This window comes from Micromesistius poutassou (genome assembly GCF_964030765.1).
Source record: "Micromesistius poutassou genome assembly, chromosome: 14".
Taxonomy (NCBI): domain Eukaryota; kingdom Metazoa; phylum Chordata; class Actinopteri; order Gadiformes; family Gadidae; genus Micromesistius; species Micromesistius poutassou.
The window spans coordinates 8,179,620-8,244,119 of record NC_140284.1 but is presented as its reverse complement, the minus strand read 5'-3'; the positions used below and the strand labels follow the sequence as shown (position 1 = coordinate 8,244,119).

The 64,500-nt window shown below is 41.6% G+C and overlaps 1 protein-coding gene across 1 annotated transcript; it reads left to right on the top strand.

Moving 5' to 3' along the window:
• Positions 1-11,032: 11,032 nt before the first annotated feature.
• On the top strand, positions 11,033-13,848 carry LOC311358806 (uncharacterized protein; the record flags this gene model as incomplete). Its single annotated transcript, XM_084478919.1, has 4 exons — positions 11,033-12,521; positions 12,638-12,718; positions 12,826-13,047; positions 13,142-13,848. The coding sequence occupies exons 2-4, from the start codon at positions 12,664-12,666 to the stop codon at positions 13,846-13,848; spliced, it is 984 nt and encodes a 327-aa protein (XP_084335045.1). The 5' UTR covers positions 11,033-12,521; positions 12,638-12,663.
• Positions 13,849-64,500: the final 50,652 nt, after the last annotated feature.

Here is a 64,500-nt window from a genome sequence, read left to right as displayed (position 1 = left end):
ACTATGTTAGAGACATCCAAAGCGTCTTACCTTCCATAAAATGTAGGGCATGTGGCCGCATGACCTCCCCAGGCGTGCAACACAAGACCCCCCTGCCGGCTAGTAACAAGGCGCCATGCCGAGCTCATTTGGACTACTTTACTGGCTCCGCAGGACACTGGCCACCCATGAAACAACATCTTATTTTCCTCTTGGCGTAGTGGCATTTTGCACCACTTTCCCGCTGTGAAGTTATTTGTATGGTTGTTGTAGTATGTTGGTAGTTCGTCATTGAGGCACAATTCAATCCAAGGGAGTGAAAGAAAGTGAAGAAGATATCTATATAGGTCGTTTCAGGCCAATCATCTGAGCAATTAATAATCCTAGACAGATCCGGTGTACTCTTACCGTCCGATCATTGCAGTGTGAATGATGTATTAGACGGAGCTAGCGAGAAAGACAGCCCTGCACATTTAACCGGAAGGTTGATTACGGTCACGGTCGAGGAATAAGTGGCAGCAGATGCAGCAGAAGGTGAACAGATCAATTGAAATTGATTGAATATGCAATGGGATGGTTTGCATGTGCTTCAGACATACTAGTCCTAAATAACGTGGCTAGAAAAACAAGTACAGATTTCCCCTTCCAGTCCCCACAGAACTGGACTTTGTCGTTGATAGTTTGTGGTTACATTGTCATCTTAATCCTTGGGTTGCTGGTTCAATCTCTGTCGACAGCTGGTGCTGTGAACCCAGGCAGATGTATGTTGTGGGGGGTGAAAGTTCTGTGGTAAACCTCCGCCTAGGACTCCTTGAGCTTTGGCTCAGCGGTTATTGCGAGCTCAACTCCAAATCCTGGGGTTAGCAGGGTGAATCCCTGTGCCGGTTTAAGGACCTGTAACATCTTTTTAAAGCTTTACTGGACAAGACTGACAAAAATGACGCTGAAAAATATCAAAATGGTAGGAAGCACTCAAAGCAGAACCTCACAATGCCCTATGCACAAGCCACTGACAGATCATATTAGCATCATATTTTTTTAAATATGTCATGGCTAAGCCTACAAACAAATGTACTGATTGGTGATTGTAAAGAGGAAGCAGGGATAAAATAAGATAGTCTTTTATTAATCCCATACTGTGAATGTGGGTGTCATAGCAGAAAGGAGGAGTCATGTCGACAACACACAATTACAGACCGTGAAACTTAATTGGCTGAGCAGTTTTTCCATCCCAACTTACACTGCTTTTTTTATTGGATAATAAATAGGCAGAATAATGGCTGTTTTAATGTGTCCCAGATAACAATTAAACAGGGTTATAAACAATTAGCAAGGGAAGGAGACACAACATAGAGAATTTACAGTGTAAATATATACAGAAGTTAATTAAATTACCAGTTGATAAAAAGTAGCAAGGTATTGTGTTTAATTAACAGAACGTGAGTCGTTGTGTACTCATAAACACGCACACCTTTGAGGATGAAGCAGATTCCTCATGCATATTCCATATTTGACCATGCATATTCCATATTTCTTCATGGTTCCAATAAGTGGAATTGTGTTTTATTTAACCTTGTTCAGATGATATTCAGATCATGATAATAGCTTGCACAAAAGGGAATAAACACATCACAATAATTGAGTAGTACATTCATAATACAATGCTGAACATTTCTTTTAGCATTCTCATACGGTAAGGCTGTGGTAAGATAAGAAAAACATGTCATGACTGTTACGGTATGTAGTACATAAATGGACACAGGACTTTATGCACAAAGGAAACTGGCAGAGCCTCAGAACTGTAGAGCGATTGCAGTTTTGCCACACAGCTATACATGGAAATATGGCAGCAATATTGCAGCTGTTGGAGATCATGCAAGATCTTTATTGAAAGATGATCACTGCTTATCACTCATGCAGATATTCAGGCCATGTCCTCTCGATGGAAAAATATCTAAAACCAATTTGTATGTGTTGTATGCATTGACATGTTTTTTTGTTTGAAAATATGTGGTAACACTTTACCTGGATAGCCCACAGTTGAGCGTCAATGCTGTCAATTTTGTAGCACATACGTATAGTGAAGTGTCAACATTGCCTTTAGTGTCAGTTGATACTCACTTGATGAGTTAACATTGTTAGTTGAGACTCAATAAGATTATCATACATATCCACATATGTTATCTGACTTTTATCTAATTAGATAACGCATTTCCAGAGAATGGCAACAATCCGTCTTCAGACATATTCCAGTTAAATGTCATTTTACCTGTCTCACTTTTATCAGGTGAGATTCAACTTTGTGTATTGTGCGATTATCAAAACGGCTATACTTTCTACATGTTTTCAGTAGTTTCACCTGAATGAGTTTCATATTGATAGAATATTATATTATATATAATATATATAATATAATGTATCTCCGGCAAGCACCAGGGGAGCAAAGCCGGCAGGGACAAACCTTAAAAATAACAGACAACACAAGGAAATCAGTAAAGGTTCAGGCCTTTAGTGATAACAGCCTAACAGCGCTTTTGCGCAGATACATTATGCATTGTTAAAGTAAAGATATTCGGAAATAAAGTTTTGAATTAAAGATATACAGAAATAAGGTTTTAAATTAAAGATATACAATAGTAGCCTATAAATAATATACCAAATATTCTGTTAGAAGCTAACTCTGAGACAAAATCGTGGACACCGAATGAAGGAAAAGAAAAAAAATGTAAGTGTACGCCTGGATGGAAAAACCTACGGGACAACTTTTTGATACACTATAGCAGGGCTATTCAACCTCTTTAACAAGTGGGCCAAAAAGGAAAACCACTGGGGGTTCAGGGGCCACACATAGAGTAAAACTAGTGTAGTGTTACACTAAAGTAGTGTTAACTTAATAGATATAGTACTACTACATGGAATAAACTTGGCAGACGCATTCCTTTTTTCTTCACTTTTAATCGTATCATTATAAAAATTTTTTGTTAAGAAATATTTGTCGGCCTACTCGCTTTTGAATTGGAAATTTTCACAATCAATCATACGTTTTTTTGGCTTGGAGAGAGACATCTTGAAGCATTTTGTTAGCCTAGCTAAAGTCACTTTCTTCGTGGCCTGCCAGCATAAAATGCAACTTGAGCTTGACTGAGCCAATAGCAGGTGCAGACTGCAGACAGAGCCTTATAGGCATGTGTATGACTTAATCGGGCTCATTATCCTATAGTGCAGGCCTATTCAACTAGCAGCCCGTGGGCCGAATACGTCCCTTCTTGTTTTTTTTCTGGCCCGCAAGAGGTTGCCTGTAAAAAAAAAAAAAAAATATATATATATATATATATATATATATATTTGGGTTTGCAGGCAACCTCTTATAATAATAATAATAATAATAATAATAATAATAATAATCTGGAAACACTTCCGTTGTTGTTTGGTGTAATTGAAGCAGTGCGTTTTCAAAATGCTGTGCATTTGTTGTCAAAATTGATGAAGATGTTTTCTTAATGTGTTTCCATTTGCATGTGCTTTCTTAAGTTGTAGTGCTTGGATGTCTAATTGAGTAGAAGCTCTCTTAATTGCTTGTGTTTTGTCTATTTACATGTGTTTTCTTAAGTCGCACTGCGTTGAGCTATAAGAGCCACCGTAGTTATTGTCTAGTAACTTTACTGTAATGGATGATGTCTCTTTTCACATATTGGTTTGCAACAAAGGTTCTGTAAAAATAAATGAGAAGTTAAATCATCCTCCATCCCACAGAGAAAATATTCTCTTCCTGTGGACAGTGGAGAGAGGTAAACAGATTGTATTTCTATCATTTAGACTCTGTATACTGGACGCCTTGATCAGCAGAAAACTGCTGCTCAGGCCAGAAATACTGGGGATTGATCAGACAATCATAACATACCTGGCAATTCATGAAAGTTGAACATTAGATTTGTTGTCTGGACGAATATAAACAAAAAAGCAAATGCGGTACCATTCTGTAATATGATGAATGAGGTGAAACAATTCACTTTTTCTTGTTCTTCATCTATTGTCTTTTTTTGTATTATGTTTTAAAATGCAATAGGCCAACATTGTAAAAGTCAATAGAACAAGATTAAAATCTTAATTTTTTTATTGAAAATGGATTGATTAAATCCTCTCTGATGTTGGTTGTGGTTTTTGTGGTCAATTAAGTCCATTCGTTTTGCCACCATATTTTGAAAAGTTGCATATTAACAATGAATCAGCTACTTTTGTGCCCCAACTCATATTTATATGTTCATCTAATTGTTAGAAGTCTCTCAATCAAAAATTTGGCAAATATGGTTCTGTGTTTGAACAATATTGGAAAACAATTGGGATATGACAAGTACACAACTCAACAAAATATATAACATAGATTGTCTTTTAGATATTTTGATGAGGAAATACTGTATGACATAGGATACCTTTAAGGTTCAGTTTAGCAGGTTATCATAACCTGTTATTTACTGTGCGTATATCACAATTCAATAAAATAGACATATATATATATATATGTGTGTGTGTATATGTATGTATATACGTATATTTGTGTGTATATATGTTTATATATGTATATATGTGTATATGTGTCTTACTTGCTCTGTGTATTATAGTGTATTATGTGTATTATAGTGCTTACTTTAAGAAATAACTTTGTAAATCCAAATAAACAGATAAACAATAACAACAACAAAGCAACCCACATTCAGGGAAAACTTTGATGACCTCTATAAGAAAAGACAACTGCACTGTTTTTTACCTTGTGAGAAACATCGTACAAATGCAAGCCTACATGGTCAATGTATAAAATGGGGGTGGCTGTAAAAAGCTCAGGTACAGGGATTCAGAACCCCCTGCTCACTGACCTTGATAAATTCACGGAGGGACCTATAGGGACATGAACACAACCCTTTCCTTAAGGTCTTTGTTCATGAATTAAACATAACTCCCAGTAGACACGCATATGAAAGAAAAAAATGAGACTGGAGGAAAAAGCCACCTTGCTCTGTATGATTGAATGTCCTGGTGTGACTGCGTGCATGAGTGACATAACCTTTGCTATTTTGGACATACTGTACATTACTTTAGCTTTGTTAAACTTTGTGCAGGCTAGTCATTTGTTTTGGCCACTGTTGTGTCCACACATTCTGCCAATTCTCACAGACTATAATAATATTAAGAATAAGAACACACAGGTAAGGATTGCCCATTTTAGACATTTTTTTGATATTGTGAATTTTCCATCCTATTTTAAATTGGCAATATTTCTTCCAATTGGTTATTCAAGTGTCGTCTCGATGTTGATCCTATATGTTGACGGCATTCTGTCAAAGCCTTTGTGACCAAAAAAAATACGATAAGTTTTTCTATTCACGGTGGATAGCCATGCATATCAAATCTTCACAGAAATTGGCCTTTGATGAATAATGAAAGTCATTGTTCCTGCAAAGGAGCTTAAAAAGTCATTAGGCAGCCTGGCACTGATGACTCTCCCCTAGCTTCATGTCACCTGACCAATAGCACTGATCGCTCCAGCACAGCGAGTCATTACAGAATTAATGTGTGTTTTGGCTGCCTGAGGACATCTCTAATCAGATACCCCGGCCACCTGCAGAATGGCGTAGGGATGAGGAAGGTATCCACACAGGGGGATAGAGATTTTAATCTCTATAAATATATCTATATCTAAAGATATATTGATAGATAAATCAGGTCCCTCCTAACCTCAGCGAGACTGAATACATGAAAAAAGGAAAAAAATTATCTATATACTGTAATATACCTATGGCATAATGGTTCTATTTAGACAAATGGTATCAGTTAATTCTGCGACATTACACACTGCAGAGGCATGGCCAACATTGACTTCCTGTCTGTTGTTGGTCTGAAACGGATAGCCACACAGGGCCCACGTAGGGCTTCCTGCTACGGTGACCTTTGATAAAAGCAGCGCTGCCACAACCAATCATGTATTGGCGCCATGGCTCCTGCGGTGGCAATGTTTTACACTTTGAGGACGCCGTTCAGAACGGCCACCAACAGATAGATGGATGGAGATACATGATAGCGATGGTGAATTCAGTGGCAGCAGAGGTCATGATTTATGTTTCTTTTATACAAGAGCTGAGGCTTCATTATTCACACATTAATTTACAAAGTATTATCTTATTGTAATTTGTCTGGTCATTTTCTCATTGACGTAGTACTTTATTGATTATAGACGAAAAATTCAGCTGCAAATACAGGAAAGAATACAAAAAATGTAAAAAAAAAAGTGTTTTATATTGTTATTTATATATAGCCTACAGTTTAAATAAAATCTGTGTGTCAGTGTGAGTGTTACCAACTTGACACATTTGTGTGTGTGTGTGTGTGTGTGTGTGTGTGTGTGTGTGTGTGTGTGTGTGTGTGAATAACATTTTCCTTCTATAATAACTAGCTTGCACAATAGGCAGAATGTAAAAAAAATACAATATGTAAAAAGTATAGGTTGAACCAAAGGGCCTTCCCTGCTGTGAGAGTTATGTTCAAGAACATGACCATTATTAACTGCAGTAAATGTTCGGGTGGATAGGACTTAGAACAGTGTTCCAAGTTCACATTTAATTTCATGCTGGCAGTACAATACACCTTTAAATGTAAAGGGCAGGTCACTGAAACTGGGCCGGTCTGAATGTTTCCATCATCCGTTCAGCTGGCTTGGCTTGTTAAGGGGACTGCTGCCAAATGTATTCCAAGACCACGATAGCAGTGCTATGTCTTCCTATTAATCTAACCTCTATGTGAAATGGAAGAGGATGACTGTATGTCTAAAGGGAAAGTCTTTGGCACAATTCAAAGATTAACAATAGAACAATTAAGTGAAGTTGTTATATTTTAGCTTCTTTGACGCTTATTCAGAGACATATTCTCAAGGGAGTAACATAGCCAGGCCGGTTGTGCCTGACTCAGATTGTATTTTCCTGGTACTCAGCCGAGCAACAGTGGTCTAAAGTTACTTTTAACAAGACAAATCTGTTTTCTCATTGATATCGAGGGTATAGCCCTAAGAAAGACAAGAAACTAAATACAAGTCGGATGGTATCTTAACAGTAGTTCATCAGGTGTTAACCTTACTTAAGAATGCATAGCCTCCAATTAGAAATGCCTGCCTTGCAATGCAGACTCAAATACATCAGAATCCAGGGAGACATTTACAAGGGTGCTTATTCGGTGAGTCAGTACTATGCTCCTGCTTTCCACAGAGTACCAGACTTTGTATGGAAAGGCTGCAACAACCTCTGTATCACGTAAACAACAAGTTATTGTGTTTTATTTCAGTTTATTTTGCAGCAGTAGATGTCAGTCAGACCCAAACCACTGGTATGTCCCAGACTCCCAGCCGACAATAATAGAGACTCTGATACAGTATACTGTACATACTTCCTGGCTTTATCATTTCCTCAATCTATTATGGGGGTAAAAGTTTTAGTTGGATTAATACAAGCTAGGGGCAGTGGCCCTGCCAAGGTGGTTATCATAACATTCCTAGTTACGACCCAGCTCCACTTCAACAAGCCCATTAAAAGAGCGACTTTGCCTAAACCGCAGCATAGATTCATATTTTTCATTATTTCCGTTGATTGCATTAATGTAAATCCAATACGAGTTTAACCTTGGACTGTTACCATGGGTAGATTTCAAGTGCGTTAATATGCATATGTAATAGACCTTATCAAGTGAGGGATTTGATTAGGTGGATTAATGTTTTTCGATTCGTTTTCCTGGTGGAAATTGCAGATCCTTCGAGGGGCCATTTTGAAGCACTTGCTACTACTCATACATATATTTGTAGTCTTTCTCTTATGGTGTGACGCAGCTGTTCCTTGTGATATAGACAATCAGATGACTCCACTCCACAATGCTTTGATGGATTTGTTTTCCCTCAACACTTCTTCAACAAGTCTCCTCTCTCAGCATGTACCAAGGCAAAAAGAGAACATTCCAGGTTGCAGATTCACTGCGTCAAGCAGCTGAACTGCTTCGTACACCCGCTCTCTCTCTGCTGTCACTCAATCCGATGTCTTGCTGCGTCCAAACAACTTCCTGCTTCTTTTCAGGAAGAGTAAGTAACTCTGTGGGCTCAGTCGATACGACTGCATTTGCACACTTACTCCATCAGAAAGATGACGTGTTGTCTTAGTAGTAGTAGTAGTTTGAGAAGAACCGAAAACAATGCCAATAAAAACATTGTACACACACACACACACACAGATATATTTTTCTCTTGCTTTGCATCTCTGCGTCCCTCAGACTCCACAAATGAGCTGCGTGACTCGATATATATATACAGCATACATAATCCCACCGACGTGTGGCACCCATTTCATCTTCCTTTGATGTCATCATGTGATCAGACGTGTAAACCCCCCGTGGCAACGGACCCCTTTGAACGAGAAGAAGAATTGAAACCAGGCACAACAACACCAAAGGAGCGGCGGGAAGGGCTCGGATGTAAACAAGCCCTAGCTGTTTTTCTCCGAGGCCCCCGTCCGCCACATCTGCACAGGGGGCCCCCACGAGCAGGAACGACAGACAGTCAGCCCCCCCACTGCCTGCCTGCGTGTCGAACACAGCCCATATCGACGAGGTGCTGGTTCACCAGACTCCCCAGATTGCTTTATGGGTGGTGGTCATGCAAACACTCAACCAAGACTGGAGCCCTGCTGTATTCTTTTAAGTCATTGTCAAGAACATGAAATAATCAACGAATTGTTGTACAGATATTGATCTGAAACTTTCGGTTTTTATGAAGCTTTTATAAATGGCACTATCTGTCAATTGTGTGCTCTGTCAGGTGTCTGCCATTTGCTGTGTTCACCACTTTGATTCACCTGCTGGAGATCATTGTTTTTAGAAAGTTTGCACTCTAGCGCTGATTGGTCCTTTTCTGGGTTATGAAAGTTGGTTCCAACAGGACTTTGGCCAGACGTTCAGCTAGAAATTGAATTGTGAAGATTCAAGTTCATAATTGCCAAAAGAGTTTAGCTCTCCATGTATTTCAACCCCCAAAAAACACCTTGCTTAAGCGCAGTCGGCACAGTCGGCCAAATGTTCTGCAGTGATGAAATTATGGACATACGGTTACAAAAGTGAAAACAAAGGTTACTAAGGGGAAGGTGGCCGAGCAACAATAAACCCTGAGTTGCCCTTTTATCTTTTTACACATTAATGTGCTGTGTAGTGTGGCAGGGTAAGAATAAATGTATATGTCTTAATGAATCGTATACTTTATTATTGTCATTCCCGTTAAGTGGTACCAGCATGCATGTTACATTTATGAGCATACACAGGGTGAACCCACCGTATGTATGTGTGTATGGGTTGAATCGTTGATTAATGTAGCATGGATCAAAGTAGGCACCATCTAGCCTGGGAACCAGACGAATCGGCGAGCTCATGTTTTATTTGCTCTGGCATATGAGTCTGGTCCCCTTCCTGTTCAGACAGATTCCCAGCAGACCTGGCCTGAGCCTGGCCAATCACAACCTGCCCTTTGGGAGTGCTGTTGTGATATTTTCAACAACCAAGATGGCTGCCGTGTGTCAAACGTGTCGTTGCTGAGTGGCTTTTGGTCTGTCGTCCAGAGGCATTTCTGTCTGCGGCCGTTGATAAAGCTGAGAGATTCCAGACTAATAAACATTTACGAATTGGTCTTGGGAATTCAGGCTACCTGAAATAATCACATTGCAAACATAATGTGTGGCATTAGGCACATTCCATCATTGCAAAGTGATGATCTGTCACATACACAAATTATAAATGTAAATGTGTGTAATTCACATAACCTAACGTGCAAGTGAGAGTAGCTATCAGCTAAAAAAATGCAATGCTATTGAGTTATTTATATATATATATATATATATATATATATATATATATATATATATATATATATATATATATATATAACTGTATAAGACACTGCTCAAGATCACTGGTCACATGTAAATCTTTCCTGGTAATAACTTAAATATGCACGACTGACAAGTTTGATTCTATGTGACAGGCCTACAGTATATCAACTATACAGGTTTATTATACATATTTGCAGATCAAAATGGTGGACCTACAAAATGGGAAATGCACCAAAAAGTAAGAGTTATTTGAACAGTTACTGTCCAAATGTACGTGTATAACCCTGATCCCCCGGCCTATCCAATACACAATGGTACATAACATCCCATAGGTTCTTGTAGAGGGAAGGTTGGTTTCTTACCATGGTTCCCTCTGGCTCTCAGTTAATTCTATGTCAATGCATCTGAGAGTGCAGAAACTGATTTATTTGTAGTTACTATGAATTGGATTTTTATAGACTTTGATTAAACATGGCAGTAATAGAGGCCCATGTCACATGGATTTCAAGAACAACTATATTCCTGAATAGCTAGTGTGCCTTTCATTTCTGCCCGATATCCCATACTGCCTTGAAGTGCAAAATAATTGAGTTACGCTTTTTACTTTTGCAAGCGCAGCATGAGTAAAAGCAATGTCTCTTTCTGAATAATTATTTTAGCGACAAAGGTTTTCAAGCGTTGCATGTTTAAGAAACAATATATATAATCCATATAACACTTGACTGTAGAAGTGATTTCATGCTAATTCTATTTTAATAACATATATTCTATCATTATAAAACTAATAACATAGCTCATTGTTAACTCGTAACTGTTATTTTTCGCAATGCCACAGTAAAATTTGGCTGAGGTATGCTATGTGAGTAGTTAATAATATATCCCCCTTATAACGATCACGGAGCTCTCCTACTTCCTGTCCAGATATTAATATTCATGTATCAGACCGGAAGTGGGCGTATGGCTGGGAGCTCGTTTTTCCCCGGGTGCCACAGTTTTCTGGGGATGATGTCTGAGCAAGTGTTTGTGGTGGAGTAGGGAGTGCTAATGGGTTTAGAGTGCCGGAGGTCGTATAATGTTTATTGGGGGGTTCTGTTACCAGCAACCTGACTGGGCCCAGGCAGATCTGCGGGCTGGGTGTGGGACTGTGTGTGTGTGTGTGTGTGTGTGTGTGTGTGTGTATGTGGGGTGTGTGTGTGTGTGTGTGTGTGTGTGTGTGTGTTCAGATAGGTGTCAAGAAGAAGGGTTAGTTATGTGTTTGTTAATTCTGAGCAGCTTTCCCACAGACATTAGAGGAAGTTCATTAAGTGAAGGGTGCAAGGCCGTGTGTCTGTTTTCTCGGAGGGGGAAAGAGGTATGTGGGTAAAGTGGTCCATCCATAGATTGTATAATGTTTATTGGGATGGTCTGCTGTCTATGACCCTGGCAGTGCCCTGACAGCCCTGATGGCTGGGGGTAGGACTGTGTGTGCGTGTGTGTGTGGGTGTGTGTGTGTGTGTGTGTGTGTGTGTGTGTGTGTGTGTGTGTGTTGTGTGTGTGTGTGTGTGTGTGTGTGTGTGTGTGGGATGTGTGTGTGTGTGTGTGTGTGTGTGTGTGTGTGTGTGTGTGTGTGTGAAGGATTTGCAGGTGTCCAGATAGGTGTCAAGAAGAAGGGAGAGTTATGTGTTTGTTAATTCTGAGTTGCTTTCCCACAGATAGTAGAGGAAGTTCATTAAGTGAAGGGTGCAAGGCTGTGTGTCTGTTTTCTCAGAGGGGGAAAGAGATAGGGGGTAAAGTGGTCCATCCATAGTTTGTATAATGTTTTATTGGGTGGCCTGCTGGCTATGACCCGACAGTGCCCTGACAGACCTGATGGCTGGAGGGTAGGACTGTGTGTGTGTGTGTGTGTGTGTGTGTGTGTGTGTGTGTGTGTGTGTGTGTGTGTGTGTGTGTGTGTGTGTGTGTGTGTGTGTGTGTGTGTGTGTGTGTGTGTGTGTGGGGGTGTGTGTGAAGGATTTGCAGGTGTCCAGATAGGTGTCAAGAAGAAGGGAGAGTTATGTGTTTTGTTAATTCTGAGATGCTTTCCCGCAGATAGTAGAGGAAGTTCATTAAGTGAAGGGTGCAAAGGCCGTGTGTCTGTTTTCACGGTTGGGGAAGAGGAGGGGGTAAAGTGGACCATCCAGAGTTTGTATAATGTTTTATTGTGGGTCAGCAATTTTACCAGATACCGATGGATGATCAGGGGTTGTGAGATGATCAAGGTTGGGCGTAGGCCTAGGGGTTTTGGATTTGCATATGTCCAGGGGGTGGGATGGTGATCAATGAATCTGATACTCTGAGGGGTGTCGACTAGGGTATGGGGGTTATAAAAAACAAACCCTAGATCAGGTTTGTTAGGCATCTGATTCCCTGTCCATACCCAAGAGAAGACAACCACCTCTGCAGCTCTTTTTATTTTCGCCAGTCGTACTGAGACAAACACAGACCACTACAACATGCTGATCAGCAGTGAGTATCTCCTAATACCTTCTCTATTTCAGTTATATTAGACCTATGACATATGGTGTAACTGTTTTTTATATTTGTTTTGATGAAAAAGTGTGTTATTAGGTATTTCAACAGATGCACAGGGACATGTGTTCCATTATCCAGACCCACCACCGTGTATGTATATAACCCTACCCCTTTTAATCATTAAGGTTGAATTATTACTATTATTATTATTACTACTTATATGTAGACCCTGGAGGTAAACAATCAATGTCTATGTTATGTGATAGGTCTGTTTGACACTGTGTCGACGTGGATGAACCAAAGCCCCGCCCTTGTTGATCTGACCAATGGGGAGGGCCCATCTAGAGGTAAGGTATCAAAATATTATTATGGTATTCTGATGTATTATCTAATTGCTATTCGTCACATTTCTTATTCTGTGCTTTCTTTTGCTTTTTCTTTTTTTTTTTCATAGCACCTCTACCCACAGCACCACAGGAGAGTGTTATAAAACCTGATGATGTCACTGATGTAAGGCCTGAGAGGAAAACTCAAAGCCTGTTATCAGGGGAGACCATAAAGCTGGTCATAGCTGAGACCCAGAGGGGTGAAGCCGAGAGGAGAGCGTGTGAGCATATTGTGACTGACCAGCCTGGAGGTGTCCTAGCTGTGCAACCGGGTGATGATATACCAAACGGTGGGTAGTTGTAAATACTGATGTACATACACATTAGCGCTAGATATCACGTTATTGATTATTATTGATTGTTATTTTTCTTTCTTTTAATTAGGTACCGCAGACATTACCCCTGAAGACCGTCCGGAGAGAACACAAGCGGAGCTGACTGATGCAGATTGCGACTTCCTGATTAACGGTGATCTGGGGGACGACCAGTTCATGCGCCTGGATGCCCCACAGCTTGCATTAGAGCCATCAGTGGACCGGAGCGATCTCACCCCCTCGCCAGACCTGCAGAATACTGCAGAAGAGGTGGCGACCAAGGCCAGCGCCCCATCTACCTCTAAAGCCCCTTTGAACAATCCGCCGGAGGTGAGCCGTGGTGACGACACAGCCCGGTCCGCGGCGGTAATTACCACACACACAGACGATGAACCTTCTACCGTTGTACCTGCGGCTGGCATAAAAACAGGGTCAGAACAAGATGTCTATGCTATGTGGGCGCTTCGCATTCTGAAACTCGAACGTAAAGTTATAATCCACGATATAATAGCTCGCAGACGTTACAAGATCGAAGCCCTTAAAGTTAAAATCGATACTATAACAGCTCGCCAACGTTACAGGGCCGAAGCCCTACGGGAGAAGGCTGTGCGGGAAAACTATGCTAAATGCTTGTCTAAGGTGATGAATGTGGCGGATGAGGTTAAAGCGCATGATAAAACTCTAGGTGACCACTCCAAAGCTATCGATAGAATGCTTACATTGCTCGTGGACCTAAATAAAAAGTTTCAGAAGCTCAAGAGACGCAAGAGGATGTAGCCTTAGTCAACTTTGTGGGGCCTGTCTATTGTAAAATTGTGTCTTTTTAAAATCACGTATTCATCTTTGATTTTTATATCTTTGATTTTTTTTTTTGTTATGTTTTTTTTTTTGTGTGACGTTGTATATTCGTTTTGGTAAAAATACATTTGTAATCAATCAATAAACATGAGCCCCAGAAAAAGAAAATGCAAGTCTGTTAATGGCAATGTCAAGAGGAGACGTAGATCCAGCAGTGGTAGTAGTAGCAGCACTAGTACGGACACATGTTTTGATCAGCTGATGAATGAGTTTGCTAACGATACAGGCATGGTGGCGGAATTGCCAGATGCCTGGGGTGATGAGGATGACGATGATGATGTGTTTGATGACGTGTGTGATACAGATCTTGATGAATTGTTAAATAGTACGGAATTCAATTCTATAGAGAGGACTGTGTGTGGGGTATTAGAGGATCTAGACAGAGGGGGTGAGATAGAAGGTTTCTTTGGCCAGAGGGGTAATGACGATGATGTCGTAGGGGTTGTACAGAGTGTAAATGAAGGGTCGTCTATTCAGCGTGGTGGTGGTGGGGGTGGTGCCTGTACAGGTGATGGTGTACAGGGTGATGCTGATGGAACAACGGAGGGGGTAGATGAGGTGTTGGGCGTCCGGGGTAGCGATGATGGAGGCGGTAGTGGTGGGGGTGGTGGTGGGGGTGGTGATGATGATGATGATGGTGGTCCCGAGTGTGGAGGGGCAGTCAGCACTAATGATGAGACGAGGATAAGACACTATCCCTACTTTAACGGCTTCGAGGTTAGACGCTCTGTTGATCTAAGGACTATCCCTACCGATAATTTAGAAGAGATACCTAATTTTATCAGGGAGAGGTTGACAGGCGTCATAACAGAGTGCTCTCAAAGAACCGTCCGTGGCAGTGTTTTAAACGTGGTCCTGCGGGGGCCGTCGTTGGCCAGTGATATCCAGGCTGTACTCACGACTGGTGACGATTACAATGATGATACGTTTCTAGAGCAGATTTCGCAAGTTATACAAAGTAATGACGATAGCTTGACTGATGATGCGTTAGAGTTTGTTGTCACAGGCGTTCACAATAAAAACGGAGGCGTCCGGTTAAAGTTAAAAAGCGTCCCCTATGATGATATCATAAGCAGGAAAAGATTGAGTCTATACACCCCCTCCAACACTCATGACAATCTATGTTTCTCGCTATGCATAGCTCATTATCTAAAAGAGGGGGTGGCGGAGGATGATACAGTGTCGGGGTGTGATACAGTGTCGGGGGGTGATACAGTGTCGGGGGATGATACAGTGTCTGAAGAGGCTAAATTGTTGGTTGCCCAGGCTTTACACAACAGCTTAGGATTTGATCACAATCATCCAGTTGGTTTTGCTGATGTTTCTGCGTTTGAGAAGCATCTAGATGTTAAAATTTTGATTTTTCATCACAACTCTACTTTCAAGAAGTTGGAATTGTTTGAGACACATCCTGAACAGCACACAAAAACAATTTGGCTGTACCTGCATGACGCACACTACCACTACATAGAGAACCGGACGGGGTTCTTTGGTGAAAACTATGTCTGTGAATATTGCTATAAGGGTTATGCTTCCCCTCTGTATCACAGATGTCCATTCTTTTGTAACGTGTGTCTAACAGTATGCGATAGACAACCAGGCAGGACGATAAAGTGTACAGACTGTAACCGTATCTGTAAGTCTCAGCGATGCTACACCACCCACAAGCTATTATCACCCGAATACGGAGTTGTACCCTGTAAAAAGAATAAATATTGTAACAAATGTTGTAGACAGTATATTGTTGCCAAGCGCTCCTCAAAAACAGGAAAGCCGGGGCCTGTCCACGCATGTAGTGTTGCAAAGTGTGTGCACTGTCGTGAAGTGATACTCAGCGACACCAAGCATGAATGCTACATACAGCCCCCTGATGTGGAGCTGTCGCCTACAGCCCCCGTTCCACTTGCAACTGTAGGCCCCAAAGATAAGAAAAAGGTGAAATATGTATTTTATGATTTTGAGACGCGTTATCATAACGATCGACACGAGCCAAACTTTGTGGCTGCCATGACGTATGACGGGAAAGAGTGGCATGCTAGTGGTGTTGATTGTGTGGGGGAGTTTGTCAGACGCTACAGATCCATGCGTTTCACAGATTTTACATTCATAGCTCACAACGCATCAGGATTTGACAGCTACATCATTCTGGATTACCTGACACAACAGGGGATTACTCCGTTCCTGACCATGCGGGGTAGTAGAGTTATCTTGATGTGCGATAAGACCTACAGACAGAGGTGGATCGATTCATTTAGCTTTTTGCCCATGCGTTTGGCTAAAACACCGTCTGCTCTTGGTTTTGAAGATCTGTTGAAAGGCTATTTTCCGCATAAATTTAATACCAGAGCCAACGAGTTTTACAACGGGGCGTACCCCGAGCTGTCGTATTACGGTTATGATGCTATGACTTCTGATGAAAAGACAGATTTCATGGTGTGGTACAGATCTGTACGACACCGGAAATTTGACTTTCAGAGGGAGCTGCGTCATTATGGTATCAATGATGTGAGGGTACTGCACAAAGCATGCACAATCTATAGGGACACATTCATGGCGTGCTCCTCTGTAGACCCCTTTGCTTATACCACACTAGCCTCAGCGTGTATGGCTACTTTCAAAACGTCGTACTTGCTACCAAATACATTAGCGTTGACCTATGAGGGGGTCTATCTGAAGCAGCACAAGACGTACTCAAATGTGTCCATCGAGTGGCTTGAGCATCTCGCACACATCAACAACTTGGAGATTCACCATGCTCTCAATCGTGGGGAGGTTCAGTTTGGACCGTTCTTCCTAGACGGATATGCCCCAAGCACACACACAGCCTACGAATTTGCAGGGTGCTTTTATCATGGGTGTGAGGATTGCTACAACACAGGTCATCTAAACCCTGTCACAAAGATCAGCTATGGTGAAATGCGAGAGCAGTTTCGTATCAAAGTCACAGCCCTCAAAAAAGATTTTGGGCTGGGTGTGGTGGTCATGTGGGAGTGTGAGTGGGCTAGACAGAAAACAAGTGATGTTGCGCTTCAGACATTCCTGACGACTCTGAAGCTACAGAGCAGGATCGAACCTCGTGATTCTCTCTATGGGGGGCGCACCAATGCCATCAAATTGTATCACAAGACTGAGCCTGGTGAGAAAATACGCTACTATGACTTCACATCGCTCTACCCTACAGTGCAGGCACGCTGTCCTTATCCTGTAGGGCACCCCGAAATCATCTTTAGAGATTTCAAGTCTGTGGATCAGTATTTCGGCATTGTCAAATGTACAGTGCTACCACCCCGGGGTCTATTCCATCCTGTCCTCCCCTACAGATGTAACGGGAAGTTGATGTTCCCCCTCTGTCGCACCTGCACCGATGATCTCAACCAGACAGACACATGTCATCACGATCCCGATGACAGAGCACTGACTGGTACCTGGGTGTCTTTCGAGTTGCAGAAGGCTGTTGAAAAGGGGTATCAGATAACACAAATGCATGAGGTGTGGCATTACCCACGACGGTCGGATAATTTGTTTAAGGGCTATGTCAAAACATTTCTGAAACGCAAGCAGGAGGCTTCAGGATACCCCAGCACAGTGGATACCCCCGAGAAACAGCGGGTATATGTGCAAAACTACCTGGATAAGGAAGGCATCCAGCTGGATCACAGCAACATGTGCGTTAACAAAGCCATGCGTAGTTGCAACAAGTTGATTCTAAACAGCCTGTGGGGTCGCTTTTCGCTGCGTACAGACCTGCCCTCTTGTGAGCTTATTTCTGATCCTGAAAGGTTTACACAGCTAATGTTCAGCGACAGCTATCACATCAGGCACTTTTGTTTCGTCTCTGATGAGGTGGCTTTGGTTCAATGGAATCACAAAGACGCCCGCCTCTCGAGGGCTAAGGATGTTAACGTTGTTGTGGGTGCGGTGACTACTGCCCACGCCAGACTCATGCTCTATGACCTTCTAGACAAGCTGCAGGAGCGGGTCCTTTACTGCGACACAGACAGCATCATTTTTGTTTCTAGGGAGGGTGAGTGGGTGCCTCCTCTAGGCCCATACCTCGGGGATCTGACGGATGAGCTAAACGATGGAGACTTGTATGGTACTGATCAGGAGGATTACATCACGGAATATGTCTCAACAGGTCCTAAAAGTTATGCGTACCACACACTTCAACACAAGTCTGTCGTCAAATGCAAAGGGGTAACTCTAAATGCTGCCAATGCTATGGTTGTCACCCAACAGACACTAAAAGGTCTGGTAGATGGCTTTGTCACACATCAGCCTCTGGACAGAGACCCCACCACATCGATAGACACTATCCAAAGGGATAAGACGAGACTCTTGCTCAAAAACGCCACTGTAGTTAAACGGTTAAAGGTTGTTTATAACAAGCGTCGGGCCTTTACTGATTACACTACACTTCCTTATGGCTATTAACCTAAATGTATTTTCATTCGTTAAAGTGTGTATCATTGATTGTTTTTTTTTTTTTGTTTTTTCATTTTAGAATAAATACCAGGCATATGTTTTTAATTGTATTTTTTTTATTTTACTACTCTACTTTGTAATGATGATTGCTGTCATGTATCTTGTATGTATGTATTATTGTTAATAAAGCGTGTTATTGGCTAAATAAATACTGTTGGGGTCATAAAGGTTTTTTCACCACAAAGGATCCACCCATCAGAGGGCTAAGAAGAGACTCCTGATTAAAAACACATCAGTTGTATGGTAAGATGGCTACTGGTCAGAAGTCGGTTGTTGGAGAGATGTTTGACCCCAGACTTCAGCACCCGTTCAGTATGGTAGTGTCTGGCCCCTCCAACAGCGGAAAAACCTATTTTGTCAAAACAATCGTTGAAAACGTTGGTCGTCTATTTTCGGAAGATATTGAAAACATAGTCTATATTTATTCATGCTGGCAACCGATATATGATGAATTGTTAAAGATAAGGAGTATTAACTTTGTGGAAGGGATTCCCAAATCTCTTTGCGACGATTCAATATTGCCGGTCAATACTAGAAATCTTCTCATTATTGATGACTTGATGAATGATGCGTGCAATAATATAGAGGTTCAGCATGTTTTTACAAAATATGTACACCATCGTAACCTTAGCTGTATGTATCTGGTGCAAAATTTGTTTATGCAAGGTAAAACCAGCAGAACAATAAGCTTAAATACAAATTACATGGTCTTGTTTAAGAACCCACGTGACAAATATCAGATTTTGTTGATAGCCAGACAGATGTTTCCGTGTAAGACAAAGTATTTTCTAGAGTCCTTTAACGACGCTACTAGCATACCCTATGGGTATTTGCTTGTCGACTTTAAAGCCACGACCCCCGACAATATGAGACTTAGAACAGCTATTTTATCAGACCGTCAAGTCGTCTACACCCAGAGAGCAAAGTGACTAGCTAGAGGCCATGTCGGAGCGTATACGCAGAAATCGAGACCGCCTAAAGCTGTTATATAAATCACCGCCTGCTCTGCGTAAAGTTATTCTACGGACAGCCAACGACGATTTTATCAACTCGCTGTGTGAAATAGCGTTGAATATTTTACAAGGCAAGATACCAATGACCCCCAGTCAGCACAAAAGATTGCAGAAACAAAAAAAGGACATTAGGTTACTGGCTAATAAGTCTGTGGTGATTTCTAAAAAGAAGAAGAGACTCATCAATCAGACCGGTGGATTTCTGTTGCCTTTACTGTCTGTAGCCATACCTTTGATTACCAGTCTTTTCTCCAGAGGTGGTTGATTGAAATCGTAATGGAGCACACTCACAAGATGTATCTAGTTCCTCAGCATCAACTCGATGCCTTAAAGCAGCCCCATCCTAGGGAATCGGTTAGACAGACGGCTGAAAACGCTTTGGATAAAGCTATCGAGGAGGTGTTGAACAGCCCCGATACCGATTTGTATGAAAAAGCCAAGAGGTACGGATCTGTTTTACAGCGATATCTATCTCTGGTTAAACAAGGACAACGTGAGCAAGGAGAGTTGACTCTATCACTTGCTGAGGACGGGTCCAAGTCTCAGCCGCGGGATGCAGATGAGGGGGGTAATGCTAGTGCTGGTGATAGTGTTTTTGAGGAGGTAATGAGACACATACCGACAAAAAGTAAGAGAAACGCCGGACACATCATGGAATCGTTGAAGAAATCTAAAAACGTATCATGGACGGACAAGGGCGAGCTTGTGTTAAAAGGAGAAACTATTAAGGGGTCACATATGTATGATTTGTTAAAGAATGTCACAGCGTCCTATCGCGTTTTAGATTCCGACAGGCCACCGGGGTGGATAGCGTTTCTGAAAGTTTTAGCCCATATTAATGTACCGTCTACATCTATACCTAGTAAACGACTTAGACAGTTGGTAGACATGTATAAACATGCCCCACCATCGGATAGTGTTAATGCAATTGACGAGTATGAGAGCCACCACTCTGGATCTAATAAGAGGAGAAGACGTGAACGACCTGACTCACCTTCTAATACCCCTAAAACACATGAAAGTGCGTGGTTACAATTCTGATGTGCCTATCTGAATAATTGTATATATACTGTGACTGTTATCTTTTTGAAAAACGCTTGTGTAGTATCAGCTAAATAAAAAACTTGACAACATAAACTTTTTTTACTCGTCTTTGTATTTATTTTCAAAAGGCATGTTACATGTTACAACCACAGATACACGACTGCACACATATCAGTTCATGTTCATTACAAAAACTTGGTTTTACACTACTAACAAAGTCGTATACCTTTTTATCATTGCGGGGTAGATTAGCCCCAAACATTCTCAAAAACTTGTGGTACGACACACCTTTCTGCATATTAAACAAGAAAAATAGGCAATGCTGTCCACAGGCTGTACTTAAATGGTCCTGGATCTGTTGTGTAGAATAAACCACATCACTACAGCTATGATCAAGAAACTGTTGTATGGATACGGGAAACTCTGAGTACGTGGGTGGGTTTCCATAGGAGTCAAAAAAGTATCCTTGTCTCTCGGCCGTGATATATATAGCTAGCCAATGGGCCCCGGCTGCATTTGAAGGTTCTGTATTAACCACTAGCATAGCAGGCACGTGACGAATGTCTCTAGGTAGATGATCGCACGGTACGACCCCCAGAAAAGAAGCCCTATGAGCAATTTTCTGGCCTACAGCTGTTAGCTCGATAGTATTCATGTTTTGCAATAACTCTTCAGTAATAGTCCAGTAACACCTGACGTCTGTTTGATATTTCTATAACAGAATCATAAACTGCATAACATATTAAATTGACGGTTGTAGCTAGAGCGTTTCTGAATCGTACTTCTAACCTCACGTTCCCTGTTTTGACTAGCGACACATGCTGTCCACACCCTTCATCTGCTTCCAGGTTAAAACAAAACAATGCATAACCGTCTCCAAACTCTTCCCGGGTGATGGCAATATCTCTGTCTTTCAGCTGCCGTCCTGTTGCCTGAATAAGCTGGAAATATTCCCGTGTATACAAGCCATTTCTAAAGTCCGGTTGAAAGGGTTTAGCAGGGTATGAATGTCCATCACAGTAGAGTGCTAGGAACTCTGTGGTGAAATGTTGAAATCTGAACGGATTCCGAACATAGCTCCCCGTGAATGCTTCGTTATCCACGAAACCTATAACAATCATCTTCGGAATTTGTCCAAGAAACAAATTGTCTTGATTGCATATTCTACTACCCGCAGGGATAGATACATTTTTTAGACACACTCTATCAACAGGATATTTTATGTTAGCTTGAGTCAACGCTCGGGCATGCGCCAACTTGACACCCGGTGCAACTGAGACCTTCTTAATAAATATATTCGCAGACACTATAGAGACTCTGTATTCCACCGGACCGGTGGCCATGAGACAGAAATCGTTTTTTGCTCTGATGAATCTTATGCGAAGATCAACACCGTTAATCAGTAGTTTTTCCTGGAAAAACATGTCTGCGTGAATAGGGGCTATTAGTTCGACTATACGACTACGTGTTGAATATGCACTCCTGGCTGCTAAGCCGCGATTAGGACCGTCGGGGTCATGTTCATCCATTTCACCATACGTGTCTTTCTTGAATAGACCGCATCCAAACTGTGTGTCCAGAGTACCATTTCCATAGTTTAGCAAGCATTCTATTATGCCTCTGTATGGATAGGTATTTGATGATTGGGTAATAAGCCTATCACCTAGAGTAATATCCACCTGTGAGAATAATGTACATCCCGGATAGTTAATCAACCCCACTTCTGCATCCTCGGCTAGGTCTGTTCCATTGGGATTAGTGATCTTGACCCGTAGATGCAGATACGTGTTGTTTAGATCCATATAGTCTTCGCTACTGGCCGACACAAAGAACTCTATGGGGCCCCTGTCTGTCAGAGCCGATAGTGGAGGAATCTCTATATACGTACTTTTCTCTATAGCCGTCTGCGTTAACGGTAGAGTGAAAAGGTCCAGCTCACTCTTGACACATTCTTCTGACATACGATGTAGGAGAGCCATTGTTGTTCAATACCGATTATTGACAGCTAAATGAATATATCATTAGCAGCCCCTCTAAAGCGACGGTTTGATACCTTCTTGGTCCTTTTAGGTTTTGCCCTTTTTCTGCCTGAGGCTGGTGTTTTACGTTGTTTTCTACGCCCCGTAGGACACCGGGACCGCCCCCAGCTTGAAGGAGGATATTTAGTGGGTCTTTTGAAAGAAGCAATCATGCCTGCTCCCTGTTGTTTCGGCGTAGATGACGCCCGCGTTATATTTGTAATCACGTCGCCTATAATGTTTTTGGCAGCACTTTTCAAATGAGGCTTGGCTATGCTCACACCCCTTTTAAATAAAGGTACCGCCATCCTAAAGAGGCTGCGGAACATTCCACCGATTCCAGCTCCATATTGTGTGCTGCTGCCTTCATATCCGGTTAATCCGTTCCCGGCCTGGTTTAAATAATACTGTACGTATTTTTCCTCATCGTATGGCGGTCTATAACCCATTACACTGTGCATTGGGCTAGAAATGTTGTTGTTTTACCGGTCTAAAATGAAGCTTCAGGATCACTTTGCCGTATGTGAATGGTATATTTGTATTCTGGTCAGACTTTAGATCGATTTCGATATCTCCAATAGGGTCTCGGGACACGTGAACGTAGTGCGGTTTGTCAAACATGAGACTGCGGTGGCTCTTGTGTGTGTCAGTTATATTAATACACCTTAACAACGGGACATAGCTGTCCCCCACCCACTGGTGATCGACAATATCGCTATAAATAAACATGTTATAGCACCCCCCATGGATGTCTGCTGGATGTGGTGCGAATAACGCTCTGGTCTTGTCTGCAGGGTACATTTCGCCGGGGTTGAAGCCCAAGATGTTAGCCAGTTTTCCTCTAAACCCAAGAGATAAGAAGTCACTACCTTTGATGTATACACGATTTCTAATACTTTCGTGGTAAAGTTTAATGTCCACTTGAGGCGTGTGTTTGGTTATAGTCTTGTTGATATGTTCTAATAACCGGGTAATACTCTCGTAGAACCCCGTTGCTAATAGCAAGGTATAGCCTGTTTTAGAATCACCCAGAGATATTACGGCGTCCTCCCACGGAAAACTCAGCCATCTGCATGGATATTGAGCTTCAATCAGCCCTACTTCATAGGGTTGAGTTGTATGTATAGCTTTTGCTAATTTAGTTCTAAAATTCCATATCTTATTTTGAGGGTAGACCCCCGCTGAGGCATTACTAGCCAGAGTCACATAAAACCCCCCTGCAGCCTCCTTCTCCATCGAATATCTCGGTTATAATGTCTTATATTCCTCTTACACGTCGATTATCACATTTTCAGGAACCCACGAATTGAAAACGTCCGGCCACCCTAACCATTTAACAAATACCATATTCTTACGCCCCACCTTTTTTCTATCGATAACCTTCTCTATTTAAAATTCTTTGTTTTTAGGCACTATGACTTTTTGTAACTCTTTCTCGTAAAACGTTCCTTGCAGTGTATCACCTCCGTAGTCTTTTAGCTTGTAGACTGGGGGGTAACGCGATATCTTCTGTGATATCACAAAGTATTCATCTGTAAATGTCTGCTCGTAGCCTTTTCGAAATATACCTTTTGCTTTTGAAATTCTAACCGTATCGCCGATATCGTACCTAAATACGATCTTAGCATCTTGTTTTGTTTTGTAGAGGGTATTAAATACCGTTTGCTCATTATCTTTAACAACGCTGACAGGCGTCATTTTTATAGATCTGTGGTATGAGCGATTATAGGCATGTACCATATCTTGTAGTTTGTCTACGTAACGTCTGGAATTGGAAGCTGTTAAATATCTCCACATGTTGGTTTTCAGAGTCCTGTTGAAACGCTCAACTATACTGGCCTTGGTCTCATTAGATGTAGAGAAATGTTTAATGTCGTGACGCTCCAACAGCCGCTGGAAGGTCTTGTTGTAAAATTCTTTTCCGGCGTCAGTCTGTAGTTTCACAGGAACACGTCCTTCTTTGAGAATATCACCAAATGCTTTACTGACATCTAAAGCACTCTTGGATGGTAAAGAGCGAACCCATGCGTATTTTGAAAACACATCAATACACGTCAACAGAAAATGCACCCCGTCATTTTCGGGCGCATACTCGGACATATCCACTAGATCTGCCTGAAACTGTCTATCTATACCGCTGACCAATACTCTATTACTATATTAATACTATATTTCTGCGGAAATGTATAGAAGCTGGAGCATGCAGAGTATATGCATCCTGCTTCAATAGCCATTTCTTTACATATTTTAAAGGAGGTATCTCCTCGCCACTATGCTTAAGGCCCCGTTGTAGTTTATCAATACCACCGTAAGAGCCAGATCCCGCAGAGTCGTAATAAGTTTTAGAAAGCAGTCTATCCATATCGTCTGACGGTGACAAACTGAATACTGGTACACTGAGCAGAGTTTACATCATCATTTTATTTAAAAAACAACCGCCCACTTTCCACAATGTCAAGATACAACTTACAGACAGTTTTATTTTTCTGTACCATTTTACAAGACATCATTTGAGCAACCCTAAGACACTCTGATTTTTTATCCTTATTTAACTTTAAGACGTCGGATACAAATGCACATATACACATGACATGCCCAACAGTAAAACATTTGTCATCTGAGAAATGGTTAACTAGTTCAGATAACATTAAATCCTGGGGTCTGTCACACGAGAATTTCAGGACCAAATCATTCCAATCCTTATACACACATCGGATATAAGCATTATGATTAATAAATGCATCATTTTCTACCATACTAAACATCAAACCAGCAAGTCTATGTGATACAGAATCGACAAACATGTCATAACCAAAAGAAAACAGATTACCCATTTTACAAACATTTGTAGGCCCTCTGTGTAGTACGACGCCACTCCAATGTACGCCTCCACAAACGTGTTGCCTCAATTATCTTACGCCGATATTCAGGAGAGATACACTTTAGGGTTAGCTCCTCCAGCTGGTCCATAACATAGAATTCAGTTAGTAAATCACATAGCATAGTGTCCACCGCCCCTATGACTGTCTTATGATCCAATATTAAACCAATTGTATTTTTTAATATTGTATCCATAAGAAGTCCAAAGGGCTCTCTACCCAACACAACACATATATCATCGTAATGGGTCTCGTAGTGATCCTGAGATAGTTTGCACAGACAGGTATGCCGTTTTTGACTCGGGGTGTTGTACGTACACCCCCAGCAGTCTGCGCGGATCTTCCAGTCGATGATGGCAGCTATGCAGACACCCGTGGTCGCTCTCAAAACACTGAGGGATTCAGAGTTGATACGGGTGTGAAGAGATACGGTTGGCCATCCATCCGCCTCCTCCGTAGCCGTATCAACCACCAGTGGACCTCCCTCATAGTCCGGTAGAAAGGTTAGATTCAATTCAGATAAATGCTTGGCGTACTCTTGAAGCCAATCGTCATGTTCAGGTTGTCCGTCATTTACATCACCACTCATTGCATTGTCGTCATCATCATATCGGGGGTAATTGGCATGGATCTGTTCTGTATAACATAACAAACATTACATTAGACACTACTGCATACATGAAAACTATACACCCACACATGCTGTAATAACGCAATCTCTAAATATTCACCATTCTCTATAGCTAGTAGTCCTCTGCATCCTAGCAAGACACCATCTCAACATCACTGTGATCTGAGGCCCCCACTTTATTATCATTCGATAAAAATAGCTGTTTTTTAACATCATCAGCATCGCTTGGACTCCGTGGGGTATCTGGATACCATACAGTTGGGGTAGTTGGGTACTTCTTGACCACTCTGTCAATCTTCTCAAAAATCGAGCGTATCGCGGGCCAATCACATCTCTGGATAAAAAAGACAGTTTCAAACCAACGGTCGGATGCTGCGTAGCCGTCAAAGCGAGGGTGACGTGTGATAGAAAAAGGGTCACAGCCACCCAGTACCGCTCCTGGTTCAACGCATCGCTTGAAAAAAATGAAATTAGTTGTACACTTGGTGGACTCCATCCGATATAACACAGATCCAGAAACCCCACACCATTGGGTGACAGCCGGAGGTTCACGCCATCCAACAACGTCTAACTCGGGGGTTACATTCTCACGGAAATGTAGCCAATCCTCGGTACACATATGCACCACGCCATCACAGTCTTTTGCTTTTAACAGGACACATCCACCCCCGAATGAAATTACGTACTCAAAGCCGTTCTTTCCTTTATGCCCGTATGTCGATTCGGTACACGGGGGTCTAGCACCTGAAACAGGCCTCAGTCTTTTGATTGGCGCATTAATCAAAGATACTCTTTCAGCACTAAAAGCATGGGTAGATTCAGGCGTACAATGGCTGGACATACCCATGGGGGACTGGTTTTCAATGGGGTCCATTTCCAAGGGTTTTCGGGATCGTGTTGAGAAGTAACGCGTAAGGCCGTCGGCTGCTGAATGCTTCTGTATCACTGGCTAGTGCAGAAAGCCAACCTTTTAAACCTATTTCTCTACCCCTCCGAAACACACCCACTTTTACCAACACATCCACATTGTGGCCATGATGCGTATAGAACATCAGCCAATGTCAGGTCACTGTCAGGTCACTCTCAGGTCACTGTCAACAGAACCCCCCAATAAACATTATACGACCTCCGGCACTCTAAACCCATTAGCACTCCCTACTCCCCCACAAACACTTGCTCAGACATCACCCCCCAGAAAACTGTGGCACCCGGGGAAAAACGAGCTCCCAGCCATACGCCCACTTCCGGTCTGATACATGAATATTAATATCTGGACAGGAAGTAGGAGAGCTCCGTGATCGTTATAAGGGGGATATATTATTAACTACTTATGTGGTCTGTACAACTTTCTTGAAAGTGGGTTTCCCATATCAGTGCAGTAGAAGTCAGAACCCCCCCAAAACGAACTGAAACACCGGGCTGTTTCACAACCCGGTGTTTCACATTAACACCGGGTTTCGTAAAATCTCAGCACTTGTTATAGTCAATCAATCACATGTGGCTTCAATAATAACAAGCCAGTCTGTCGTCTGATTGCCTCTTATTAATAAATGAGCATCCGTGTTTGTTCATTGCTGCAGTATATAAAATCTGGGAAGAGTATGCATTGTGGTGTGTGGTTTGTGATGTTAATGTCCAATAAATATGTTTCCATTTAATTAATACTCTTGGTGTGGAACGGAGCACGGCAAAAAGCCAAGTAACCAGTGTGTGCACTGTCTGGTCGCCAAGGCAACATGCTCCACTACAGGGTTATTTGGCTGACGGCTGTCTCACTGACAGATGTCTGACAACTCCACACCCACTGTCTTTTTTTTCTGCAAATGCCCTTTCAATAAGCATATGAACTTTGAAAAGGTGTTCATTACCAAATACAATAAGCTGTTCAAATGTGGAGAAAAAATAACAAGCTAATTAGATAGAAGCTTTACCTTTAACATGTCCTCCCCTCATCAAACCATCATGCAATATATTCTAATAATAAATGTATGCTTGTGTATGTTGCTACCCACGCATGCAGAAAATATGAACCAGAAAACATAATTGCAACTATGTTGAATTAAGGCTATATTATAAAAAGTGAAAAGTGTAAAAGTTTAGTGAATCTGTGCTTTTGCATCATTGCGGTTTAAGTGGTGGTCAGTTTTGCAAAGCGTGGCCGCTACGTGCATGATTCCATTTGAATTCCGTATCTCCGTAATGTCTAAAATGTAACGCCGACGTCACTCATATCAGATTTACATGCGTTCAGATTGACACACTGACTGGATTGTTAGCTTCCTACCCCATAGTGCATTTGTCACACGTCGAGTCACTTCATTCTTGTCTCTCATGCATCTTTCTGTTCCACAGTAGCACACACTGCTAAGACTAGAGCGTCTATTTTTAGGGGGATGTGACAAAATACTTCAAGAAATAAATCGAGGTCCAAAATTGCCACTTTCCTTCCATCGGCATAACGTCGTAACCACTTAAAGTCAGATGATTGTTGCTAAGGTTACTGCAAGTTCTATGGTTACCGACTCAGGGTTCACGGGAAGTCTGTTGAGATGCGAGCATCGGACCCACTCTGTGACTTTTAAAGTCGACAACTTCGGCAGTACACACTATATGACAGTATGACACTATATATCAGTCTTGCCATGCCGTCGGTTCCACGGTCCATGCTAGGCGACCACGCATGAAGACTATACAACAGACTATAGCAGGGGCTGCACAATCACGTGTCTTGGGACCCCTTGCACTTCACTACAATCAGAGCTCCGATCTCCCCCCCCCCCCACCCATCCTCTTTACCCACTGAGTCTGCCGAATTGGGGTTGGCCCTAGAATCGGCAGGTTTGTTGCCTAGTGGGTAGGAGCCTTTTACCTGAATTTTGGAATGTATTGCTTTCATTGGTCAGCACTGTCTCTGTGTTTTTTTATGCACAGTAATAATTTAAACCGCAGACATGGTGTGAAATTGTTACGATTTATATTTAATATGAAATAATAAGAGACAAAGGAAAACATGAATATTTATTTGCAGCATATCAATTAAAGTTTTGTTTGTTCTGTTAAAGTACAGACAGTGCACACTAGAGAGCTTCATAATGCCTCTTCACAACAGTGCTGGAGATTTACATCCCTGTAAGTCACTGTCCATCGTAACAGATAGAGGCAGGGGTATTGACTCAGTGCACCATAAGTCAGTGAGAACTACAACAGCCCAACCTTCTGTACCTACACCGAAGTGAACATTTAGATCTTAGTTTCAGTCATTTGGACTCTGTGGACATTCTCCAGTGCGGCTTGATTTATCTCTCCTCTACTTTGCCGCCTACATGTGTGAAATACAACACCTGCCACGGTGGCGACAATGAAGCTCCATTGTCTTAAAATGGAGCACGACATATGGTGGCAGCTTCAAGAGTAGATTTTCCCTTAAATGATTGGGGAGGAGGAGGGGCAGTCGATGTCTAAATAGACAGCGTTTTATCTTCTTTTGTTTTGCTGACTTCATCGGTTTGCGTGCCAGAGATCTGTGATGCAGAGTGTTGGGGGCCGTAGAGCGGGCAGGCTACACATCTGCTGAAACTGCCACAAATCTGAAGCCCCGTCCACACGGAAATGCATAAGTCTTGTGCGTTTGGGCCAACCGTCCAGACAGATCCGGTGTTTACGGTGTCCGAAAATGCACTTTTCTGAAACCAGGTCCCAGGGTGGATAAGATAAAAACTGACCTATGCGTTTTCATTTTAGGATTCGTTATTTGATTTGTATTATTTTTGTAGCTTTAAATACAGCCCTGTGGTACATTTAATTACTAACCGTACATTAAAAAGTATTTCTGCTAAATCTAAAAGTTTTAACAACTGCTTTCTCCTCCTCGACTGTATGTTTGTATACAGCGTGCAGGCTTGATGCGCACAAGCTTGATGAGCTCCACTTTTTTTTGTGGAGAAACAGCGCCACACAGTGGCCTTGAATATGTATTACAGCGTTTCTACAGCTCGTTGCATTTTCGCAGCGAGTCCGTCTTTACGGAAGTATTACTGAAACGCATCAAATGAATATGGAGGGGAAAAGATTTTTCGTTTTCGCCCGTGTGGACGGGGCGAGACTGCTCAATGTTTGATGAGTCCCTGAAGGGCATCCACTCATCACTGTGTTTGTGTAACCCATCTTGTTGTGCTACAGTAGATCCGTGCTTTATAGATGTTGCAGACATGTCAACGCATCGTTGTGGTGCACTGACAATGTAGTGATGGGATTTAAAAGAATAGCGACACTTCATTGTCATAATTATTTTTTTATTTGCATGTTACTATTTGCTACTGTTTCTTACATTATATTTTCATCAATGACTTAGAATGAAAATGTAAAATGTAATTTAGGTGCAGTTATGACACCCTGCAGACATTGGGGATAGAACTCGGTGACCTGTCACCTCATAGTTGAACATTTACATACATTCATATTTAGGGCATTTAGCAGACGCTAAGTGATCCGCAAAGCGACGGTTCATACACACATTCACACATTCACACATCGACGACGGAGTCAACCATGCAAGGCGACAGCCAGCTCGGTTGGGAGCACTTAGGGTGAGGTGTCTTGCTCAGGAACACCTCTACGCTCAGCTAGTGGAGCAGCTGGGGATCAAACTAGCAACCTTCCGGTTAACAAACTCTACCTCCTATGCTCAGGGTAGCCTATCCTCCCATATTTTCAACTTAAAATTCTACCACTTTCAAATTCCCATACCGACAATGTTCATGTTTCAAACAGCTTGATAAAAAGTCTCTTAAACATTGCTAAGTTTAAAGCTAACTATTGAATGTCATTTTCCTTACGATATTTGGCAACTGTAACTGCTTAGAGCGTAGGCTAATGAATGACAGCTCCTATGATGGTAAATGGTAAGGAAAGTAAAATGTTAATTGTCCTACGTTTCTATGGTCAAATAAATGCCCAAAAGTCTTCATTATGATGTCTAGTTCTCACTCAAACAAAATTGCAATTCAAAGAAAATGTCAGTCCTTGACTTTACTTATTAGCAAAAACATCCAACAATCTTTTGAGGCTTTTGAAAAGCATGTGTGGCCCATGAATAATGGATAACCTGTCCGAGATGTGTCTACTTGTTGTGTTTTTTTCACGCAATCCCCTTATTTTGGATCCTTGTGCACAGTTGGGGGCTTAAATGTCAGCAGTGGCTGTGAGTAATCTATTACTTGTGGGGAACCTTTTGTCCTGACCCACGGCGTTGTCACATTATCTAGCAATGCAGCTTAGTTAATATGCTTATCTTGACAGCCTGTATTTCACATTCAAACATTGTGCTGCAAATGCAAATAGCTGGGCTGAGACTTTAAACAGTTATCCCATTTGTGTTTAGAAGACATAAGGACACACTCACTCACACACACACACACACACACACACACACACACACACACACACAATTGAAAACGAGGCAAAGTTTCCAAACAAACATGCACTGTGGTTTTGTCCATTGTACTGTTGTTGTAATTCCCAAATCCTGCTATTGCAACCACTGACATCACCAAATTATCTGGTGTTGCTCTCCTGTCATAGGAATGTTTTGTACTGCTAGCAAGCAGGCGATCTCCTCTAGACCTCTGTGTCGGAAAACAGATGCACAACAAACTGTGATTGTCCATTTCTCTGCACCCATTCTGCCTCTAATCACCGGTTAGCGTTCAACGTTTATTGCAAACTTGAAAAATGGACTGTGTTATTAGCCACCGTTGAGAAATAGTCAGGTCATAGTATTATGTGTGCTGCAGGAGATTGAAAGCATTAAAACAAGATTGGCCTCCTATTGGGCAGCCACGCGAGACGTCACCAGAACTGTGGAGGTGCTTTGCGGTTTTCTTTTTTCCTCTCTGGTCTCGACAAGATGTAATTATATTCCACAGTGATCTTATTGCCTTGACTATCGTCCAACGCACAGAATTCATTATTGCTCGCCGCTGCGTGAAAGCATCCTTCAAATTTGTATCACACTGTCAATTAACCGCAGGAGAGATGGCTTACGTAGCACACAGACAGGTACTGTGTGCCTCAATGGACAGGGAACACTTTGATGGCATTGTGAGTCCAAATATTTCTGTAGGGTTGACGATGTGATTCTGAGTAACTGTAGAGCAGTATTGTACGGTTGCAAGTTTGAGGTTTATGAGCATTGGAATGGGTTTTTTAAAAGGAGGAATAACGAAAAACCAAGAGTTAAAATAGCAGGGGGTTAAAATAGCCAGGAGTCTAAACCCTATCCTTGAGGTCAAACCCTATCCAGTAGGACAAAATCCTTCTCGTCGCTGGGTCGTGTTCAATGTAAGGATGCATCATTTGTTATTCTCCTTTAGTGTTCCCCGCTTCTTCAACTTTGAGACGTGGATTTATCTACTTTTACAGTAGAAACTGGAATAAGTGTGCACTCAGAATAAAGTGTGCATGCATAGCTGGGCCAATCATGTGAAAACAGAAAATGTAATCCATATATCTCTATTATTCGATATATATCTAAAATACAAATGAATGTTAAATGTCCCTGTAAAATGTAATTTAGTAATAGCTGAGGATAGTATTATTAATGATATGCCTATATGATCTGATGTTGAGATCTTTTAACAAGTGACACTTATAGTTACGATTTCAATGAGTTCTTCCCGCCCTCTGCTGTGATTGTTTATCACCCGTTACAGAGTCAGGGAACATTCACGCAGTCGTCCTCATCAAAGTCATATTGACTCTAGCTCGGTTTTCTTCCAAGCCTTTGTCGATTGGACTTGGCACTAGTTTGAAGTAAGTGCATCCATCAATGGCCCCCTGTGTTGTAGCCTTCTCGCAACTTCTCTGACTTCCTACGAGATGAAAAGCCAAGGCAGCACCGAGTGGTCCCCGGGCAAATACCCTGACAACACTCTTTAGGTTTTTTTTTGTTGTTTTTTTGTTTTTCTCTTTTCATTTCTCTGTCAACTTCTCGAACAGGACTGCGAAACACAAACAGCGTTTCCTGAAATGCAATCAACACCCTGAGCTGGGAGCAACATATCAATGTCTCTGGAGGTTGTACATTAATAGCAGCTGCTGAGAACTTGACGCTGACCTTTCCAATTTTATTTTTATTTCTTTATATTTTCAGAAATATCCGGCACCATTACCTTCTTTCCTATGTGATTTATGACCCATTGTTTTCATCCCGCAGAGACTGACCTGTTTACTCTGTCCTACCCCCAACGTTGCGCCGGGCCATCGCACCGTTGCTCCCAATAATAATGCACAAGAGACACGGGGGTTGTGTGCACGTTGCAACGTGCACACAAACACGAGCGCACAACACAACATCCAAATTAACAATCCGTCCCCTGACAGTGGTCATCCTAAGTACATTTAATGACCCGGAGCTCCAGAGACAAAATAAAATAAAAATAGAAGTTGTGTTATGCGATGTGGCAACCGTGAGAATTGTGCCTGGAGGACAATTCTACCACTCTGCACCTCGTGCATGACCCCCGCCGCAAGGAAGTCTCTCTCTCTCTCTCTCTCTCTCTCTCTCTCTCTCTCTCTCTCTCTCTCTCTCCGATCATGTCGTAGGAAGTCAGCCAAACGGCGGCAGATGCTCATGAATCATTTATCTCGGCACTTGCACTTTGATGCTAGAATCCCCTTATTGTCTTCTCCTGGCCTTCACAGGAGCACTCAAGCCCCACCCTAAGATGCAAGCCTCTTGGCCGAACGCAACTTCCACTGTAAAGTTTCACTCAAAAAGTTAACAATAAATAGATCAATAAAATATTGCCAATCTGAAATTACCTGGCTTTGCTCTTGTGTGCTAAATGTTTAGCACACATCCGCTTCTATTACTGTGCATGAGAGGCATGTCCTTGGTGAGATCTTATGAGAAATATTGGACAGGAAGGTACATCTTCTTGTATACACAGTGTGTTCCTGTGTGTCTCTAAGGCCTTAGCCTGAGTGCATTTAGGGGGTTCAGATGTTGATGAGTCCCATCAAACACAAATTCAAGATCATGTTTCACCATTTCCTCATTCCTTTTTGTTTTGGTGACACCTTTAGGTAATAACTCACCTATCTTGTACAGGCACGTTAAGGAATTTTGTCAACTACTTTAAAGACATTGCATAGATCAGCATTTGTTCATTTATGAGCAAATTAATTCTGCCAGCTTTTTTTCAACAATATACAACTTTCCTTTTGGGATCACTGCGGACATGTGCATTTTATGTTTATGTGAGTTCAGGTGTATCTGCGGTGTATTTTACTTTGTCTGTAAACACATACATTTGCGCAAGTCTGCACATATCTTTGTGTGTCCTATTTGTGTGTTATTTCAGTGTGATGTGAACGTGCAGATGTCCTGCCACTGACGGTTTCCCAAAAACAAACTGTGTGCTTGCTCTGGGCGTTTGTTCCTTGAGGGTTTGCCGGAGTGGAGCTTCAGACAATGCCACCAGGGGATAAACCGCCGTCCCTTTTGAGCACTGGCGCCGCACCGATTTTTTAAAAAGATGCCTTGAATTAAATTCAATGAAAATCTGCAGGAGTACTGTGCACCGCAGTGTCTGGAAAGTGTGGCACAAGAGGGAGCGAGGGATGTTAGGTGCACCTGGGTTGTGTACAAATCCAGACCCACGGCCAGTTTAACCTGTGCAGACTATTAACTTGTTTATTGTCAGGTAGTTTTCTCTCCTCAATCCGAACCACAGATTTGGTCCGGTTTAGTGGTGAAGTTGCTCCTGTTGTTGTTTTTTCATTTGGTTCAGATAGCGTTCACACAGGACTATGTCAAGCAAAGCAGACAATGTAAACACACGTCATGGTGTTGAAAGCTTTGCTCGTCCTTTGGACAGAAAACCTGAGGGAACCTCACAACGCTTCCTCAACAACTACCTTGTGTTCTCTTGAATCTTTTTCTTTTTGGTTTGGTATTCCTATAAATAAAAAATAACCTTATTCTCATCATTCTACCACTGAACAATACGTAAACGTCAGTGTTTTTATGATTGGCCACAAGCAATTACTATATATGTTGTCCCCCATGTTTCGATGAGCTCGATGAGTTTCGATGACCACCTATGACGTGACTCACTTGAATCTTGGAAACGTTCACATATACCTTACCTTGCTGAATGTTTGTTATTACCAGTTTGGAGCAAAAGTGTACATTTATCCACAATGCATTGCATTTTGGTTCACTTCCTATAGTTTGGTCCGATAACACCTAAAGCAAACCAGAATTAACTGGTTTGAATGAGCTGAGGTGTGAAAGCCCCCTTCACAGTCTAACATGACATATATATATATATATATATATATATATTTGGTAGTGGTTGGTCATTTCTAGAATTTCCCAAGCAATTAACCCAGACATTACTGCATAATTATGGGTCTGTAATATAAGCATTGTCCTACTTTCTTAGTCTCTGTAGTGCCTTACTGGACTGGAGTATAATGTAAAATGTGTGTGCGCTCTTTTATCTTTCTGTGGGCGTGTGTGTGTTGTGTGTGTCTGACTGTGAACTGAGCTCTAAATCACATTGGAAGGCAGCATACCTGTGATAATGTCATGTTGCAATTACTGCTGTTCAAATGACATTAATAGCAATAGTATTCTATGTCGATATAGCTTAACTATATTATCAAATGTATCACAAATAGGGAAATAACTGTCATTATTTGGCTTTAATAACCGCTTGGAAGTATTTTAATTTGAGAAGCTATTACCTGAATAACTGAGCATGTAAGTTAACATGCACAGGGCAGGAAATGCTTTCAGGCTCATTTCTGTAGAAAAAACTTCTTTAACGCACTTCTTTATGATGAACTTTAAATCATTGATTCCCCTGTAATTTGTGGAGCTCAATAAGGGTTGAAAAGGTGTTGAAATGAGCAAAGATTCCCCAAAACTGAACAAATTGGACTCAGACAAGTCTCTGAGGAGGAAGGCGCAGGGAGCAAAGAGAAACTCCATTGTCAAATTGAAGACTTGAAAGAGAGAATATCAAAGCATTACCTTTAGCACTAGGACTGTTCCACGTACTTTTTGTATTTTAACTATTTCCTCCAGAGATGAAACTGTCAGCAAAAGCATTTCCCTCTTTTTCTATTCTTTGTGTTAATTTCACCCTTTTTATACTTTGGATTTTAGTTGCATAATCACTGCATTTTCAATTGATTTTCTCCACATGTGTACACAAATGTATACAACTATTAATATGGTGTAATATATCCCCATTGATACAAGATGTATTTATTCAAAATTGAAATTCAATTGAAATTCAAAATAAATACTGCATGCGTACATTTACATGAACAGCTTAATCCGATTAAAGCCATAGTTTGACTATGCTCCGCAATTGGACAACTGCAATTGTCCGGTTATACATGGAGGTGAGTAAATCGATTCATTGGCCGAGGCATGTCATGCCCCGGTACGATAGGTGGCGCTGTACCTATTTAAACTAGTGGTAATAGAGCCACCGGCTGACCTCTTTACGTCACCAGCAACAACAAACTTAGGCAGCATTCGAGAAAGATGTTTTCAGTAGACAGCTGTCACTTCACTTTGGGTCCATGTCACCTCAAAATATATATTTTTTTCTTCTGACGTGTTTACGATCTGTATTCATTCATTGAGCCCCGGCCGAACTGACGAGGATATTCTCTGATATTATGAATCTTAAAGACTGCGTTGGGTCTCCGACTCTCTGGTACTTCCACAACAAGTAAAGATGCCTAGTGGGGGTTACCTTGCCCATGGGGGAGAAGGAATCGGGGGAAAGGAACTTGGGCTTTGACTCTCTGAAGTCCAGATTGAAACGCGACATGGAGGAGAAAGCATTGTTTTCAGTAAACCGCTGTCAGTTCACTTTGGGTCCATATAATTTGTCAGACGCTCCATTGTTCAGACCTCTCAGTCGTATGCTGACTCCTCGCCGGCAGAGCCAGCTCCGCATACGAGTCCGCAAACGGCCGAGAGGTCGGAACAATGGAGCGTCGGAGAAATTACATAGACCCGAAGTGAACTGAAAGCTGTCTACTGAAAACATCTTTCTCCCGCCGGAACAGCACCTCTGCCGCCCGTCCGTATACAGCATTCCCCCAATTCCATCTCCCCCATGGGCGAGATAAACCCCACTATAAGTCTTTACTTGTTGTGGAAGTATCAGAGAGTCTGAGAACTCGACGCAGTCTTTAAGATTCATAATATCAGAGAATATCCCCGTCAGTTCGGCCGCGGCGCAATGAATGAATAAAGATCGTAAACACGTCAGGAGAAAAAAACATTTATTTTGACTAGGGGTGTGAACGGGTACACGTGTACACGTGTAACCGGTTAGTAAATCATAACCGTTTAGGAAAAATCAGTAAACGAAAACCGAAAAAAAAAAAAAAAAATTAAAATGTACTATTTATTTAGAGATTAATAAAGCTACAAATGTTCCACTTTGACAACGTTAATGCGCTAAGAAATGCACGTGATAAATGTTGGGTAACTGACCACCGTGCATTACGTCATGTAACACGTAAGTTTCACTCCCCTCCCCCCCCCTTTCCGCCATGTTGGAAGGTACGCCCCTCCGAGTGCAGCTGAGCTTTGCGTTATTGTTGACACGGTAGCTGCTAGCAGAGGAGGTTGTTGAAATTCTGTACTGTTTTAACAATGCCTAGAAATAACTGCTGCGTTAAAAACTGCTTCAATGCCTCACACAATCGTCGAGGAAACCATAAGAATAGTGCGTTACAGTTTGTCAGGTTCCCTAAATGGACAACGCAGTTGTCCCACACTACAAAATTTTTTAATCTTATGTGATTTTTGAGTCGGATGTACACCACACACATAAAGAGAATCTCAGCCCATTTGTTGCTCTCCGAGATTCAAACACAAGACGGAACACCACACACGGACAATCTTGTCCAATAATTGCCCGCTGCAGGGCCGTGGAGGTAGAACTAGAGCAACTCGCGTCAACAGTGAAAATGGATCAGCGTCTTTTGACAGCAGTGGTTTCCGCAGTGCTTATGCTTACATAATAACAGAGTATATCCGCGTCAGTTCGGCCGCGGCGCAATTAATGAATAAAGATCATAAACTGAATGGCTGTAAAAGTGTTCTGAGACACGGCTGCGAACCGGCAACTTTAAAAAAAAAAAGTAGTGCCGGTTTGGTGACGGTTCCTTGCCGCTGCCGTATCCAGTGGAATAGCCTACATTGACTATAATGGTTTCTAATGTCTTCTTGTGTTCTCTGCATTTTCACTAGGACCCTTTTCCTTCGCCTTATTCTTCTCCATTTATTTCTTTATTTCTTTATTTCTATTTCGTAATGTCTCCTGCGTCTCTATGTTGCGTATTTCCTCATCTGTCTCTATGCCGCTCTGACAACGTTGCCCCTGGCAACCGATAGCCGTGGATGCCATCATGGCGGACGGGCTCAAACCCCTCCCCTCCCCAAAAATCACGTGACTCCTCATTCTCAATAGTGCGACTGCGGTCCACTTAAAAAAAAACAACAAAAAAAAACGGTTAACCGTGTACACGAATAAAAATGGGTCGTGTAACCGTTTACAATTTTTTGCAACCGTTCACACCCCTAATTTTGACAGATGTGCCCGAAGTTACTTCTTTACAAACTCGTTGATGACCCACATTTAGAAAAACATGTACTTTTAATTCAGCCTTGGGTGAAATCGAAGCGTAGTGTCTGTGTGCTTCCACCTTTACTGAATGCATGCCATGCGAGCTCCCGCGGCTGGGGATACAATTCTTATAGGGGGTAACTACATTCGCCAGCTTCCTCCATCTTCTTCGCCACCTTTTTAAATAAATCGCCGTTTCTCGTTTTCCAACGGCGACAACAACACGACTATCGCCTCCTTCTACTTCCGGCTTATGGCCCCCGGAAAAGATCTCGACTATGCGCAGAACGCATAATCCAATCCCAATCCGTACATGCACGTTTAATGCGACTATGAGAAACCCAATTCAATTTGATTTTAGCTCGACTAAGGTGTATAGATGCATCTTAATAATCCAATCATAGTTGGACTAACCCAATAATTAGACTTTCTTGAGTGTCATGTAAGCGCACTGGCTGTGACACATGTCTTATTTACTAAAACTGTGTCTCATAAATGTTTAGGCAGTAAAGGATGTTGTTTACATTGAATAGCCTTTAACAAGTATTACCTTTTTGGGCTTTGCTTTTTCCTTGGACATATTTTGTCAGGACAAGTTGTTTTAAAAAAAATGGATTCAGACAAGGAGATATACACTGGTGCACAAAACAAACAATAATACAAGGTCAGAACTGCATTTTAATTTATTAGGGTTAACAATTTAGTGTTAGTGGTACTAAATCAGCACAATTGTCGACATTCACAATTCACGCTTGGAACAAAATAACATTTTTTTGATTGCTGTTTCAAAAGCAATTTTACATACAATAGTTAGCGAGGGTGCCCCATGCCCTAACCGTGAAACTGACTGTTAAATTAAAATGGCTGAAGTGTGCTTAAGCAGTACAGCGAGGCCAAGGCTGCATGCTCGGATGCAATTATGACAGCGCATGAATAATTATCCCACCAAAGTAAAGTGGAGCAAATTTCTCTCTGACTGATGTACTTAAAAGTGGCCAAGTGTTCTAAAGAAGGACGGGCTCAAATAGGCTCTTCAAATTGTATGAGCCTTAGTCCTTTCACATTGTGTAAATCATGCATGCGTTTTACACCACCGCACTGCGGTAATTGGTCATTTTCTTAGCTCTGGGTTCTCAATTCCAAGTCTGTCATATCCATGTCCTTCTCCGCCCCTCTCATCATTCAAAACCTCCCCAGCAGTCTTTCAGGCTGGTGATTCCCGGGCCCGGCGATTGATTATGGCGCCCTGGCGGCTGGTGCGTTCCCTCCAAACTGCAATCGTCTGCACAAGTTTGTCCGTCTGGAGAGTTTTGTGGACGGGAGTCAAAGTTGTTATTCGTCGCTGTCCATCTGCTTCGCTGTGTGTGATTCACTGGGGTGTGAGGTAGCTCCACGGAGATGGGGGAGTGCAGGGAGGGCGGGGGGGTGGCGGGGTGGGTGCTTGGCGTGCTTCTACTGGACGCCGCCACGTCGCATTAGGCGGCAGGCGGTGAGCGTGGTGAGGGTTGCTGCTCAGAGGTTGGCGTCGGTCAGGGGGAGGGAAGGGATGTCTCCTTTAATCAGCCCAGGCTTGCCGTGCTCGTCACCGGGTGCCAGCTCAATTTCACAGCACTTTTGGTACAAAGACAGAGTGCGGCCCATGTTCACTTCCAATTTGATTGGATGGCAATTTGAATTATTTTTCCCTCCAAAGAACTGCATCCCTCCAAGGAAATGTAGGATGCATAGCCAGTGCAGGACACGACAATAACCGAACGAAAGACTCAGACTTGATCTGTCTGCAAAGTAATGGGACGGGATGGGCTCTATACACGCTGAAGCATAGAGAGAGGAACAAAGCATTTCTTTTGTATTTTTTCCTTCGGAGAGTTGCAAACGGCACAATTTCCAGATGGAATTGAGTCCAAGGTCAGCTGAAGATGAGAGGACAAGGCACAGGTTGATTTGCGAGAATAAATGTTATTGATTGGAGGCATGAACCATTCATCACACTAGAGTTGCTTTAGGGCTAAAAAGACTTCTCATGCTCCATCTGACCAGGTGACATCCAATGAAACCTTATAATGATGAGATATGAGGGGGAGTGGCCTTTAGAGGTCACAATGCCCAGTAGTACTTTTTCTCATTTGCTTCGCTGCCCTGAGCAGGCTAGAAGGTGCCGTTTGCAGTCACACAACCCTTTTTTATTTTTATGTACCGGGCTGTAATCAGTTTTTATATAATAATTCCCGCACATATCCCTCGTGGCAGTCCTTATGAATTGGGTACCACAATATCCAGAATGTGGTGGAACCGATATTGGGCACGCCCTGCTAACTATTAGGATCAACAAAGCCCGATATGACGGAGCGGAGTCCATGCTCCGTGACTAGTTTTATTGAAATTACCGCGTTTTCTCACATCAAATTATGTAGAGTTGGCCCATGTATAGCTTGCCGTAGTGCACCATCGCTCTCTCTCTCTCTCTCTCTCTCTTTCTCATTCTCTCACCGGCATCTTATTTTCGGAGCACGGTAAATTGGTTTTGCAAACCTTGAATTAGACGGCCCCCTTCTCCCATCACAATGTAGCCACCATCCCCCCCCTTCCAACCCAAACACACACACACACATTTCCATTATGGCCTCTGTCTATGAGTGATTGCCTGCATGCAGAGATGAAAGGGTAGCCTGGGAACCGATGCGATGAGGCAAGCGGGACGCGATAATGAAATGAAATGAGGCATGAACATAGTGCCGTGGCTGTTATCACTTAAGAACACGGTGAGAGGAGGTGGGGGGGAGGGCGGGGTAAGGTATAAACGCCAAACAGAAGTCTCCCCACCGGATATCTCCACGGCCATCGCAGCCCGAGGCGTACAGACGGCACCGGGGTGACAAACACTTCGTGGCTGCAAAGCGTAGGTGTGGGTGTAGCCGGTGGTGTAGGTGGCGGTGGTACTGCGGGTAGAAGAGAGAGGGGAGGGAGCGGGGAGTGCAGGAAGGGGGAGGGGGATCGAGGGTGGGGTGGGTGGTGGTGAATTACATCCCCTCTTAGAATCGCAGCAGAGGTTAAAATAAGAGGAAGTGGAGCGGTGAGGTGAAGTTGCAACAGCCTTAATCTGATCCTCAATCTAGACCTGTGGGTTCTAATTTCAGAGGTTTTGCGGTTGTGCGATGCCTGATCCCTCTCAGTTTTGGGGTTTGGTGTTTTTATCTACCTCCATCCATAACATTGATTACGTTGAAGCTAATCCTTTCCATCACACACAATGTAACCTTGGCGATTCTGTTATTTGAGGTAAGCCGTACCTGCTATTGGATCTTTATGTGACAAAACAAGTTTAATCAGACCATGTAAGCACAAGGTTTCAATGTTGGCATGCGGTGTTCAAACCGAAGCCATGACGATTCCTCCCTTTGTGCTGTTGAATAACTATGCGTTAAAGGACAAATATTATGTCAAACTCTGGGACACATGTTCAGAGTTGATGAACGTGTGTCCCATTTTTTATTGCGACAATTTGCTATTAATAAAAATGGTTTCAATGTTACTTTCATCACACAGTAGGGTTTAGCTTAAACGCTACATTAATGTTATCTTTATTTATTTTTGAGTGATTTCACACCTGAGCTGTTTGTTCGAACCTTGGACCCTTTCCTCCTGATAGTGCGATTCATTTTGGGTGGTGTGAACTCATTTGAACTGGTGCGGACCAACAAATTAACCTTGGTAATCTTCCAAGTGAACTCAGGTTTGTTAGTTTGGGATGAGAACGTGATCTGAACTATTGGAAGCAAACCAAAAAATAGTGTATTTTGGATTGAATGTGGTATGTTTTGCTGCACACTGGGAAATCAGTAGCGGAGTCAGTTTGACTCAAACTAAATAAAACAATTATAGGTCATGGTCACAATTATAGGTCACAATTATAGCTCACATCACAGAGATGCTTGTGGTAACACACAAAAACCTGTTTTAAGTTTTGTTGTGTGTTAATGTAAATAATATTTTGATATTATTTATAATGTAAATAATGTAAATTATATTTTGTGAATAGATAATGTAAATTATATTTTGTGACAGAATGTTGACATGGGGCTCTGTCACATGGTAGATCAATGTTGCATAATGGTCAAGAAGCTTTGTCGACAATATATATATTTAGTCTTTTGTCGTTTGTTTACAATGACAGTTGAATGAAGATCAAGTCGACCAAACTATAGGTGTGAAAGTGTCCATGGTACATTTCAGAATTAATTATTGTTTGAGGTTTTGACTATGTCCTTTTTCATTAGCCAAACTCAGATTCAGGTTTACAGTATAGAGGCCGGATCGGCCATTTTGTTTCCTCTACAAAGGACCACGCTTTGAGTTTGATAATATTGAGTGTGTTACTATTGCTATCTTTGCTGTATTATAAACTATGTTTATTTGCATTGCATATGTACAGGCATGATTATCATCATTATCATCATATTATTGTCATTCTAAAGCCTTGATTAATTTTGCTTCAGTTTCACGTAACAAACCTGTATCATGTAATGACCTCAGTAGTATAATTATTAATTATACTACTATATAATTATTATTATAAGTATAATTAACTCACTTAATCCATTCATTTTAAATTGTTTGTCGGTTATTTGTGGCATATATTAAGTGGACAGGTTTTTTTTATGAGTTTGTATTAATTATGGCATGCATTGCAAGTACACATGATGTGCAAATGTCCAAATGTACAAACACACACATACACACACACACACACACACACACACACACACACACACACACACACACAGGCCTGTGCATACACACGCATGCACACACACACACACACACACACACACACACACACACACACACACACAATAAGTTGGAATAAGTTTGCTTTTCCTTGTCCTGCTTTCCCTTGTGAGGGTATAACCTTGTGATTACAACATGCCAATACCATTGATTCATATCTGGCACCGTGGCATTTAGTTTTGTTCACACTGAACCCCATGGAAGGTAATTAAGCAAGGTTGGGACACATCATAACGGGAGTCCTTGGTCAGCGCTGAAAGCCCCCTGTGTTTTTACAGCCTCATAGATTTTAATGAGAAGTCGATACTGCCCTTGGTTCACTCTGAATGCCACACATATACCCCTTTTTCAAACACGCTTTCTTTTTCGTCGTAGGAAAGACATCTTGGAATAACTGCACCCCCACCCCCCTCCCCCATCTGTGACGAAGACGGACAGGCAAGGTATTATCGGCCTAAGTAGGGATGGGTCAGAATATTCAATTATTCGATTATTCGTTCCTGAGGGTCAAAGACGATTTTCAACATTTGGACCGTTAACATTTTTTCCCATTCAAATAAACAAGAATTAACGGACGGAACTAATGTTGGTTCTGTAGCACTATTAGTTTTTTATTATTATTATTAATCATGTACAGAAAAACAATACACAAGCATAAATATTAATATATATACATACAACACAAACACTGATCACTGTTAAAGTTTGTTTTTTTGCGTTTAAGATATTAAGTGATTTCTTGCCGATGATCCATGGCTGCCTTTGTGAATGTTGGCACACATCGAATAATCGATTATTCGTTCATACCACCCACTGATTATTCGACCATGAAAAATTGGAGTTATTCACACCCCTATTAAAAAGTCAATTTCTTAAGCCCCTTATTTAAAGGTATGGTGTGATAAGCTAATACTCCATAGGGTAAACATACCCGACAACAAGCGGACTCAGAAAGAAAACATGAAAATCGTCCCCTATTCTTGATGGGATTATCTCGTCGTTTTTTGTCATCTTCTTGATGCTGGTGGGGTGTGTGTGTGTTAGAGGTATCTCGAAGAATTGTGAGAATTTCTCAAGTCAATATAAAATATGCTGCTGTGGGCCTAATAGAAGGTAGTATATTCATTGCTTTGCATTTCCCTCATCACATTCCATTCCTGCCTCTGTAAAATATCTTAATCACATGGTTTATTCCAAAGCATTTATTTCGAGAGTTTAACCATCATAACTTGTAATTTCTATCTTTGAAAAAAATCTATTGGGTGTTAAGTGATTGAATCAGCCATGGAATGCAAAGTATGTCATTGCATTTCTATTGCATGGTCTTGGGAGCCATGAATTTAAATCACTTTTGACCATTGCTAAATGTTTGTCTAAAATGTGCTTATGAATCCGCTATCTCAACAGCTGCAGCTTGTTTTTGGTTGAAGTGCATCTCTTTATTCTTACTCAAACTAGCTCATGGTTGATTGATTGGAAAACAGTTTTGCATTGTCAGGTCCGGTACCTTCCCCGAAGACTAAGACTGAAACTCATGAAGTACACTTCTGACGTCTTGAATTCATCGGCTGACTCACCGGTGTTCTTTGTGAAAGATATGAATACGTTCTGAATGAAAAGGCTCCTCTTTGAAAGGCTTGAAGATGATGTATAATCAAAGCAGTGATTTATGGTGTCACATGCTAATTTGAATAATAGCACATTGCGCCATAAGCATCGCCGTCAAAGTCCTTGAATAAGTCCCTCTAGCAATCACTGAAGCTGATATCTTGATGTGATTTATTATCACACAGGATGGTAACTTGGCCCGACAGAGCATGTAAGCATTCTGAAGGGGGCGGATTCGCCAATCAACCGCATTTGACCTCATTTAAATTGACGACACATCCATTCAAATGCATAGATATATTGTCTTTTTTGACACAGCAAACCGTCTCTTGGCTAGAAATCAGCGGCCACACATATTGCCTTGGGAATGAGTTGAGAAGCGTACTGCACTACACGTTGCGTTCTGTATCTGCTTACATTTTTGTAAGCATCTTTTTCTAATAAAATGTAATTGTACAGACATCAAGTTCTGAGGAAACGAGAGTCACAAGATCGGCCTTCAAAGAGTACAATGCATCAGCATGACACTGATATGAGTCATGGAGTTTCAGCTTCAAGATTGAAGACGGTTCAAAGAAAAAGTAACATCTACAAAAGTAGTCAAAAATAATACATGAACAACAAAGCAAGATGGACATCAGAGCCACCAGAAGTAATGCTTGAGTAGTGAAAACCTGGCCCAAACTTCTAGTGAACACATACTGAAGATCTGAAAAAATACAGTTCACCTTGAATAATGCAGCTGATTAGCAAGAATAAGTATTCTACAAATCACACAAACAGCAATTTTTGTTTCCAACACTGTTTCTAACATCAAGACAAAGCACATCCAGTACTGTGTTTACTGTGCGTTACCCTCATGTTTTCCTTACAAACAAGAACACATTTGCTTTATAGGGTTAATTTTTTATAATGGTATTCTGTGAAAAATGCTAATCTGGCAACAGGATGTTATTCAGTTAGAACACAATTACATAACATACAAGCAATCTCTGCTTCTTCCAGAGGCTCCATTAGAATGCCCTTACAGCACCCTCACCCCCACCACCCCTATAATTTGCACCCTATGGCCAGCTGCGGAGGTCTACTGCTGAGACACACACACACACACACACACACACACACACACACACACACACACACACACACACACACACACAGAGCTTCCCATTATGAAACTCACATTGACCTAATGCAGTTAGTCCATGTATCCGATAGCAGACAATATGTTCCATAGGGATTCTTGTTTGGCACAGGAGTAAGACGCAGGAAGTGATACGTTTCAAACAGGACTTCCACAAGACACATGGTTTCAATGATATATAGTCCTTGAAGCAGGTGGCCAAGTGAAAATCTCCTCTAGCCATATTATGTCTTGCAAAAATAATGAATAGATTGGAAATTGCAATGATGAAGGTGGTTGAATGCACCTCTACATCATCAACAGTTAGGCACAATTCAAATTGAGTTAGGAATGCCCTTGTTACAGAAAATAGGGTAATTAATCTTGACAGATGCTTGTTTGGCTTGGCTCCATTGTAAGTGATTCCAGAAAGAAAACAATGCATTCCAATTGATTAATTGTGCATTTATACCACCACTGGCCTGCTGCAATGATTAAATGATTGTGGTTGAATTGGCTATGGAAATTACACATCACAACTATCATACTGTGCATTTGGTTTGGTGCTAGCTAGCGTTAATACAAATATTTTACATGCCTGAAATTATAGTTTAGAAAAGGATGCCACTCAATTAATATCAGAAATGTTCACAGAATAACAATTGTATCCGCTTTTGTTGCGATTAGTTGCATCTTGCAGTGATGACGGGAACCTTTCAAGACCTACTCCGAAAACATGAATTCTTGCCCCAAAGGCCTGTATCAATCACCGTGATGGATAGCACACAATAGTAGTTGTCTGAAAATGATCATTCAGTATTGATTCTGTGCTGCTGGGTCAAGTAGTACGGAACTTGTAGACACGTCCAGACACTTGACCGCACTCAATGTCATAACACACCTCAGTGTCAGGGCTGACACAAATATTCATTAATCTTTGAAGAGCACACACACGAATGTTGGGGTAGCGATCATTTTAAATAAAATTGTCCCAGATTTAAGACAGCTTTCATGCCTTCTGGAAGCTATCATTTGAATGGTAGTGGCACACCAGGAACAAAGCACTTTCTCAGTGTCAAGACATCGCCAATAGCAAGAAATAACTCTACCAAACCATAGATGTTACATTTTCATAAAGGGTCAGTTGTGCCAAAAGCTGAAATTGAAATTGGCGAGCTCGCTGGAGAGAATTCGATTTTATTTGTATTTATTTTTTCAAAGCACACAAACAATACAGGAAAAAAAACCTAGGAGCACATACCTTTTTATCTGTGTGATCTCTTGATTCATCGTAGGAGCCATATTGGTCTAGGCAATTGGAGATTTGACACTTGCTCCCACTACTGCATTCAATCACTGGCTCGGTCGTGGATTGCTAGTGCCTTGCTCCTTACCTGAGTTCTGAAGCCATGACAGATGAAACGCATCACCCTGAGTCATCCATCAGCCCATTGCACAGCATAAGAACCAGCATTAGTGGGAATCAAGCCATTTATCTATTTACCATGCAAGATACGATTCCTTGTGTTGTCGAAAGCGATATATAAGAACTGCTGGATAACTGAAATCACACATTGAAAGTCACTTACAATTCTGTATAAACTCTTTTGATCGATCCCAAGGCTTGGATATGTATCGCCTTTGTGCATTCAGTAAGGGACAACGTTATAAAGAAGAAAAACTCCACGATCAAAATACGCTGTGATTCCATGATAAAAAGGTCAGTTGTTTCAAAACGATACTTTTAGTAGTCCACTATATCGGCAGGCGGGGGGCTAATTCTGGACAGCTGTAGGACACTCGCCGTCGCCGCTGCCGCTGTCACCTGGAATTGCAGTCTGATAAAGTAGATGATGGATGGGGCTGTCAGTCAACCACCAGCAGGGCCTCTCCAGGATGCACCTCTGGGCTATTCAACAGCGAAGCCAATCTGTGAAATCGGGGACAAGTCACCCTGCACATTACCTTATCGCCATGCCGCCGTGCCCCAGGAGACGGCCTCTTTTTTTTCTGCATTTTGTCATTTGAGTAATGGTCCACATTTGTTAGGGTTTGCTGCCGGTGAGTTATGAATTATCTAAAAGATGCAGATAATACTTACATTTCCGGCGAGAGCACAGGCATTAGAGTTATCACCCTTTATATGAAGGTGGCAAAGATAGAATGAAGAAAAAACAACGTCTGAATGTTCCCTCAGTCGTTAAGATGTATGTGAGATGTTCATAGTTAATATTAGCTACGTATATAATGAGGCTCTCCTATCCTTGCCTATTATTGTACCACAACATCTGCTGTATTTGATTATGGTAGCAAGTCAGGTGTTTAAATAATGCAGATAATAAAGTGGTTTAATAATCCCTATACAAACATTGACGCAGACTAGTTAAAGGAGGAATAACGTTATCCTTTTGGCTCTATTGCTCAGCGCTTGGAGTTATTCTGTTAACCAGACAGACGTAGTTCTAGTAGCCCATTGCTCATGTGCTTAACTGACATGAATAGTATCGTTGGCTAACCCAAAATCCAGCCAAATTGTCAACATATCATTCTCTGTCCCCTTTAGTTGGATGCATCTGTAGCTGAGACATTTTGTATCATAGTTGTGTCCCATGCGTCAAGAGTCACCTGCTTAGTGACAGGGTTACTTTTTCTTTCTGCAATGAATTAGCAGGCTGTCAACTCTATGACATTTCTGTGATGAAAACTGAAGAAATCATGAAATAATGAAGACCATTGTGTTCCTGTACGTCTTTCTTATGAAATCCAATCTTGTTAAGTCGGTGGCAATTGAGATAGAAGCAATAACACTGATCACCCTGGTAACGCTATGCGATGGCCCTGAACCCAGTAGTGAGGTCCCAAAGTGTCTGAGGGTATTGTTGTCAGTACCGATGGCGGTGGAGGGAGGGACACATCACAAGGCCCTCTTGCTACCGAACCGGGTGAAGGACACGGTTGTCATTAAGAAAACAGTCTGCTCCTTTAATTAGCTGCAGGGCCAGGCTGGAGTTCGGTATTTTCTGTATTGACTGGCACTTGTTCATTAAGATGGTGCTTTGGAGATAATGATGAGAAGGTGGGGGGGAGGGACATGGTTATTCAGCTGAATTCAGCTGCCATGTATTTCAAATCTTTGTCAAGTTAGTTTTATTTTTGGTTTATGGTTCCTGGCAAGAAAGGGAACACTAATGTGTAATATGTTTCTCCTCATAATTCACATAGTTGAACATTTTACGACCTCATTATCTTAGAGTTAGGTACTTTTATTTGATATCTGGGTTCTTGTATGTATGTATTTCCAGACTGGTGCGTAATGTTGTGTGCACATTATGATCATTAAAAGCATTGCAATTAGTACATACTTAAGTTCCTAGCTATAACCTTTGCTATAACTATCAAAAAACGTCCACAACCATATGTGCGTTGATCGGCTTTAAACTGATGTAGGAGAGGGAGATGGAGAGTGTAGGACTACCATCTGTTGTTGGAAGAGCATTATTCAGACATTCATACTTGGATACGTAAGAACGCAGATGTGTGCTTATGATAAACAGACTGCGCATTAGATCTTATTGAGTTATTACAAAACTAGTATCTATTAAGATGTTCATGGCTTTCTTGTGCATACAGTATAGAGTAACTTGTAGGAATAAGATAAGGTACAGTATGTGAGTTATGAATCCCTTTATTTAGACCTGATTAGAAATGTGTTTACCTAAACTTTCAGGGATTGAATATAGTGTAAACAAAAGTAAAAAGACACCAGAAATTGTCTGTGAATAGAAGAGCAACTTGTCGTTAAGGGATATTAGTAACTAACCCAATTAATACAAATATTTTATATATCAATTATTAAGAAAGACAAACAATATGATATGTTTAAAGGCTTCCTGATTAACGGTCAAATTAAACATAGGGATTAAAACAGGAACAGAATTATTTCATGCAAGTGGGCCTCACAACCCAGGCTTTGATGCAAGTTTTGAAATCACTCAATTTTGTTTTTCTCCCTCCATCACTTTCTCTTGCTCTCGCTACTTCGGCCTCTCTACACTTCTGATGCTGATGCCAGGCAATTATCCAAACGTTTACAAGCGGAGCATCCGAGAATATTCTGAATTTTGATTAAATGTAAATGCTTACAAAAGTCTACTGGCTACTTGGGTTTTGAGCTATTTCAGAAACCTTTTTGTGATGTTAATCCAAAAAAAGCCTCCACAGACTTGAAACTTTCTGTTATCCCTGCGCAGCAGCTGCAACAGGCATTTTATACAATCTCTCTGGGGCTGTGAAATGCTACGCCTTTTGGGCTTTGAAAGGCCGCTATGTAAGCATGTCATTTAGTTCCTCTTTTTTAACTGAGGACACAGATATGGTGATTTTGCGCGGGGTGGCCCTTTGGATGGGAAGGAAATAGGGTAATCGGCCCCTGTGTGGGGAGGCTCCGAGCGGGGGCCTCAGTGCTTGCTGAAGTGGCCCTCCTCATACCTTCTCTGCTTCTCCTCTCTCCTCTTCTCTCTCTCCCCACCCCACCTCTCCTCTCCTCTCCATTCCTCTCCTCTCTTCTCCACTCCTCTCCTCTCTTCTCCACTCCTCTCCTATCCTCTCCTCTCCTTGCTTCTGATTTCCTCTCTGCTCCACTCTGCTCTCCTCTCCTCTCCTCTGCACTACTCTCCTCTCCTTTGATTTCCTCTCTATTCTGCTCTCCTCTCCTCCCCTCTGCTCTGCTCTCCTCTGATATCCTCCCTGCTCTCCTCCTCTCCTCTGAATTCCTCTCATCTGCTCTGCTCTGCTCTCCTCTGATTTCCTCTCCCCGCTTCTTCTCCGCTCACCTTTCAATCCCTTTCCTCTATCCTCTTCTCTCCTGTCCTCCCATCCCCTCCCCTTCTCTTCTCTACTCCCTTCTCAACTCCTTTCCTTTCTCTCTCCTCCTCCCCTCTCCTCTGCTCTCATCTGACTTTCTCTCCTCTGCTCTGCTCTCCTCCCTCTCCTCCTTCCCAATGCTCCTATCTCACAAACCCCAATCTTCGCTCCATCTTCTCATCCCCCCCTCTCCTATTCTCCCATTCTCTCCTCTGATCTTCTTCCCTCTCCTCCCCTGGTTGACCTGGCTCCCCTCTGCTCTTCTTTCCTCCTTTCCTCTCTCCTCTCCACTCCTCTCTCCTTCCCTCTCACTACGTTTCTCTTCCCCCCACCTTCCTCCTCTCTCCACCCTGGCTGGTGTTCAGATCCTCCAGTGGCACTGTGAAATAAAAGATGACAGCTTTTGGCCTCGGTGGACAGAGACCCTCCCCCCCGCCGGGTGGTTTGGCAACAGGGCACTAGAACCGCCCCCACCTCATTTAATCCCTAAAAGTGTGGGTCCAACGAACATATAAAAAAAATGCATCTTTCTGTTAATATGCTTACTGAACCCATAACAGGATGAAAAACCATTCAGAATTTAAGCGTTGCCGTTCCCAGCCAAATATGTCTCTTGGCAATACACACACACACACACACACACACACACACACACACACACACACACACACACACACACACACACACGCACACATCCTAGCTCTCATACAAATGTGTGTAAAGTCTTTGAGCTGCTCCGTGTGTTTGTGTGTTTGTGTGTGTGGTGCAAATATTGCTGAAGGTATACAGGGTGTAGAGAGAGAGAGAGAGCGAGGGAGAGGCAGGGACCCTCGACATATGAAGCAGCACAGGAGTACCAGAGGAGAGTCCAGCTCCACAAATTACAATTAGGATTTTTCCCCTTCTTCATACGTCCCCCACCAATCCCCCCTTCCTCCCCCGCCAACACCAACTGCCATCACCATGACAATCACCTTCTCTCCTCACACCTACCCGCTCCCCGCCACTCAAGGCAGGTGTTGGACGTGGGCGGGACCATTAGGTGTTAGATGAAGAGCCGGGGGGGGGGTCGGGCGGGGGGGGGGAGCGGGGGTGATGATGATGATAGTGTGTGCGTGTGTGTCGCATGTCGTAAACGAGACGTGAGGACGTTATGGACTTGTTCAACACACGCTGTTCAATAAATGCCACATATGGCAAGCATAGGAGGAGGAGAAAGCTAGTTTGGTACCTTTGGCTTCGATCTCTGTCGAGGCATCAATGGAGCGTCCACTGGTGTGAAGGGTGAGGCGCTCGCCCCAAGGACACCAGACGTGACGTGTGGAAAAAGCATTGTGGACACCTAAATAGCACCTGGCTGACGAGCCACGTAACCAGACACACTCCTGCACTCGCGCCAGCAGAATCAATTAACGAGGTCATCTATAATTTAAAACTATTGATTGGCGAGAAGCAGCTGCACTAATTGTGAATAGACTCATGTTGCATTGTGTGTGAGAATCACCCCGTGTCATCAAAATCACAGTGCAAGTGTGAGCGAGGGAGAAAGAGGTGTGTGTGTGTGTGTGTGTGTGTGTGTGTGTGTGTGTGTGTGGGTGTTGTCAACCTTAGTATTGAATCATTTTGATTGTAGAATTGTATTGATAATGCAATTAACTTGAGAGGAAAAATACTTTGACTGGGCAGAATCACAGTTGAATAACAATGGAAGTTAATAAACAATCGTTCAACTTGATGCTTCACTTGGCAAGGCCGACAGTATCAGAAGAAAATTGAGTTCATAACAACGTTTCTTATATTCTGTACTAATTGTTTTCCTTGCCATAGGGAAACAGTATTACGAGCAAGATTGTGATATAATAGTGTGATATCAAGAACTGCAAGAATTTTATAAACATATGACAATAACCAGTAATTGAAAATGTTAAAAGATTCAAGTATCTCTTCTCATTAGGCAAAACGATAGATAAAAACACAGAGACACATTTTTATAAATAGATGAGACCAAAACGGATGCACAAGATAATGGCATACTCTGCTTTTAGCTAGCTACTTTTTTTCTTTCCATTTTTCCTGTGGAAGCCTTGATCTCAATCAAGCCTTCCGTCAAACCGAAGCTATTGTTTAGCACTGCTTGTCCCGTGATGAGCTCTCACCAGGATTGGGCCCTATTTAAAGAACAAAGATGTGTGATTGCACAGTGACACCGGCTACAAACATAATCTCAATGGCGGGGTGCTCTCATTACACTTTCTGTGTACAGCGGAACCGTTTTTATAGGAATCCTTTAATGCAACTTTTAGCCAAGGGCCACAGCATTCACATTGGTAGGGTCTTGTTTTTCTTATTGCATTTTTTTCAGTGTATATAATTATTATCAGCGTCAATTTTATACATCCTCTGCACAAAAGATTAAGACAAACAGTTGCATAGAAAATTCTTTATTAACGCAATATTTGCTGACTTGTTCACACGGTGTACTCATTATCAGCAGTGATTAGCCAACTGATTATCTGATCACTGCAGTTCAATCAAAGCCTCTCAAACTAATAAGCAGGGATGTAACCATCAGTCAGCAAACTATTGCTTGCAAACGTCTGGCTTAACTTGCGATACCAGCTTGTCTGAGATGCTGACTGCTATGAGTGGGCCTTTGTTCCACTTCCATCGCTCTTTCTTCCCTCCGCTTGTGTACTCCTTACACTCAGCCTCATTCACAGAGCAGGCTGCTGCATTTGACCCTGGTGAAGACGCATTGCTAATCTTGCGATGCAATGGCCGAGGCACTTAATCATCCGTGAATCACTAGACTTCTTACTCATCAAAGCACCCTGGTGGATCAAAGCAGAATGGTGAGATATGGAGTTGGTTCATCAAGTCCATAAAGGCCTTTTAATTTGTGGTATGTTTTCAAACCCTCATTATTATTGAGAGAATTGCACCTAAAAAGCATACAATGGAAAGGCTGCTATATTTAAGAGGCAAAAAATAAAATAAAAATCAATGGGTGTCATTGCTCCAAAGAAGAAAACTAATGTTAATCTATACCTCTGAATAATTCACTAGCCCTGAAATCACAGACACAGCCATCCATTATTTGACGTCCCACCAAAACGTTGTGTCTTCTCTGTATTCAAAGTTATGCATAAAATGTGAGAGATTTTGACGTGGCTTTTTTCTCTCTCTCTCCTTCTCTCTCTCTATGTCCCTCTCTCTCTCTCCCTCTCCCTCTCCCCATCTCTTTGTCGTTCTCCCCCTCCTGGTGTAAGTGGATTTTCTATGAGCTCCATTCTGTGTGAGGACTGGTTATTGGCAGGCGTCTCAGTCTCAGCAGTTCCAGCTGTGATGGATGGGCCAGGTGGCACACTCCATCCTCCGGGTGCGCCCCAGAATTGCTGCTCCATCATTTTTCATGACCTTACATGCTTGATTGTGCTGCCGCAGATACCTCCGTGCCAGCGCAATAACAAAAGGCTCCTTCATTTGCATGAATGCGCTTAATGATCACAATTTGCTGTCAGGGTTTGGGTAAATAATCCCCTATTTACATGGGCATCTTTGACAGCATCCAAAGGCACGCTGACATTACATACACGTCTGCATGCGTTTCTTGGAAATGTCCCGGACACTTTAAGGAGCATGAGCGCACGCCTACGGACGTGCCCTGAATGCCGGATGACGGGGCTTTTCGCACAGAGTGTAAACGGCTGGTGCCAAGATGTGATTAAGTTGAGGGAATCTAAGAGGGTCCTCGGCTGACAAAGCGGTCGGATTACTTTTTTTTTTTTTTTTCCTCTCCCACTACAGCATAACGGCTGTCCATCAGAGGCTGTGTGGTGTGATCAAATATCTCTGTGGGAAGTGGCAGGCCTGCCAATCAGCACCCTTCAGAAATAGCATACTGTGCACAGATGTGAATACAACACGAGCATTAAGCACAGGGAAGGACTGTACTATGCTGTATTGCTCATGTAGTTATGTGAGCAACACACATACATATATGTGTATATTCCAGCAATAGGGAATTGTGATCAGAATTTTGGGAAACACTATGTACTGAAATACATTTCAGTCATAAGTAATATAAAAGCTTTTAGTTAATGATTCACCAATCATTAACTAAAAGCTTTTAGTTAATACTTCACCAATCATTAACTAAACACTAATTTACAATTTAATGAACAATGAGCTTATCATTAACGGAACATTTATGTACATTTTTAGATGATTAATAAGTAATATGTTAAATGGCCCTTATTTTAGCACCAGATGTGATGTCGAATAGCCAGGTCTAAATATACCATCTAGTTACAATTTTTTGGGGTGTTTTTGGCTGAGAGTCCTTACGAAGGAGGGGGGAGGGGCGTGTTATCCCCATGGTTACAATCCACAGCAACTTTTTGATACTTTTCTGTGCACCATCGTTGTGTATGAGTGTTATAATGAGCGATTCTGTATATGAAATGCGCTACACACCGTTGCGTTATACTATAAGCTTACAAGAAGCTTGGACGCAGACATCATTAGAAGGAGCTTCACCATCCACACACAGCGTTGCGGTATACTAAAGATGTCCGGGAACCCTAACCCCCTCTTGGATGCGAAACACCAAAATCAACGGCTTCCCAGAATGAGCTCCACATATCCGTACATCCACGCACACTGTGACGTTAAAGTGTCCAAGAAGCTCAACTTTCCCTGGGAAGCCACGGTTAACATCGATCTGGTTAGTTCATCATTAACTAAAGGTTTAGAAATTAACTTTGACACAACGTTATTATAATGTATTCCCTGATGTTTTAATTGTAACCTTTTCACTCAATAACAAATGTGAAATACATATATACATGCATACATAGATATTCACAAGAAAATGCTGAAACCAATATACGGCTGTAGTGAAATGTACACACACACACATACACACACACATTGTATTCTTGCTTGTTGTTAGGTTAGAAAACGGGCCGAAAGTGCAGGAAATATCCATTGCCTTTATGTAAATTCTCTGGTCAGTCCACCTACGCCAGAGCAACAAAACTGCAGAGGAACAGAGGGGCCAAAGGCAAATTCTCAGTTTGCCTGTTTAGATACATACATGCTCTCTAACACTGAAACGCTGCATGGACCATTTGACCTCTGACCTCCAGCTGATTCCTTCTTCCCACCTTTTGAACACTGGCTTTGTTAAAATGTTCTTATCGGTGATGGTCACAGTTGTTCCGAAGGTCCTGTTTTACAGTCTTGTTTAGTATTTCCCTTCAATGTAGATGCTGCAATGTTTTGAATTGACATCATTCAAGCGGGCACAATTTAGGTTTAATGTTCTCTAGTCAAGTATCAGATAAGATACAATAACATTTGATCGATCCTCGATCCTCGAGACATTCAATAATAGCTAATAGCTAATAGCTAATAGCTTCATCCACACAGGTATTTTTTGCATTATAAAGCAAAGCAATATGAAACCTGACAGGATAAACAAACACTAAATGAGTGCAAATATCTATATATAAAGCACACAATAACAAGCATATGAGATATAACCCTTGGAATGCATTGTACACCAATATTTCATATTTGGTAACAATGTCAAGGTGTTTTTTCCATGCGTTTCGCCTTTAAGTTTAACTTCAGCAACGGTCTGCAGAAACAGCAATAACATTTCCAACAAATTAATTCAGCCGTCAGACTGAGTAGTCCATCAGATGTCATGCAACAAATGAAAATTAAGCTTTTTGCACACACTATAACGTACATTCCTTCTGTAAATATAAAGAGAAAACCCTCCAAATAAATATGCAAATACATCTGTTTGGGATATTAATTTAAGTCAACAGCATGACAAAGACTACGCAGCTGCAACACCAACATTGTATATGTATTCAATATCCTTGTTATTACCGAAAACTTTGCCAGAAGTTATTTATTTTAAAGTGAGAAGATTGCAGATAGGTTGGATGTTCCTTCCCTAGCCTGTTCCTATCCTACCAACATCCAACTAATATACTGTACACAACATTACCTATCACAATCACATGTTACATAATATCTAACATCAGGGGTCACACTGAAAGGATGGTTAGAGCCAGACGATTATTTTTTTAACTATGCTCACAAGAGTGGTTTGAACCTCTATTAACTTACTTATAGCCTGTACTTGAGTTAAAGGACAGGATAGACAACATTTCAAATTTTCTCTCCTAGGTCCAAAATGTATGCTACAGTTGAATATTGTCAACACCACAAAAAATTTTTTTTATTACATTTTGGTTTTAAACTGGCGTTAAACGGTCAAGTATTTTGTCAAATTGACAGATTCTTTGATTCAGGTTTTTTGACGGATTGCTTAGAGCTGCTGTAGTGAAGCTCTCGCCTAGCCACAGCGAAAAACCCTCTTGTTTGCAGAGCTATGTCCTGCCTAAACCTCAGTTTTTCTGCAGACGCCTCCCAAATTAAGTATTAAAAATACCATCTGACTTCCGATGGATAGAGCCACTAAGTGAAAATATATTACAAATGCACAACTCCAGCAAAGGTAAAATATGCATACATTCAAGTATTAAATGTAGAGGTTGTTCCTGTGACATAATTACGTGCAATTGCACAGGTCATCGCTGTACTTTTTTCCATGTCTCTTTATAATAGGCTCATTTAGCTTGATTGGCTATTAGTTAGTTATATTATTTTATTTAATGCACATTTTTGGGAGGAGGGGGTGGTGGGCAGTTGCATAGTAACATGTATAAAGTCTAATTTATTTCTGCTATATATATTTTATAGTATGTGAATTTTTTTTCAAAACATATTGGGATAACAAAACAGTGGGAAAAAATTACAAAAGTCCTTATATATAATATAGTCAGAGATGTATAGTAACGAAGTAGAACTACTATATTTTTGATGAGTTTAATAAAAATGTTATCCCATTGATTTCTGTTGGAAGACTAATTGCTTGTTGGCCGGAAACGGAAAGGGGGGCTGTTTACATTTGGTTGTAGTCTTTTCTTTTGGTTCTCCGTCTCAACAGTAGGGCTAGAACCAAACGAAAAGACTACAACCAAACGTAAACAGCCCCCCTTTCCATTTCCGGCCAACGAGCAATGAGTCTTCCAACAGAAATCAAAGGGATTTACAAAATGCGATAAAATAGCAATCAAACACGACAGAAACTGTATTTCGCTGCGATACTTGAGTTGGAACATCAACAAACACCACTAACCACTCTGTGAGTTGCACATTTCTGAAAACAAACGTTTAGGGTTGTTTTAAGGACACGTCGCCAGCCATTCTGAAGCAGGCAGGGGCGATTCTAAATGAGCCAAATACCCGCGACAGGACCAATAGTCAAAATGTCGCTCTATTTCAACCTAGACAAACCAGAAAGGGGCCTCAATGTTCAAAATACCGGAATTGTCCTTTAACTTACCCATGTTTGTCACTTAGCCATTTTCTTGGAATACCCCTCTGGCCTTTGAGATGTTTTAGTTGTTTGTTTTTACATAAACACTTGTATGTGGCCTTTGACAGCTTTAAGACAGCTCTGTATGTATTCCTGTCCTTGTACTGCTGCTACAGCCAAAGGAATTGTGTGTCCTTCAGTTTAAATATTTGTGATAATATAAACAATATGATATTCAAACTTTTGACTGCTTTCTTTAATATAAACACAATACTTTTACTTTTACTTTCAGTACTTGAGAAGTACATTTTAAAATAAACTACTTGCAATACTTAATACTAAACATTTTGAATACTAGTACTTCCACTTAAGTGGGGTGTTTAAAGAACACTTCTACTTCTACTCAGGTCACTTTTTTGATACAGTACTTTTACTTAAGTCTGGGTCTCTAGTACTTTATACATCTCTGAATATAGTCCAGCAGATAAGTGGAAAGGTCAACAGTAAACAATGATGATGAAGCAGGAAAGGAACTGAGGTTAATGAAGGAATACATTAACAATAACTCTGGGACAAGTTGAAAGTAATTGGTATTGAAAGTAAAAGTCTATACTATAGACTAGCAAACAACAAAACCGGAAACAGAACACCCTAATATGACTATTAAGAAATATATGGCAGCAAAGTAAAACTATCTTTTTAACCAAGGTGGCGAGAGAGAAATAAATCAAATGGCACCTCGCACTTACCAAACTTCCTTTAAAATTAATACCCACAGTGCACCTACAGCAGTATTTAGGAGAATACAAAATGAACACAACACTGGTGGTGAATGGGCCCAGAGAAAATACTTGCTCCCTTACTGCCTCATAATGCCTGCCCACTAATGGCCAACAAGCTGAAACTGGAGTCACCACTCCCCAGACCAATCACAAACCTGACACACACAAACACGAGCAAACAGGAAGCACTCCAAACTTTGACATATATGCCACTGCATTTTGTTGTATTTTGATGTACTTTGTTGTCATACTTCCGTAGCGTGAAATCCAAATCTAGTTTAACATTTGTCTCTGTATACAAATAAAAAGGACACTGTTGCAATCACGGTACAAAATCATTATCACCATTCCGACGAAACAAACAATCAGAACACATATATACCTGTCCACTTTTATCATTATTATTGTCAACTTTTTGTAATTTCTAAAGCAAGTTCTCACAAACTCTGGACTGGAATGAGCAGCTGGGCATAAAAGTGCTTCAGCTGTTTTACAAAGTTTTAACTTCAAAGTCAAAGAGCCACTCACCAAAGGCTTATGTCCATCAGTTGGCCAGCCAATATTAGGAGGAACGGCCCTTTGAAGTCCACCAGCACAGGTTTAATGGCCGGGCAAATGCGCACAACATAATGAGCATGATTTGAATTTCAAGCACAAAGATTTTTTTTTTTGCAGTTGAAGAGTGGATCATAAGTTAGCGCGCTAACTTAGCATCACCATGCATGCTGACCAAAGCAAATTACACAAATACTATCACTCACTGGAGGTCTTATAAAGTTGATATAGAAGAAGCTGCACTGTGTTTTATTATTAACTGCATTGAATACCACCCTCCACCCACCATCTTAAAATTACGTGATATAGTACAAGTGCAACTGGGAAAAATTATATGTCAAACAGCTACATAATATACTTTCATGAGAGTGAATATGATGGCGGCATCTTCAACCTTTCCAATACCCCATACCATCTATGAGCCCACATATTAAAACCTGAGGGAAACACTGCGCTTACAAAGTTACAGAATAGGTAACTCTATAGATACTCTTATTGGATTTTTTTTACCATATAAAAAATCCTAGTATGAATGTCAAATACATGTTTACAACAACACACGACTTATTATACTGTTCACACCAACAAAAGTTCCACACCATGAGCAAACTTGGTGTTGTTGTTAATGTTGTGCTGAGGGGGGAGGGGCCCAGGGGATGTGTGGGAGTGGGTAGAGTTTTCAACGATGAGTAAAAATTGCAGGCATCCTTAATAATGACTCAATGTGTGTGTGTGTGTGTGTGTGTGTGTGTGTGTGTGTGTGTGTGCGTGTGCCCATGCGTGCATGTGGGGGTGGGGGGGGGGTGTAGCTAGCCATATGCAATTGTTTTTGCTGTAGGCTGACATGCTGTGGCCTTTTATTCACAGCCGGGGTGTAAGTTTAGGTGTTGTCTTGACGGTGATGCTGATGGCGAGGAGGAGGAGGATAGTGATGTTGTTGTGTGTGCAAGCAGCAACACTATCTTGATTGCAATGAACCACTTGCTTTTCACATTTCAGTAAGTGTGTGTGTGTGTGTGTGTGTGTGTGTGTGTGAGTGGGCTTGTCTGTTTGAGTGTGTGTGTAAGTGGGTGTGTCTGTTTTGTCATTTTGGATATGCGCTTGTATGTGTTTGTTTGTGTGTGTGTTTGCTGTGTGTGTGTGTGTGTGTGTGTGTGTGTGTGTGTGGGTTAAGGGTGTTTGTGTATGTGTGTGTGTTTGATTGTGTGTGTGTGTGTGTGTGTGTGTGTGTGTGTGTGTGTGTGTGTGTGTGTGTGTGTGTGTGTGTGTGTTTGATTGCGTGTGTGTGGATCTTTTTTCAAGCGATTCCCTCAAAAAGCTAATTGATTAGCCGGAAAAGCAAAAGCTTGTCACCACATCTCTTTCATAAGTGCAAAGGGAACGTATGCCTTCAAAGTTTTGTCAGCACGCTGGTGCTTACCATTCATGCTCGCAAGATGGGTTTTTTTCGTCTGTGTTTTGTGGTTAATTCGAAGTAGTACTTTTCAAACGGAAGCGTAAGAATGATTATAAATGCATGTCCCATTTATTTGATGGATCTTGTTTCTGCTCTCCAAATGGCGTGTGTGTGTGTGTGTGTGTGTGTGTGTGTGTGTGTGTGTGTGTGTGTGTGTGTGTGTGTGTGTGCGCACCTATATACTGTACATTGTGGGAAAAGCTGCCTCCCTTTTTGCCTTTATCAATTCAACAGCAAATGCCTTTGTGTGGGCCTGTTAAGTAGCCACTATGAAGATGACAATTTTTTTTCCCCCATTTTTAAATCCCTTCAATGCTTCACCAATGCATCCTATATACAACACTACACATATATATATATATATATATATATATATATACATATACTTTTGTATGCTATGTATGCAATATACAAAGCATCTTTAGCATATATGGATTATGTATTATAACATTTTTCCCTTCAATGCTTCACCAATGCATCCTATATACAACACTACATATATATATATATATATATATATATATATATATATATATATATATATATATATACATATTGTAATGGGCTCGCTAGCCAAGCAAGCTAACTATCCACTCAGTTAAACGTCTCCCAAAAAACTCCACAGCGTGTTGAGGATTACTCATGTAGTTTAATGGTAATTTCGTGAAACTGTAAAGACAATACAAACATAAGGTAAGTATTAATAAAGCTAAACAGTAAGCATAAAGAAGTAAATCTATAATTCAACACATGAAAAATAAAGATAATACTTACAGACGTTGCTTTAACAAACAAGAAGATGTAGAACTGCATCTTAATGGAAGAGCTGATCAATCTGTCGATCCTGCATGCTCTCTACGTGAATAACGTGCTTGTGACTTCCGGTCACCTAATTAGCAGCCCCTCCCTTAGAGCATTCCCTCTTAAAGGTACAGGCACCTATGCCACACACATTACAAAAAACACACTTTCAATGCCAGGGGCAGAAGACATATACTTTTATAGTATATGCATCTTTAGCATCTTTAGCATATATGGAGCATCTTTAGCATCTTTAGCATATATGGATTATGTATTATAACATCTTTATATTGGTTGGCTTGATTCGCGTTAACCAATACAGAACCTGAAATAGGTTGTCATTATGGATTTTTATTATGGAATCAAAGTCTTAGGTATCTGCGGATGGGACCGGTCCTATTTACCACCCTTAGCCTGCACTATTATCAGAGACAGTGCAACAAAGAAGCTTCTCATAAACAGGGAGATTATCAGCTATTAAGCTTAGGAGGAAAGATGTGTTCACACGGAAAACATAATTGTAGCTCCCATAAGGACCAATGGAAAACTTTCATTGGGAAATTCCATGATCCATTCATATGGATCATTATCGCTGCCATCCATCACAATCAATGGATGGAAAAATAATAATTGGTGCACAATGAATGGGCTTGTGTTGTTCTTCGACTTTTGATGGAACTTCTATTGATACTTTCCCCTCTGTCCAGTCACACGCTGTTTGTCCTTCTAGCCCTCTTGTTAAGTCTCATCCTTCCTTAGGATGTGTGATCAATAAAACAAATCAAGGCAAAATACATAGGGCTAACATAGACAAAGGCTAGCTGCACAAAATCTAGGCATAGCAAGTAGAGATGCTCTGATTGATCGGACGCCAACCATGATCAGCCGATATTGGCTAAATTACTCGCGCAACAATTTTTTTTTTTTTTAATCGGAACATGCCAGTAGCAGCATGAGTTCTCCCATATAAAACATTGTGCTACACTGCCAGGATTTCACAGGGTACTGTAATGATGGCAAAGCAGGCAGTAGTTTTGTTTACGGAGCACTTGCATAGCTCAGTAAGCGCGCAGGCACATTTGAGTAGCATAAAAACAGCAGTATGCACGCAGGCACATTTCAGTACCGTAAAAACAGCAGTATGTGCGCAGGCACATTTCAGTATCGTATATGTCACATTCTGCGGAGGCTTTGATGAACGCATTGAGCGACATGTTTCAGTCACAAGGGATCCAAAGAGTAAAAAATAATGAGTCTATTGGAGCAGAAACTGGTGCTTGCCTGCTATCCAGATTATATATAAAATTCATGGATTCTTCCATATATTTATTATATTTATATTTATATAAATATTATAAATATATAAATATTATAAATATATTTATTATATTTATATTTATATTTCCTATATATATTATAGATTCCCATTCCCCTGCCATTCTGTGATCGGAGTGATCGGCAATCGGCAGATCATGATTTTGGTGATCGGTGATTGGGCCCAAAAATGCTGATCGGAGCAGCTCTAATAGCAAGCAAGTCTAGCATTAGGTGCAATGTAGATCCTATCTTCTAGAAAATGATAAAGAAAATTAGTTACCCACATACGACGATAGATTGTAAAACACAGATTTGAGGCAACTGAGGCTTCTCAATGACGGTCGGGTAAAAGCTTCAAAGTAAACACAAAGATTCCTACCATCGTAACAACACAGAAACCTGTCCAAGCAGATCATAATTACACAGATTTCAACCCTGATTCTGCTGCTCATCTGCTGTCTATCAAGGCGGAAGCACCAGAGTTGTGTCCTGTTCTGCGCCATCTCTGTCGCCCCTACGGGCCGCCGGATACCATCTTGTGTCTGCTGCTGCCGCTGATGATGATGATGGGTCTTGCTGTTCCCCGGGTCTCCCTTGGCCCACTTCCCTCCCCATGGTTTGGCCCGCGTGCAATCAGGAGCTGCAGAGCACCCGAGCGCGACGGGTTAATGGTCCGTCCTCCCAGGGACACGCCGTAACCTCCAGAACAACGGCCTCCAGCCAGCCGTGAGGCTCTCAGACACGGCTGTTCACACACATAAGTGCACACGCATGCATACATACGAGCGCAAACACACACGCGCATACCTTGTGGCACACCTTTTATGCGGAGTAGAAAGATACCTTTATAATGTAATAAATGTGACAATGAATGCACTGATGAGACGTGCTGATAAAGAAAGCACAGAGAAAGTGTGCGGCAGGGAGGGCGGGTGGGGGGGGAGGGGTGTTAGCAAGGGTGCTCCGATTAAGATCAGGTCAAAGCGCTCTGTATGTAAACAAGGCATACAGTACACAGATAAGGCGACATAAAACACGGTGTTGTTTCTCTTTTTTTTTGGTCCTTTTTTCCCTTTCAATTTCCTTTCTTGTCAGAGATAAGCAACACCCCGTGTCCTAGTAACGACTTACTTGTGGT